Source organism: Rutilus rutilus (genome assembly GCF_951802725.1).
Source record: "Rutilus rutilus genome assembly, chromosome: 1".
Taxonomy (NCBI): Eukaryota; Metazoa; Chordata; class Actinopteri; order Cypriniformes; family Leuciscidae; genus Rutilus; species Rutilus rutilus.
Window position 1 is genome coordinate 23,160,080 of NC_140209.1, and position 52,350 is coordinate 23,212,429.

General features: G+C 39.8%; 2 protein-coding genes across 2 annotated transcripts; one reads left to right on the top strand and one right to left on the bottom strand.

Moving 5' to 3' along the window:
* The first annotated feature begins 21,617 nt into the window (after nucleotides 1-21,617).
* On the top strand, nucleotides 21,618-30,177 carry LOC311303698 (uncharacterized protein). The gene is made up of 2 exons (XM_084430300.1): nucleotides 21,618-21,743; nucleotides 28,717-30,177. Exons 1-2 carry the CDS (start codon nucleotides 21,686-21,688, stop codon nucleotides 29,808-29,810), a joined length of 1,152 nt encoding a protein of 383 aa, XP_084286426.1. The 5' UTR covers nucleotides 21,618-21,685; the 3' UTR covers nucleotides 29,811-30,177.
* Nucleotides 30,178-44,775: 14,598 nt separating this feature from the next.
* LOC311298652 (uncharacterized protein) lies at nucleotides 44,776-46,086 on the bottom strand (the record flags this gene model as incomplete). The annotated part of the gene is made up of 1 exon (XM_084421755.1): nucleotides 44,776-46,086. A coding segment is annotated over one exon (1,152 nt), but the record flags the coding sequence as incomplete, so codon positions are not given.
* Between the last annotated feature and the right edge of the window lie 6,264 nt (nucleotides 46,087-52,350).

The following is a 52,350-nucleotide window of genomic DNA, read 5'->3' on the forward strand; positions in this document are numbered from 1 at the left end:
TCGTCTTTGTTGTAAACTAATTCAAATCAAGCGCTCTTTGGTGACGTGGGTGATTACGTAACCGCAGACCATCTGTCCATCATCGATTAAAGCCCGCCCTGGCAATTTGATTGGCTCGGCCTTCTAGGAGCCGAGCATTATTACTCCTCAATGGATCGAGTCCAGACCGAACTTCCCGACCAAAAAATGTTGTGGGCGGGGTTCGGGCTGGCACCCAGGCTACACTAATATTGTTATGGAAACACAATAAGAATGGAAACTAAAATATGGTAGTATCGTGCTACAGCGCACACTCTATCAGCTGCAGTTCTGGCGCCTCAGTCCCAATACTGTAAAACTCGAAGTACATTCACATCACACATGTTAAAGCTGCAGTTGGTAACTTTTGTAAAAATGTATTTTTTACATATTTGTTAAAACTGTCATTATGTCCTGACCAAGCGTGCCGCACAAGCCCTGAAAAGTGAAGCCAAAACGTCTCGATCGCCCCCCGGTGACTGGTCCTAGTATAGGTCATAAGCCCCGCCTCCCCATGTTATTCAACGGGACGTGAGACCAACTAAACAATTAAATTACACTTCAAATATCTTTTTTACAAAGGTGGTTTCTTTCATTTGCTGTCGTTTTTATCACGCTGATGTTAGTTCAAGTGTCTGTTTCAAAAATAAGTTGTTTTTTAGTTAGTTACGTGATGCGGTGGTGTAACGTCATGATTGACAGCTGTGATTGACAGGTTCTCCGAGCGAAGTAGTCACTGAAGCACCAACGGACATTTTTTCGGGGTCTTCGGAGGACTGAGGAGATTGTATTTACTTTATTTTAACAAGCCTCTTGTCGTACTGCAATACATTTTTTTAAAAGTGTGCCGAATCCACTCTCCCTGAGTGCATTCTGCGAGAGTGAGGGCGGAGCGTTGATTTCGTGGCTTTACTTCCTGCTCACTACTGCTTAGGTCTGGTCCCGAGATCGCTACTGCGCAGACTCAAGTTCCAATATGTCAGCACCATATCAGGACTCTGGCGGCTTCAGTTCTCATCAATGGAAGAGAGCGAAGGGGCGTCGTCCATCTTTTTTTACAGTCTATGGTCCTGACAGTAGAATATGAGACAGATAATCTGTGGAAAAAATCAAGCTCCTCAGGCTCCTCCCAGTGGTCCTATTGCCATTTGCAGAAATACACCGCTCCCGGTCAGAAAAAACCAATCAGAGCCAGGAGGAGTGTCTTAGTAGTGTCAATCAAGCTCGTGTATGCGCAGATCACCCCCCTCTCTCGCACAGTGCCTACAGTCGTTCAAAATCAAGATTGCCGGTGTGCCAAGCAGCTGTGCTAATGGCGGACAAACAACTAAAACTGCCAATTTCTCGAGTGGAACCTGCTCATACAACAAAGACAGGTAAACGAAAAAAAAACGATGACGATAAACAAGCCCGTCGGAGCCCATTGACTCAGTGTTAAAACTCTAGCCGCATAACATACAGATAAAATGTCACGCACTGTGCAAAGCAACAATTGAAACCTGCTAATTCACTGGCTTGTCATGTTGCTGAAATAATGTACTAGCAAACTTTATTTAGCATTACACATCGCTAGAATAATTACTTAGATACTGTAACGTTATGATTATATTATCTTGCTAGCTATTTATAGCTTATAGAAAGAGTGCAACGTTATGAAGTTACATTACATGTATTGCAAAATACGTAATAATTTGAGGACCAAGTTTGTAGTCAAAGTATGGGCAGGCCATAGTCAATGTAAAGCATATTGTTGATGTTTCATCCCTACCAGTGAATGTGCGATAACTGTTAAATCCGCCGTCATCAGTGACCCTGCAAGTTTACTAGCATGCGCGTTCACGGCAGGCTCTGTTGTTGTGGGGGAGGAGGTGTGGAGGGAGGGCTGTAGCGCAGCAGAGAGCAAGGGGGAGTGACCTGTAAGCTGTGCTTGTTCAAATTTCCAGGCTAAGTCAATGTTTTCTAAAAGTTCCCTACTGCAGCTTTAAAGGTTGTATCAGCGATTTCAGGCCCAAATATAAATGATCACATTCATCTAATCTTTCCGAACGATCCGCCCTATAGGCAAGCCATCAAAAGAGTAAATTATGACAATTTGAATTTTTAGAACAACTATCCCTTTAATGTTAAAACAAAATGCAAAGAGAAAATCACTCACTGCTCTTGACTGATAACTTTAATAGTAGCTTTAATAAGTATCAATGTATAATTTATACAGTGAAGTTTAGTTTTATTTTCATATTTGTTAATTTAATTACTTTCTTCAATGCTACTGTTAAATACGCCTACTGTAGCTGAAAACATAAAGCACTGTTTATTTAATTTGTATATTAAAATGTGTATGTGTAATGTGTATCTTTGATCTTAATATTTAATAACAAAGAAAATAATGACAAATATTTTTATCTTTGCTCCTGTCTGCCATAAAAAAAAAACAAAAAAAACACACACATACATATACATATATATATATATATATATATATATATACAGTATATGTTTTTAAAATATGGACATTAGTTTGGCTGTAATGCTCAGTCACAAAATAGTAAAACCAACATAAAAAAGAATCGTGATCAAATTGTTAATCGTGATTTTCCTGAAAAAAATCGTGATATATTTTTGCCATATCGCCCACCCCTAGGATGACCCTCCCCTCAACAAAGAATAAAAAGACATGACCCTCTCCTATTTTCCTCCGGGGGTCCATTCCATAAATACCGAACAGTCCCTTATACCAAAGCCCGTCTACGGAAAGCCTGTTCACTCCAACGCCCTATTAAAGGGATAGTTCACTTTGAAATTAATTTTTTATATGTTTTAGCTTACCTCAAGGGCATCCAAGATGTAGGTGTCTTTGTTTCCGCAGTAGTTTCAATTTTGATATTTTTAGGTCAAACCGTTCTTGTCTGTCAGTCATATAATGCAGGTCTATGGTCACTGTCTCAAAACACAAGCACAGAGTCCAAATTAAAACAATTCCCCACGTCCAAATGAAACAATTCCCCATCATAAGTACACATTGATGGCCTAAGACACGAAACGAGCGGTTTGTGTGAGAAAACGAACAGTATTTATATCGTTGTTATCTCTTGAAAACAGCACACGTCCAAATGATCTGACGGCGCGGGCGGGTATAGATATATAGGAGGTCGCCTTGGCTACTGCAGTTCATTGGAACGAAACATCTAGTGTATACACGCCCGCTTGGGGGGGGGGGTTACGGAAATCGAGCGCTCAATTACCCCCCTGGATCTGAGCTAATACGCTAATCATTTTTGATCCACTCGCTTGTGCCCCGCCCATGCACGCTATGATCTCGTGAATATTCATGGTAGCTCCACCCATTGGAACCAAATATTTCAGGAACCGAATATTGTACTGGCTTTACTGACGAGATGCTTTACAATCGATATATCGCCCAGCCCTACTTCAGGTTCACTCTCTTTCAGCTGACTCTCTCCAGTCACAGGCTGTTCTGAGAGAGCATTTTATACAATAAAGTATTGTATTACAACAATCAATTTCTTTTTGTGTCATATGAAAATTCACATTCTCAAATTCAATTAAAGAAATACAATTCCATCAAAAGTACATATATGTTTACATTAATATTATAGTCAAAATGCCAAAATTTGTTAGATCGAATAGTGTGTGTTTTTTTCCAATTTTTTTTAACTCTTTCAGCTGAAGGAAGTATGAGAAAAGACCGTCCTCCTCCAGCAACTGCAATTCATCTAATGTACAGGTCGCATGGCTATAAACATACATTTTAACATCCAAATGAAAGCTACACACATTTAATATACTAAACAACATTTCCACAGACTCAATCCACCAAAACTATATGTGGAGAAAATTATTAACAGGGAAAAGCCTGCACTCTAATTTGACGCGCAGGCGGCAACATAAAACAAACACGTGCGTTTATAAAACTCCGAAAATACATTGAACTCTAGGCAGAAAAATGCATGTATAAACTTGCTCCCGTTTTATGACATTTCTATCATAAATATCAACTTTAAACTTCACTTAATACAGTATATTTTCGCTCTTAAATGCAGAGCACTGCACAGACTTACCTGACTCTCTCCAGTCACGGGCTGTTCTGAGAGAGAGAGAGAGAGAGAGAGAGAGAGAGAGAGAGAGAGAGAGAGAGAGAGAGAGAGAGAGAGAGAGAGAGAGAGAGAGAGAGAGAGAGCAGGCGCGGCCGGTGACCGGTCCATACCGATTACGTCACTCACAGAGCAAACTCAAAATATTAATCATAAAAAGACATATTTTCCTTGTCTTGCTGAACAAAATAAAGATTATATTGATGATGTAAGTAATTGTTTTGAATTCTATTTAACCAATTTAATTATTGAACAAATAAAAGTTTGCTGGAACAGTTACCAGGAACACTCTCCAAACACTATAATGTAGCAGTCAGGCATCAGTAGTGTAGTGCAGCAGATTTATGATAGGATAATAACACACAGTTTATGGGGAAAACCTAACACAACATAAAATAATAATTATTTATATTAAAGCTTATTAACTGAAACTTTCGCTGTAATAACTAAAGTGTCTTTTTGAGTTATGAACTATGCCAAAGCACGTTCATAACATTGTCTTATTTTTCATGCCATGACACAGGTAATACAAACACTGATCTCTCTATCCAAACCTGCAATAATTAATACGTTTAACTTTCCCAGGAATTTATGTAGGCACGTGTTGACAATGTTTAGACCAAATTACGGAGAAAAAATAAACCCACAAGCATGTTTTAATAATCATTCGCTTTAGAGGGAGTAGTTAAATTGTGTCTACCTTTTAGCTTATGTATTAATTTCTTCGTTTTTCAAATCATAAGAACATATTAGCCTACAATTTTCTCACATTTTTAGTAGACAAGTAAAAACTTTTAGTTACTAAAACTTTTAGTTTTTTTAAATAAAGTGATCAACTGTTTTTAATTCATTTACAAAGAAACAGTTTAATAACAAGTGATCAGTAATTTCTTAATTTATTTACAAATAAACAAATTAATAAAAAGGGATCAACAATTTCTCAATTCATTATTTGTCTGCATGTGCAGAGCTCTGTGTTGTACAGGAATAAATATTTCAATGTGAATGCCTGACCTGTTGAAATAAGTGAATTATTGTAGTTTCAAACGTTTTGTCGGCTGTTACTGTAATATTTAACAGTAGTCAAATACCTGGAACATTGAGCATTTAGCCAATATTAAATGTAATATTATTGTTATTACCAGCAATTTATTTCGTTATTTTATCTTAATTTAAAAGTACAAATGTCACAGGGACATTTAGCGATCAAGCGTCACGTGACTGGGTTGTATAGGCTATTTAATGCTGGAGCCTCACGCATTTTGCTTATACTGTACATCCCAACTCAAATAATGTGTTTCTAAATTTACATTATTTGTTTACAGCCTCATTTACTTGCTCTTCCATGTCCAGTGTCATTTCATATTTAGGTTTGTATCATAGGCTATAATATGACACGTTAGTGAACACTTTTACTCACGTTCAACTTTGCTTATTTTATTCTCTTTAACTTTGCTCCATCCAGAGACACGCTATCAGTAGTTTTATTACCCCATAAATCTGCATTCTTGCTGTTTCACACACACACACACACACACACACACACACACACACACACGCGCGCGTGAAAATCAGAATGGAACAGAACAAACTCATTCTAGAGTTTGTTCTGTTCCATTATAGGATCTTTCACGCAGTTATCACAAATATAGGCACAGTAAGAGACCTATATATATATATATATATATATATATATATATATATATATATATATATATATAGTATATATCGTTTCACTCTTTTTAATTAAAAGAGCATGTTAGAAGTATTTTATACTCTTTCTTTTTTTCTTTTCTTGGTCTATAATTAGTTATTTTATATTGTTGATAAGATATGTCTTTTTCTTTAAGGTTCTTCTACCTTATTCCTTCCTTTCTTATTATCCAATATCAAATTCTTCTTACTCCGAGCTCATTTTCTCAAACCATACTGTATGTTTATCAATTTAAAAAAAAAATAATAATACTTTATCTCTCTTAGTAATTAAATCCTTAAATGGTTTAGTGGATAATAATATGTTTAATTTACATTGCGCCTTTCCCAAACTCAAGGACGCTTCACAATAACAGTAAAGAACAAACAATCAGTTCATACTGTACTTAGATGGACAATATAGCCTACATTTGCCCAGTCTAAGGGCAAGTCTAATGAGTCTAATGAGCGATTGCAGTTACATATCATATTACAATTAAAATGCAAACAGAAATAATTGCAAAATAATAACAGAAACAAAAACAACACTATTTACAGTTATACTATTAGTAGCACTATTTAGTAGTTAACTTCTTATTATTCAATTTTATCTACACAGCCTGAAGTTTGTCATTATATTGTTTATTTTTTCTATTTATCTTTTTGAATTACATTAGTTAAATTATAATAATATATGACTCCTCAATCTCTTCATCCCATCTTATGTCCTTACTCTAAAGAAACTTTTTTAGGATTTAAAGGTCCAGCTATGTGTCACGGGCCGAGAAAAGCCCCTGTTTAGATATACCACCTTGAGGAGTTACCCAGAGACAAAGACGGACCACAAGGTAAGTAATAAAAGTTCAGTCTTTATTAAATAAATATCCTAATCTCTAAAACTCAGTGGAAGGGATCCAACTCCGTTCTCCTCTATCCAGCCGCGGAGATAGCCAGTCGACTCGATCGTTCCTCTTCCAACAAGACAATTGGGTGGTCCTCTAGGCGACAAGCGACTTCGCTTTGAAGCAGGCAGCCGCAGACGATGGGCCACGGCGGAAAGAGACTCCCAAGCGGCGACTCGTCTCCGGAATAGCAAGTGATTAATGGAACAGGCAGTAGTAAGAGATCTACTCGCAGTGACTTCTCTTTTAGAGCTCACGGCGACAGAGGATGGAACAGCTGTGGTGAGAGACTTCAAAGCAGCGGCTTATCCCCAGAGCAGGCAGTGGATAATGGAACAGGCTGTGGGAAAGGACCTACTCACAGTAACTTCTCCTTAGAGCAGGCAGCGGCAGACGATGGAACAGCTATGGTAAGAGTCTCCAAGCAGCGGCTTATCTCCCCAGCAGACAGCAGATGATGGAACGGCGGCGGTAAGAGTTCTACTCACAGCGACTTCTCTTTAGAGCAGGCAGCGGCAGACGATGGAACAGCTGTGGTAAGAGACTCCAAGCAGCGGCTTATCTCCAGAGCAGACAGTGGATAATGGAACAGGCAATGGTAAGAGATCTACTCACAGTGACTTCTCTTTAGGACGGACAGCGGCAGACGATGGGCCAACTGTAGTGGAGGGGACTCCAAGCAGCGACTTATCTCAGTTACTTCTTTAGCGACTTCTAGTGACTTCCCTCTAGGACAGACAGCGGCAAACGATGGGCCAACTGTAATGAAAGACTTCCAAGCAGCGACTTGTCTCCAGAGCAGACAGTGGACAATGGAACAGGCAGTGGTAAGAGAACTACGAACAGCGACTTCTCTTTAGAGCAGGCAGCGGCAGACGATGGAACAGCTGTGGTAAGAGACTCCAAGCAGCGGCTTATCTCCAGAGCAGACAGTGGATAATGGAACAGGCAATGGTAAGAGATCTACTCACAGTGACTTCTCTTTAGGACAGACAGCGGCAGACGATGGGCCAACTGTAGTGGAGGGGACTCCAAGCAGCGACTTAGCTCAGTGACTTCCTTAAAGCAGGCAGCGGCAAATGGTGGAACAGCTGTGATAGGAAACTTTCAAGCAGCGACCTATATCCAGAGCAGACAGTGAAGAATAGAACAAACAGTGGTAAAAGCTCTACTCACAGCGGCTTCTCTCTAGCTCAGGCTGCGGCAGACGATGGAACAGAGCGGCTTCACTTTAGAACAGGTAGCGGCAGACGATGGGACAGCTATGTTGAAAGACCTCCAAACGGCAACTTATCTTCAGAGCAGACAGTGGAGAATAGAACAGGCAATGGTAAAAGCTCTACTCACAGTGACTTCCCTCTAGGACAGACAGCGGCAAACGATGGGCCAACTGTAGTGAAAGACTTCCAAGCAGCGACTTGTCTCCAGAGCAGACAGTGGATAATGGAACAGGCAGTGGTAAGAGAACTACGAACAGCGACTTCTCTTTAGAGCAGGCAGCGGCAGACGATGGAACAGCTGTGGTAAGAGACTCCAAGCAGCGGCTTACCTCCAGAGCAGACAGTGGATAATGGAACAGGCAATGGCAAGAGATCTACTCACAGTGACTTCCCTTTAGGACAGACAGCGGCAGACGATGGGCCAACTGTAGTGGAGGGGACTCCAAGCAGCGACTTAGCTCAGTGACTTCTTTAAAGCAGGCAGCGGCAAATGGTGGAACAGCTGTGATAGGAAACTTTCAAGCAGCGACCTATATCCAGAGCAGACAGTGAAGAATAGAACAAACAGTGGTAAAAGCCCTACTCACAGCGGCTTCTCTCTAGCTCAGGCTGCGGCAGACGATGGAACAGAGCGGCTTCACTTTAGAACAGGTAGCGGCAGACGATGGGACAGCTATGTTGAAAGACCTCCAAACGGCAACTTATCTTCAGAACAGACAGTAGATGATAGAACAGGCAATGGTAAAAGCTCTACTCACAGTGACTTCCCTCTAGGACAGACAGCGGCAACCGATGGGCCAACTGTAGTGAAAGACTTCCAAGCAGCGACTTGTCTCCAGAGCAGACAGTGGATAATGGAACAGGCAGTGGTAAGAGAACTACGAACAGCGACTTCTCTTTAGAGCAGGCAGCGGCAGACGATGGAACAGCTGTGGTAAGAGACTCCAAGCAGCGGCTTATCTCCAGAGCAGACAGTGGATAATGGAACAGGCAATGGTAAGAGATCTACTCACAGTGACTTCCCTTTAGGACAGACAGCGGCAGACGATGGGCCGACTGTAGTGGAGGGGACTCCAAGCAGCGACTTAGCTCAGTGACTTCTTTAAAGCAGGCAGCGGCAAATGGTGGAACAGCTGTGATAGGAAACTTTCAAGCAGCGACCTATATCCAGAGCAGACAGTGAAGAATAGAACAAACAGTGGTAAAAGCTCTACTCACAGCGGCTTCTCTCTAGCTCAGGCTGCGGCAGACAATGGAACAGAGCGGCTTCACTTTAGAACAGGTAGCGGCAGACGATGGGACAGCTATGTTGAAAGACCTCCAAACGGCAACTTATCTTCAGAGCAGACAGTAGATGATTAGAACAGGCAGTGGTAAAGCTCTACTCACCGTGACTTCTCTTTAAAGCAGGCAGCGGCAAACGATGGAACAGCTGTGGTAGGATACTTTCAAACAGCGGCAATGACTTTTCTTCAGGGTAGACAGCGATGGTCAACCTGCCCACTGGGCCGACGGGGGGAGCAGATTTGTACACCCACACTCGTACAAGCAATAAATCACATCAAGAATCACACGTGTCCACTTCAAACTAGGCACTACGGTCCACATCAACTCGTGAATAAGGCTCCCACTCGCGATCCCAGCCGGCGTTCTCTCCCTTTTATAGATCTGGCCGTCTGTAAAGAATATACTACAACAAGGATTTCGGTCAATACCTCGTCGAATCTTAGAGCCACTGCCCGCTGATTGGCACATTCACATGCATCTTGAAGATAGAAAGTCTTCACAGAAGGATATCAAAAGACACTTATCTGTTGTATAGACAACGTGGATGCTCAGCCACTCTTCGACCCCTTTCACTTTCTCTTCATGGATCCGTCTTTACAAGTCCCGAGACGCTGAAGATACAATCTCACTTCTACGCTGCAATAATCCTTCCCGCTCCATTCACGCCCACTTCACGCCAGAATGCCCTTTTTATAATCCACACGGTCGATACGTGTCCCAATCGCTGTAACTCTTCCTCCTGTCCCACAGCTGATGCTCCTTTCGTCATCTAATCGCCACGCCCGGACGCATTACACGGGGGAAACCCCGGAACCGTCCCAGTGTTCCACTGAACCTGCTCCCCCCCGGGAACATGTCCGGAAACAATAGTTCCCCTTTGTTCGTCACTCCGTGACATATGTCCTAACTCTTTTGGTGTGATTCTAACATAATCACTTTTTTTTGTCTTCCCCTATTAATATAATTATCTATTTTTAGGTTTACAGAATATTTCATATAATTGTGCATTTTCCTAATACAACTGTCTCATTTTCTTTAATTATAATTCTTCTTCTTATTCTTGCTAATTTATCTACTTCTTTGTTTCTTAAAGCTATCTCTGTGCTTCACGTTGAATGTTCATGCTGATAAATCACTGCTAGGTCCAAATTCCTATCTAGATCATTAATCTTCTTCCATAAGTCACCATGTCCAACAGGTTTCCTGTTAAACTTAACGAACCTGTTCTATCTTGTCTAAGTTTGCATTTAAACTTGTCTCAGCCTTTTTGCTATCCGTTATAATAATAACTTGTGTAGCATTTATTTATTTTAACCTTTCTAGTGCTTTTAATACTGTCACAGTTCTGTTCTGTTTGAGTGTTTTTGTCACTGGTCACATGTCTTCCTTTGTTCTGTTTTCCCGCCACTCCTTGGTTTCCATGGTTACCCTCATTAGTTCATTTGTATCACCTGGTTCCTCGTTAGTCTTGTCAGCTGTGTCTTGTTTCCCTGATCTGTTCTCCCCTGTATTTAAGCCCTGAGTGTTTGAGTCTTCACTTGTCGGTCAATGTTGAATGTTAGGTTTTCATTGTTCTGAGCACACGCTCCCTTTTGTTTGTTTTTGCTTAATATTGAGAATTAAAACCTTGGAATTCATAATCTTCGTGTTCGTCTCCTACTTCATCCCACCCAGGAAGCCTGACAGATTGACCGACCGTAAAAAAGAAAAGAAGATGGAGAGCTGGAAGCAGGCCTTTGTGGGAACCCGCCAAGCTGTGTTCTGGGGTATCCGTGGAGGTCACAGGGGAGGATATGGGCGATATATCTGCACAATCAAACCTATCTCCAGGGATGACTTCTCTGATCTCCCTCCTCTCATCAGCCCAACCAAGCCTGCACTTCACGTCTGTCCAGCCGAGCCTGCACTTCACGCCAGTCCAGCCGAGCCTGCACTTCACGCCAGTCCAGCCGAGCCTGCACTTCACGCCAGATCTGCCGAAGCCAAGGCAGTATGCGTCATGCCCGCCGCCCCTGAGACTGTGAGCGTTATGCCCGCTGCACCTGTGACTGACAGCGTCGTGCCCGTCAAGCCAGAGACTTTCCGCCCAGTATCTCCTGTTCCTGTCCTCAGCCAGAGTCCGGACGAGAAGGACTTAATTGACCTTTTTTCAGAGCTTCCTTCGCCGCTGGTCCCATCCAGCTCAGAGCCCTCTTCATCGCTGGTTCCGTCCAGTTCAGAGCCCTCTTCGCCGCTGGTTCCGCCCAGCTCCGAGCCTTCCTCGCCGCTGGTCCTGCCCAGCTCAGAGCCCCCTTCGCCGCTGGTCCCGCCCAGCTCAGAGCCCCCTTCGCCGCTGGTCCCGCCCAGCTCAGAGCCCCCTTCGCCGCTGGTCCCGCCCAGCTCAGAGCCCCCTTCGCCGCTGGTCCCGCCCAGCTCAGAGCCCCCTTCGCCGCTGGTCCCGCCCAGCTCAGAGCCCCCTTCGCCGCTGGTCCCGCCCAGCTCAGAGCCCCCTTCGCCGCTGGTCCCGCCCAGCTCAGAGCCCCCTTCGCCGCTGGTCCCGCCCAGCTCAGAGCCCCCTTCGCCGCTGGTCCCGCCCAGCTCAGAGCCCCCTTCGCCGCTGGTCCCGCCCAGCTCAGAGCCCCCTTCGCCGCTGGTCCCGCCCAGCTCAGAGCCCCCTTCGCCGCTGGTCCCGCCCAGCTCAGAGCCCCCTTCGCCGCTGGTCCCGCCCAGCTCAGAGCCCTCTTCGCCGCTGGTTCCGCCCAGCTCAGAGCCCTCTTCGCCGCTGGTCCCGCCCAGCTCAGAGCCCTCTTCGCCGCTGGTCCCGCCCAGCTCAGAGCCCTCTTCGCCACTGGTCCCGCCCAGCTCAGAGCCCTCTCCGCCGCTGGTTCCGCCCAGCTCAGAGCCCTCTTCGCCGCTGGTCCTGCCCAGCTCAGAGCCCTCTTCGTCGCTGGATCTGCCCAGCACAAAGCCCTCGTCGCTGGATCTGCCCAGCACAAAGCCCTCGTCGCTGGATCTGCCCAGCACAAAGTCCTCGTCGCTGGATCTGCCCAGCACCGAGCCCTCGTCGCTGGATCTGCCCAGCGCCGGGCCCTCGTCGCTGGATCTGCCCAGCACCGAGCCCTCTTCGCTGCCCTGCACCGAGCCCTCTCTGGTACCCGGGACTTTTCCCAAGTATTTTTTGGGGGGGGGCCATAGGGCTCCGTCCTGGCCACTCGAGGGGCCATGGCCACCTGAGGGGTCCTCACCACCATGGCCACCTGAAGGGTCTTCGCCACCATGGCCACCTGAAGGGTCTTCTCCGCCGTGGCCACCTGAAGGGTCTTCACCACCATGGCCACCCGAAGGGTCTTCTCCGCCGTGGCCACCCGAAGGGTCTTCTCCGCCGTGGCCACCCGAAGGGTCTTCTCCGCCGTGGCCACCCGAAGGGTCTTCACCGCCGTGGCCACCCGAAGGGTCGTCTCCGCCATGGCCGCCCGAGGGGTCGTCTCCGCCATGGCCACCCGAAGGGTCCGCACCGCCATGGCCGCCCGAGGGGTTATCTCCGCCATGGCCGCCCGAAGGGTCCGCACCGCCATGGCCACCCAAGGGGTCTTCTCCGCCATGGCCGCCTGAAAGGCTGTCTTCGCCCTGGTCACCTGAACTGCCAGCTCCGCCCTGGAGGCTCCCTGTCCTGCCAAGCCACGCCCTTGTCAGCCTCCAGGGCGCCCACCCTCCCACCCTATTTGTTGGTCTGTCTACGGCGCGAGGACGCGCCTACCGGGAGGGGGGAATTATGTCACAGTTCTGTTCTGTTTGAGTGTTTTTGTCACTGGTCACATGTCTTCCTTTGTTCTGTTTTCCCGCCACTCCTTGGTTTCCATGGTTACCCTCATTAGTTCATTTGTATCACCTGGTTCCTCGTTAGTCTTGTCAGCTGTGTCTTGTTTCCCTGATCTGTTCTCCCCTGTATTTAAGCCCTGAGTGTTTGAGTCTTCACTTGTCGGTCAATGTTGAATGTTAGGTTTTCATTGTTCTGAGCACACGCTCCCTTTTGTTTGTTTTTGCTTAATATTGAGAATTAAAACCTTGGAATTCATAATCTTCGTGTTCGTCTCCTACTTCATCCACCCAGAAGCCTGACAAATACAGCTATAACTTCTACATATTGAGTATACCCAGGACTAAGCCCGTCTCTTATTTCTTCACACTTTTTATGTTTAATAAACTAAGAGTTTATTAAGAGTTTATTGGATCTAAGAGTTTATTATCCTATAGTTGCTCAAATAATTTTGGGTTTTTGCATTTTATACTTATCTTTGGTTTAATGCCCCTTCACTGCTTTATCGGTATTAATTAGTCTATTCCTTTATTTATTTATTTTATTTATTTTCATTTGCAAGACCTGGTAATTCTGCATATCGTTTACTCATATCTGCTAGTTTCTTCTCTACAGAAAGAAATTTATTTTCTGGATTTTCCCAGCTTAAACACATTATTCATATTAGTATATTGCTCTTCTTATTCCTTGCTATTAATTGATAACCAGTTAAATCTATATCTATAGATCAACCTCAAGAGCCTTCTCCTCATCTCTTATAAGAGCTTAAAATGACTTTTTTCACTCTTGAAGTGTTTTTTTCTGCCTATTCACTACAACACAGTTTATTGCCTTTAATGGTAGCATGCATTAGTCTATCTTTCTGACTAAATTCAGGAATTATATCTCTCATATAATTCATAAGCCTCTTTACTTTTTGTATCTTTCTAACTTTCTGGGGTTTTTAGATCTGCTTTTCACTCTCTCATGGATTGCTTAATTCTTTCGTTCCCTACAAGATACCTAATATCCTAAATTAACCATATCTGCCATTACTTCACTTTTATTATATTGTATATTCACTCGCATATATATTAAATATTATATATTAATCCAGCCTCGGCAAGCCAATTAATTTAAAACCTTTTTTTACGGTTTCAGTATGCTCTTTTTTCCATTTATCATCAATACAAACTTCCACAGGTAATTCTTTAATAGAAATACTGCTGAGGAATTTACATATCCCTTGATAATCTCTGATATACGCAATGTTTGTTATTTACAGTAAAATAAATATTTTCGTGACTAACCTCTGCTAATGGAATTGACCAAAAGCCAAATCCACTTTTAAAAGAAATTTACTTTCCCTCAATTGTTCAACCGCATTAATACCATATCTGACTTTGTTACTCTGTTTAATGCTTTATTTGTTCTAAAAGTTTCATCTAGTTTTGGTATTTATTGTACAGGACTGTTTGTTATTGCAGAAGTAATCTTCCTTAACTCCTTGCTCAAATAACTCCTGTATTGCCATATTTAATTCTTCTGTACCCATGATAGTAATTGGATATTATCGTGGTAGTTTATGTATCTCACTGAGTTTTTATGAGCATATTCTTCACTAATTACGAATAGTCTTTACTCCACAATAATTTTTTCTCGTAAAGCTCATAGTAATTCTTTTTTTATTCTATAATTTTACTCCATATTCATTTTTATTGAATTCATAAAATCATTCATTTCATTATTGTTGTTCAACATTTACGTTTAATCTTAAGACTTTCTTTAAGTCTCTTCCTGCATGTAAATTGTCTGCACACTTTATCATTTTAATGCTGAATTTCTCTCCTACTCATTCACTTTTCTTGTCTTAATAAAAATATTATCTGTAAATTTCATTGGCTCTGTTGTTGAGGACACCTGAGCACCTTATCTAAAATAAATTCTATTTTTTCATTAACAAATGAGTTTCCATCTAATTTAGAATGAATTTAATTTAATTTATTAATTAATATATTTAATATAATTTAATACCATATCTTTAAAATTCAGTTTACCCTTTGGTCACAAATGTTTCTCTTCAACAGGCCAAATGAATCCTTTTCTTCTTTGTATCTATTGCTCTTTTTATTAATCGAGTTGTATTTCTTTTCTAATGATGTTTTTTATTATTTACATCTTTGTATATTTTAGTTTTTTATTTTGTGCATCTCCTGACTTCTTTGCTCTGGGATTATCTTTCCCCATTTATCATAATATAACTTGTCTTTTCTTTACTATTTTAATTTTCATCCTCACAAATTCCTGAATTATGTTCTGCCAGGCTTTTGGATTCTATTCTTCTGTTTTCAGTCATCTTCATTTATATAGGCCTACCGCTTTTAACAATGTAGATTGTTCCAAAGCGTCTTTACAGTGACAATCAGAATCAGAATCAGAATCAGAATCAGAAAGAGCTTTATTGCCAAGTGTGCTTGCACCCACAAGGAATTTTTCTTGGTACTGAAGCTTCCAGTGCACATATACAAATACAAATACAACAAGAACATAGTAATACAAATTCTAAGAATGAAAATATATAAAAAATAAATAAAAATAGTATAAAAGTAAAAAAGTAGGGTCACAGTTGGGTTTAGTCTGAATAAACATTTACAGATTATGAACATATTTACAGTATTTTGAGTAGTATGAATAATATAAATATCACCTGAATTGGAGAATATTACACTAGACAGTGGGAGTCTAGCGCATGTTACAGATTATAAACATATTTACAGTATTTTGAGTAGTATGAATAATATAAATATAAATATCACCTGAATTAGAGAATATTACACTAGACAGTGGGAGTCTAGCGCATGTTACAGATTATAAACATATTTACAGTATTTTGAGTAGTATGAATAATATAGATATAAATATCACCTGAGTGCACTAGACAGTGGGAGTATTGCACTTACAGGCATATGCTTTGGGGGGCATGTTAAGTGTTCAGAAGGGAAATGGCCTGTGGAAAGAAACTGTTCCTGTGCCTGGATGTTCTTGTGGCCAGTGATCTGTGTCGCCGTCCTGACGGTAACAGTTCAAACAGGGGGTGTCCAGGGTGAGTGGAGTCTGTGATGATTTTACCTGCTCTCTTCCTCACTCTGGAAGAGTACAGGTCCTGGAGGGTTGGCAGGGGGGCACCAATAATCCTCTCTGCAGTCCGGACTGTCCGTTGTAGTCTCCTGATGTCCGATTTGGTAGCTGAACCAAACCAGACAGTGATGGAAGTGCTTAAGACAGACTCAATGACGGCTGAGTAGAACTGGATCAGCAGCTCCTGTGGCAGATTGAACTTCTTCAGCTGGCGAAGGAAGTAGAGTCTCTGCTGGGCCTTTTTCACAATGGAGTCAATGTGATTTGCCCACTTCAGGTCCTGGGAGATGGTAGAGCCCAGGAACCTGAATGACTCCACTGCTTCCACAGTGCTGTTCATGATGGTGAGAGGGGGGAGTGCTGGGGTGTTTCTCCTGAAGTCCACGATCATCTCCACTGTTTTGAGCGTGTTCAGCTCAAGGTTGTTATAACTGCACCAGACAGCCAGCTGTTCAACCCCCAGTCTGTAAGCAGACTCGTCACCATTTTGGATGAGACCGATGACAGTGGTGTCGTCTGCAAATTTCAGGAGCTTGACAGAGGGGTCTTTAGAAGTGCAGTCATTAGTGTACAGAGAGAAGAGCAGTGGGGAGAGAACGCACCCTTGGGGGGCGCCAGTGCTGATGGTGAGGGTCCTGGATGTGAGTTTCCCCAGTCTCACTAGCTGCTGCCGGTCCGTCAGGAAGCTGGAGATCCACTGACAGATTGTGGATGGCATGGAGAGCTGAGTCAGTTTGGCTGTGAGAAGATCAGGGATGATGGTATTGAAGGCCGAACTGAAGTCCACAAATAGGATCCGTGCATAAGTCCCAGGTCTGTCAAGATGTTGCAGGATATAGTGCAGTCCCATGTTGACTGCATCATCCACAGACCTGTTTGCTCTGTAAGCAAACTGAAGGGGATCCATCAGGGGTCCGGTGATGTCCTTCAGATAGGCCAACACCAGTCTTTCAAACGACTTCATGACCACAGACGTGAGAGCGACAGGTCTGTAGTCATTAAGTCCAGTGATTTTAGTTTTTTTGGGAACCGGAATGATAGTGGAGCGTTTGAAGCAGCAGGGAACTTCACACTGCTCCAATGATCTGTTGAAGATCTGCGTGAAGACTGGGGCCAGTTGGTCAGCACAGGCTTTTAGACAAGCAGATGAGATGCCGTCTGGGCCTGAAGCTTTCCTAGTCTTCTGTTTTTTGAAGACTCTGCTCACGTCCTCCACACAGACCTTAAGCTCAGGTTGGATGGCAGAAGGGGGGAGGAGAGGGGTTGCAGGAGGTGATGGTGGATGTGTGAAGTGCACATCAGAGCGGGTGTGGGGTGTGAGTCTGGGCTTCTCAAACCTGCAATAGAATGCATTGAGAGTGTCAGCCAGTTGTTGATTCTCCACAGATGGGGGGGATGGTGATTTGTAGTTGGTGATGTTCCTCAGGCCTCTCCAGACTGATGCCGGGTCGTTGGCTGAAAACTGTTTTTTCAGCTTTTCAGAGTAGCTTCTTTTAGCAACTCTGATCTCCTTTGTCAGTTTGTTTCTGGCCTGGTTATACAAGATTTTATCCCCACTTCTGTAAGCATCCTCTTTGGCATGACGAAGCTGTTTGAGTTTCCCAGTAAACCATGGTTTATCATTAGTGAATGATAAGAATGTCCTGGTAGGAATGCATGTATCCTCACAGAAACTGATATATGATGTTACAGTATCTGTGAGCTCATCCAGATCGGTGGCTGCAGCTTCAAAAACAGTCCAATCAGTGCAATCGAAGCAGGCCTGTAGATCCTGCTCTGCTTCGTTGGTCCATCTTTTTACAGTCCTTAATACAGGTTTAGCTGATTTCAGTTTCTGCCTGTAGGTCGGTATAAGATGAACCAAACAGTGATCAGAGAGCCCCAAAGCTGCCCGTGGGACGGAGTGATACGCATTCTTTATCGTGGTGTAACAGTGGTCCAATATATTACTGTCTCTGGTAGGACATGTAACATGCTGTCTGTATTTTGGCAGTTCACGGGAGAGATTTGCTTTGTTAAAATCCCCAAGAATGATTAAAAGAGAGTCTGGGTACCTTTGTTCCATTTCAGCTATATGTTCAGCCAGCTGTTGTAGCGCCGCGCTCACACACGCGTCTGGAGGAAGATTCCCTGACAACAGGGAACTAAACTTATTTCCATCTCTCTGTTTCGCTTGAATTCATCTTGACACTCTGCTATCAAAAGATTGTTGTTTCTATCTTAATTTATTCTGTTTTCCACTATTCTCACATGCTGAGAGATTAAATCATACTCAGCTATTGTTTCCTCTATTTGTTTTTTAGTTACAGTATTCAGGATCGTTACTAATTTATCAACTTTGTGATTTTCCAACCTATACTTCTCTTAGTTACCTTATTCTATCTGTTTGTTTCATCCTCTATTAATAACCATACACTTAGTGGAATTTGGTCTTTAGGTGCATTAACTACAATCTCCTTTCATTGCGAATATTTTTCCTCTGTTCCTGTTAAACTTCTCACATTGTCAATAGCTTTTAGCTTTTGTTATGGTTATACCAACTTAATCAGTGTTATAGCTTCTCAACTTAAATTCGCATTTTTAGATGTTTTAATTATAGCCTACGATCTGTATAAGCGCTGTGGTCTTCTCTTCTATCTGTTTTCTGGGCCCATCTGTTAACTACGGCTCCAATAAATTTTCTTTGGGTTCCTGAACTCCGTCTGTCCGACTGGATTCCTCTCCTAACAGAAGTCAAAGGTCCTCTTCTATCATCCTTTCTCTGCTTTGCTTCTACGCTCTCCTAGTTCTCAGATATCTCTGAGTTTAAGAGCTTTATTGCTCGCTGACTGTTTTATTGTTTCCAGCATTCTCTTTAGTCTCTTTACTTAATGGTTTTATTATGTTTTACATTTCTCTCACTATTCTTCTCTGAAATTCATAACATACTTTTCATATTATTCTGTGTTCCTGACTTTAACCATCCCTCTTTTCTTTAGCTATTTTTGAAGCAGGAGTGATCGTATAGTCTAGAAAGTCGAGTCTCTGTCAGGAACTATCTCCCTTTCCCAGTTTCTTATCAGAGCTCTTTTCACTGCTGGGATTCCTATGTAGTTCCTTTAACTTTTGAAATTTTTTGTTATTCTTTTCAACTGCAATTTTCTCCTTTTTTATCTCGTAGTCTTTTTTATATCCCTAATTTTATTTCACTATTTTCACTTTCTGTATTTGGGAGGTGTCCCTCCCCCTCACAGAAGCTCTGTCTCTTCGGCTTTCCTAGCCTCTAAAAAATAACTGAGAAAAATTAGAAATGGTCTTCAGATGCCATGTCTGTGACTTATATAACAAAATCTAGTGTTAATTCGATCTCAAACAGATTCATTAAAATAAGTTATTAGTCCACCACGTGCGAGACGTCATAACGTGGTTGAATGATACTTTGCGACATACGGTTTCGGGAAACAGTCGTGACTCGCTATTTGATATCTCCAACGATGCATCGTACTATGGTAGTTAAGCAGCGAGCTATATAGTTGTACAGGAAACGCACCCCTGGGTTGTTTCCATAATTCTTCCTAGAATCTTATAGGATTTATTTTTCTTTCCTATATTTAACTCTACACTCATGTATAATACTAAAAAAATAATCTATAATAATAAAAAAAATAATGTTTTTTGAGCAATTGGTCATTGATCCTGGCCAGGGAGGGATCAATGATCAATCTGCCCCTTTCACGTTGGGCGTCATGTTTTACGATGCATAATTTTAAACACCTTTATCCTTATTTTAATTATTCTCAGGTTTGGTAAAGTAAGTATTCAAATCTGTCCTAAATAATAAGCATTTGAATTTCCTTACTTAAAATATTTAGATCACAGAAGACTTCTCCGTGGTCAGTTCAGCTCAATCTATTGTAAAATAGAGACTTATGGCAGGCGAGCTTCTTAATTTCTATTATATATATATATATATATATATATATATAGGCTATATATATATATATATATATATATTATTTTTTTTTTATTAAATACAGATGAACTAGTTTACATAAAAGGTACTAATATATAAAATAAAAATAAAAGTAAATCAAAACCAAATAATTTACAAGCTTTTATCTTCATGAGGCGCAATGGCAAGGCATCAAACACCAAAGAGGCCGTCCTTAGTGAATCAGCGTCTGACTGGACATGTCATTCCAGCTCTTTTTAAAGTCCATCAACTTCTTGACATATTCAGGAATCCCCTCCTGGAAACCCCCTAGGACCTGGTTATTTAAAGCCTTTGCCTCTTCGTCCTCCTTCTTCTGGACCTTTTCTTCATTGCTGTATCTTCTGTGTCTCGTCCGCAACACATAGACGGTAATGATTGCATTTTTCTTCTTTCTTTGGCAAAGCTCTTTCTAATACATTTTCAATTTCTCTCTACTCTGCCATATGCCTAATAAATGCTTACAGCATTCAGTGTGGTATGTTTTCTTTATAAACCATTTTCTCAATAAATGATTTTACAGGTGTCTTACAGTATATAACACTTTCTTAATAAATTGTTTAACAACAACTTGTGGTACCTTTCTTTATAAAACCACTTTTTAATACAGTTACAATTACAATTGTGGTTTACTATGACACATAAGTATATACCAAAAGGCTTAATTTGAATAGAATAATTGCATATTTCACAACAAGATATAAATGTGAATACAATTTGATACTGGAAACATTAAATACTATTTCGGGGTGCTCTTTATTTTTTAAAGGTTTTGGTATCATTGTCAATTTCTGCACACACAAAACATGTTAATGATGATCTAATTTATTGCAATGAACAGTTAGTATAAAATCAGAGATTTATTTGGACATATGCAGCTGTAGGTATTTGTTGGTTACAAATATTACTTTTATGTTTCTTACAGTTGTTTACTACTTTTTGGATATTCACCCTCCTTTTAATAAATAAACACAATAATGTTAGAATTAGAAATAATAATGTGTGAATTTGCATCAATTGTTTTACGATAGAAAGATCAATTATTAAATGTGTCAATTAGCATAATATGGATAAAAGACAAAAAGGTTAAATGTTCAAACACTGTATTTAAGGATCATAGTGCAGCCCAAAAATACTAATACGTCACCAATACGTTTTTAATCATTTAAATTAACTTTAACACTTAATCTTTTATACATTTTATTCAGGTATATATTTAATACAGGTCAGAATAACTAGGTTTCTTAATTTTGACACTAATATATCTGTTAAGATAACATTATTTAACCTATGTTTTGACATTTTTAGCAAAAGATATTTTAAACATTAAAATAGACAGTCAGACATTTGGTCTTTGACCCTATAAAACCAAACTTAGTTACTGATATATTTTTGATTTTGGCAGATCATCTCCTCCAACCAATCTGCAGTTCAGTCAGTGAAGCTCCGCCCACAGCAGTCACATGGTCAGTAAAGCTCCTCCCACTGCAGTGAAGTGAAGACCAGAAGCAAAGCATCAGGAAGAGCTGAAATCTGCAAAGACTGAGTTTATTAAAGAGGACAGTGAGAACATGAGTGATCCAGAACCCTGCAGAATGAAACACACTGAAGATCCTGAAGAACAAAGAGGTTGGTGTTTATTCTTCATTCAATTATGATTCTGAAGAACATTCATGTTAGAAACATTCAAGCTCTTTATCACTTTTGATATGCAGTTAAACTATCAAAAAGGAACTGCATTTACAGCAAATGTAGTCAAGTCAAACCAAGTGTAATTTTACCTCTGGTTTATGGTTCACATTTTTTTGCAACCATGTTGGAATATACCAAATGTTTTATGAATTATGAATTCCAAAAAACAAATGAATTACCCAAATGTTGGATATTTCTCAGTAAATCGTATCTATGATGTATTTACAGCGTAACTTTCTGTAATTATAGTGTACCTTTAAAGTCCTTACGTGTAAGTATAAGGGAACAATGTGTACATTTTTGGGAATAAAGGAGGAACAACCAGGAGAATTGACTAATTATTTATACTGTAAGTATTTTAGAACTTTTTAGAATCTAAAGCGATACCGATAATTATAAATATATATATAAGTTAGCCTGTGTGTTATTTATCAGTGGAGACAGTTTTCAACATTTTTCATCCAGCCCTTCCAGTTGCATAGTTCGCCGGTGCTAGGCTAGCACGAGTCAACGGCAACTGCTAGCCTGCCATTAAAAAAAGTTTATCCACTCCACAGTACACCAAAATAAAATAAATTATAACGCCAGACTATCGATGTAAATGTCTGTTGAGAGAATAATGTTAGAAATCAAACTACTCTTGCATCTCAATGATCGCATTACATTTAACTAGTTTCTCAGCAGCGGCGGAATTTTACTTTGCTCCGGTTAGTACTGCGCCGAAAAGTAAACACAGAACAGAAGCGCACTACAGTCGGGACTTCAAGCTAGCTAGTAGGCCTAGTAGTTCCGTTTGAACCACAACACAAGTTTCACCAATTAGGCCTGTTGTAGCCTACATCTGCAGGAGGCTCGTATCTGAAGCAGAGTTCAATCCGTTCATGAACGTTCATTGCGTCTGTCACGTGACAAATGAACGAAAGACTCGGAAAGTAATTATTTATGTTCCCTGTAAATTATTTTTGACTGCATTATAATGATTTCTTAATTCAGAATATGATAAAGACTCCGTAGGTGGATGTGTCTGATGCGTAGGGAATTTGGCTGTTAAAAGTATAACATTTAAAGCCCCTGAACATTAATGAACGAAATGACTCGAAAAAAGATTGGTTAATTTTAATGAACGAGATCGAACAAACGAGTGAGTAAAATGATCCGAACTTCCCAACACTCACAGGGTGCTATTCAAGTGACAGTCTGTTCCTGGTGTCAGTCTTGTTTAGGCCAATAACTGAAAAGGTTCGCTCAGCATCCGCATTTGACTGTGGCAGACTCAACACAATCTGGGCAACCTTTGATCATCACACAAAATGGGGGAAAAAGTTTTTGCACTTTAAAAAAAGCACAAATGTTTTTCACAATTTGAATCACATTTCCTGCATTTACATACCTTTAGGGACTATGGTGATACAAAATCCAGGAAATAATTAAGTTGATTATAATGATAAACTCTGCCAAAAGAATATAGTAGGCTACTAAACAATGTATAAGAAAAATATGTCTTACTTTCTTTATTGTTTAATAGGGGCCAATTGCCGAGACTTGAGAGAATCATTTTATAAAGTCAAAAATGTTCACCATTAATGTTTTGTGTGCAAATAAAATTTAAATAATGTGAGACTCAATTTCCACTGTAATGTAGAAACAACATAAAGACAGTATATTTTAAACAATTGTTTTTTGAATGAAGGCCAGTATCACTGTAGCTACTGATGTCTCCATGAAAATGATTTTTTACTTTTGAAAATTATAACAACTTTTAATATAAGTGAACTTTCCTCACATAAACCCAAAACTAAATGTAATATTTACATGTGCCCTTCCTGTCTAACAGGTATGAAATATACAGAAATTGAATTAGGTTATCAAACAGTCCGCACTGCATAAATTATAAATTCAATATAGATGAATCCTTATTAAAGCTGCAAGCGTTCTTTAGTCAAGAGCAGTTAGTTGTATTCCCTGTTCCCTTTGTTCTTTGGTTAACATTACTGACAGACAGAATTAGTGGCTGCTGTCACTTTAAAATCTGCTGCTGATAGGCTCTCACGCATCTCATTTTCTCATTTACTCTTGTTCATTTAAAGGTAGGGTAGGTAATCCTTTTTCTAAAAAAAAAACATTCCAAATTTGTTTAAACTATCTTTATATACCAATACATAATTAAAATGTAAGTACTCTGAAAAAGAAAATATAAAAATCGAGTGACTGTAGACCTTTTAATCTGCAATAAACACAGCTCATTATTTCCATTCACTCCCACCCCCTCCCTTCTGAGCTCCTTCCAAAGCCACGCCCCCAAAACACATGAACGCGCGACGCCAAACGCTCAGGCTCAGCTGGAAGACGCATTTATTACCTGAGACGAGTGGAGAGGAAGGAGCGCAGTACATACAGTGACATCATGTCAGAATCACATGTAATAAAATACCTAACTTTATCACTATGAATATAAACAAATAAGATTTCTTTTAGTACTCACTATCAAGCTAGCATATCGATACTGGTAAAGTTTCATTCGGTAACGAGCTATATTTATAAGGCAAAACTAAAAACAGGTTGCATTGATACACGTTTTTCCATTACCATCAGTTACACTGTGATGAAGGTGAATTTCGTGTAAGATTCATAACATATACGGTGTTTTGCATGTAAGAGTTTCCATGATGAAAACATTGTTGACTCTAATGAAGACTAACGTACACTCCGAGTCCGGAGACAAGTACCGCATCGTCGGTTCGAGGACAGGTCCGGGGTTGAGGGCGAAGCAGAGGAGGTCGTTCAAGAGTGCGGGCAGGGTCCGAGGAAGTAGTTTTTGCCTTGTTTGCCTTCGCTGACTGCATATGCAGGTGCTTTGAGCTGAATATTTCCGGGAACGGTGACATGTGATGAGTGCACGCAGGGCAGCGCCAAGCGGCAACCTCCCCGTCTCTCTCTTGAAACCAACACGGAAGTGAGTTAAACTGCAATTCGTTGACTGGCCGCTTGAGGCTGTTGTCAGAAGTGAGTCAAATCTGTATCTCCCCCATGTTAAAATGCCAAATTTTACAGCAGAAAAAAACGTGTTTAAAGCCTGGTGTCTGTATGTGGATTTGGTCTATACAGCTAATTTTGCCCTTCATAACAACTGTGAGGGGGTGAATTATTTTATAACTCGTCCGTTTAGTTGATTAATATTTAAATTTAAGGGTGTGGCCAAGCCACTTGAGTGACAGATGGATTGCCGCTGTCAGTGCTAGCCGTCACTTCACCTCAGCAATGTTAGCTGCTGAACTTGCCATCTCTGCAGTGTTTGTGCTTTTTTTCGGGATTATTATTTCATACAATTTAATACTTGGGTAACGTTACAAAGCCCACGTCTTTGGATTCCGTCGTTATCGTTCGAGAGAACAACCAGCGCTGTATTTCAGTTGTTTTCCTCTGTGAACATGCACTAATGGATGTCTGACAATTTCGTTGCTTTTTGGGGTTTTCAAATTTAAAACGTCAATAAATGCTCGTTCGTTCTGCTCCCATGGAACAGATGGATTATTATGCTTATGTAAGTTACCGTCAGATGAAATCATGCGGGCGTCGGCGCTTTCTCCGTCCGTGAATGAACGCGGATTTTCTAGCGCATTTACTTGCACTTCAAAGGCAATATATCTATGGTTTAACGGTTAAACCATAACCCATTTGAGAGACGGCCAACATCAGAATTTAAAATGGACTGAATAAGCTCTCTACGAACTTGAGCGATGCCGCGCTGACGGACCATGAAAGAGTGACGGACATGTATGCACATAAATCACTGTCACACAAAAACACTCTCGAAGTAATACACAGTCTCACTTGTAGCCATGTCTTTTAACTATTATAATATTTCGAAGGGCAAAAATAGGAACGTTTAATTGGCTTTACATCATCAGCTAACTCGATCACGTCGAGCTAGGTGATTTCAGATAGCCAGGCTCCTCAGCCCCACTCACGCCCCGCCTGTTTGTCTATTTTCTGTTATCCGGGAGTGACGCAAGGCCAAGATGGCGACGGCCGGCTCCGCCCACTTTAGGCTTCAAAAATGCTCTTCAGAAACCTACGGGTGACGTCACGGACACTACGTCCATATTTTTTTACAGTCTATGGGCAGCGCGCGCAGTGGGGCTCGGGCACGAGACATGAAGGCATCTGATTGGTTCTTTACATTCGCACCGAATGGCAGTGATTGGTCAGAGTTTTTACTGTTCTGCAGCTGCTACAGAGGTCTGATTTTTTTCATTCCTTTTTCTGAACACATAATGTATTGACTACTCTCAGGATGGAAGGACCATTTCACCCAGTATAAAAAAAAGTGTTTCTGAACAGGATTACCTACCCTACCTTTAAGACTGCTTATTGTTATGAGGATACTCGTCAAAACTGACATTTTGGCATGTGTTATTGTTCGTTCAAGCGCGAAAGAGAACTGCCCAGCAAAACTGATTCTGACACGCTTGATACTGGCGCGAGTCTTTCTGTGCGTTGTGTATGCGTCAGGACATTCACAGACAGCGCGATACCTGCTCATTATAACTTTCAGTGAGGTATTTTTAGTGTGTGCAAGCGACGTTCCTGGATGCGGCTGCGCGCATTGTGTGTCCTGCTCGGTCCTGCTCCTCTTTGGCGATTGACGGCGTGCGGTTAAAAAAACATAACAAACTAATTTGAAAGTGGTGGGGGGAGACGAACGGGATTTCGAAAAGAGGGGGGGACATGTCCCCCCTGTCCACATAGGAAATTACGCCCGTGAGTGAAACGCACACCATTTTATTATCTGCTTACCTTGATTGTCATCCGAACGTGCATCAGTGGCTCCGACTCCGAACCTATGCTCTGAACTCTCTCTGAACTTCTCACAACTGACGTATCAGGTGCAAGGTTTTCAGCGAATCAACGATCAGAGAATACTGCAGTGAGATAACGTTGTAGGCAGATGTTACAGCTGTGGGCCTTAAACTCCTCTCCTGTCATGAATACGCTGTGGTCTAGTCATCAACAGAAAATTAACAGATTGAGAGGGGAGAAAAATGGATTTTGGCGTGACATTTCTTGCGTGAGAGCGTGAGATTGATGCTGAAAAGCGTGAGTGTCACGCCAGATGCGTGAGAGTTGGCAACCCTGACATTATTCTCTCAACAGACATCGATAGCCTGGCGTTATAATTTATTTTATTTTGGTGTACTGTGGAGTGGGTAAAACTGTTTTAATGGCAGGCTAGCAGATACCGTTGACTCGTGCTAGCCTAGCACCGGCGAACTATGCAACTGGAAGGACTGGGTGACAATTTTTGAAAACTGTCTCCACTGATAAATGACACCCAGGCCAACTTGGAAATAAGGTCCGATGTCCAAAATACTGAACCACAAGCCGCGGTCAGTCTAGACTTTCAGTATGTGAGTTTCTATGGACACTTTAAACTTGAACTACAACACACAGAAAATCACCTGATCTTGGGATTGAATGGAAGTCAGTGGAACAAAAACAGTCTAGTGTGACCGGCCCTCAGGTATTAAAGTCTTTAGTAAAATAAATACAGAAGCATGGAATTCATTTATTATGTTTTAGGTTTCAGGGATAATTTATAAAAATGCATCAAAATGATCATAATATTTAATAGCAGTTGTCTATTACATTACTTATATCCAAAGAGTATAGAAGCCCAAGAGGCGAAACTCTGTTGTGTTATGGGTAACAGTCTGTAGATGGCGCTGCGGAGGCGAATCCGCCATTATGGACTGAAAGCTGCTGGAATCGTTAGCGCCAGTCAATGGCAAAATCCATTTTAGTATGTGTTAATAGTTCATGTGTGCACTGCTAGATTGCACATCTTTTTTGTACCTTTCCGCCTGTAATAGGACATTCATAGTTTTTTTTTTTCTTGCCATTGAAACGTTCACTGTGTAAAATATTAACTGTCTTTAGAAATGTTCATTTATAAAAAAAAAATTCCAAATCATATATATGGTGATGTTTACTAATTTCAAAATCAACATTTGAATAAATATCTTATTACTTATATCTAATTACTGTGTATCTGCCTATAGACAAGCGAACATATATTATTTCATGAATTTCTGTTAGTCATATAACAAGGAAAATGCATAATAGAACATAAATATTGATAGATTAAAGTTTTGCAGTAATTTTATAATTGTATCTTTGCAAACCGTAAGTGGTAGGCTAATGAAGCCGGTGGGGGACATACCCTTACTAAAAAGTACTAAGGAATCTTATAGTATTTTGGGACAAAATAAATGTTTTTTATTATTATTGTTTTCATATTTATAGTATTTTGGGACAAAATATTATAGGAATCTTATAGGAATACTATAGTAATTTGGGACATACTACATAAGTACGATAAGACTACTATAGCAGCTTAAAAATATTATAGAGAGGCTATACAGAACACCACAGAAGTATGTTATGTTCTGTAATACCTCTATAATATCCTAGAGCCGCTATAGTATTTCTATAGTAGTCTTATAGTACTTCTATAGTAATATTTTGTCCCAAAATACTATTTTCCTAACCAACACATATACGTATATTTTCTGTCATTTAACGTCATTTAACGTCGGTCATCCTCATTAATGTATTTTAAATTGTTTTCATATTTAGATATGACGGCCAGAAAAAATTAAGCTATGTTAAGTTTTTGTTATTTTAAGTTTTTCAGTGCCATTGACTCCCTTTATTTTTCGGCGTTTTCCTTCAGTTTTCAGTCCATAATGGCGGCCGCGCCGTCAAGTCATGGGGGCAACTGTTGCTATGGGGCGTTCTATTGAGTTTCGCCTCTTGGGCTTCTATACTCTTTGTTATATCCTCACTTCATATTCCTCTCTTAGAATTATTTTGATGTACTGAAAATGAAAATTAATTTCTTTCATCTCAGACCTGATGGAAGAGAGCGAGGAGAGTGAGGAACTGAGTGAAGTGGAGGAGGAACATCATGTCAAACCTGGAGAAAAACCTTTGAGTCGCTCAAAGACTAAACAGACATTTTTAAAGAAAAGAAGAGCCAAGAAATCTTTCACCTGCACTCAGTGTGGAAAGAGCTTAACAAGCAAACATAGACTTGAGTGTCACTTTAGAGTTCATACTGGAGAGAAGCCATTCTCATGTGATCAGTGTGAGAAGAGGTTTCCATACAGAGAAAGTCTTAAGCTTCACATGAGGATTCACACTGGAGAGAAGCCGTTCACGTGTGATCAATGCGGGACGAGTTTCACATTCAAACATAATCTTAAACTTCACATGATGATCCACACTGGAGAGAAGCCGTTCACATGTGATCAATGCGGGATGAGCTTCACACAAAAAAAACAATTAACGATTCACATGAGGATCCACACTGGAGAAAAGCCGCATGCATGCGATCAGTGCGGGAAGAGTTTCAGAGGTTCAGCACACCTTAAGAGTCACATGAGAGTTCATACCGGAGAGAAGCCGCATGCATGTGATCAGTGTGGGAAGACTTTCACACAATCAGCACACCTTAAGAGTCACATGATGATCCACACCGGAGAGAAAGAGAAGCCGTTCACATGTGATCAATGCGACAAAACATTTTGTAGGGCATCAGCCCTGAAGACACACCTGACAGTTCATATGAAGGAGAAGCCGCATTCATGTTCTGTGTGTGGAAAAAGATTTTCACAACTGTGCAGTTTAAAAGTACATCAGAAAAGACACACTGGTGTGAGAGAGTACATGTGCTTTGAGTGTGAGAAGACTTTTATTACAGCGGGCTGTTTAAAAAAACACCAGAGGATTCACACTGGAGAAAAACCTTACAAGTGTTCACACTGTGACAAGAGATTCAGTCAGTCTGCAAGTCTGAAAAGACACGAGAGGATCCACAGCAGAGAGAAGCACACGTGTGATCAGTGTGGAAGGAGTTTTGCTTTCAAACACTACCTGGAGAAACACATGAAGATCCATACAGTGGAGAAACCACTTAGGCTGCGTTTACACTGCAAGTCATAATGTACAGATCAGATGTTTTGACCGAATCTCTTTTTCTTTCTTTTTTTTGCCCACCTTTTTACATTCACTATATTTGTAATTCACAAAATTTGCAATAAGGTTTAATTTGTTAACATTAGTTGAAATATTAACTCACAATGAACAATATATTTCTTACATAATTGTATCTTTGGTAAAGTTAGTTAATACAAATACAGTTTTGTTTATTGTTTAATACACAGTTTTTCATTTATCATCAGTATTTCAGGGAGTTTTACTGTCCTCTAGCGGAAAACACAAACACACACTTCATTCATTCTTTTTATGACTCTTGATTCATCTTTCTTTTTTTTTCTGACAGAAATATCAAAGTGAATAAAGTGTATTGAACAAACACTCTTATGATTGTAGCCATGTTTCTCTAAGCTTCTCTGGGTTTTTATTTAAAAAAAAAATGCAGTAGATGTGTTCAGCTTGAGCTCATGCGAGTCATGTAATAATGTCTTGTTTTACAGTGGTAAATTTGACACCCTTACCTTATTTTTTAGTATTCTCCAGTTAGTTGAATCTGACCTAAATTATAAGCGCTTTAACATACATACAATTGGACAGAAGATTTCTCTGTGGTCTGTTCTGGCTGAAGGACTTAAAATCAATGCCTGGGAGGCAGACTTTGTTATAAAATAAAGTCAGTTTATTGATTATAAAGTCTTTGACAAATGCTTTTCATCTTTTAAGAACAACGTAGTGTCGTCAGCCCACTGTGTCGTCACTATCCCGATGACGTGGCCACTTGATCGAGTCTTCCCTTACTATGGCAAGCCGTTTTAGCATTAAATACCCCTGGCTGTACTAGACTAGTCAAAATTTCAATTCCAGATACAGTATCTATTCTACAGTTTGGACTAGTCGTAATTGGAAATAAGAAATCTGCAATGTCATTTTGATCATATCCTCCCATTGTCACAGTGTCTGGTTTGTGTTCCCTGGGTAACCACTAGAGGTCCTCTTCCCCCACGGTGTCTTTCACTCATAACTACATTTCCCATCATCCTGTTCTGTCACTCATTGATCATTGCACTCAGCTGTTTCCCGTCTCCTTGTTAGTATATGTGTGTATATATACCCTGTTCTGTTTAGTCATTGTCATGGAGTCCTTGTTTAATGTCACTACACTTCTGGAAGTCTTTTTTTTTTTTTTTTTACTTGACTTGTTTGGATTTTGACCCTTGCCTGGACTGGATTGTGAGTACGGATTACTCTATTAAATACTGCAATTGGATCTTAACACTTTGTGTGCGTGTCGTGACACCCATTGACTTCATCTGAAAATATTTCCAGTTATCTTCAAATGAGTTTTGACTAGTAGAAAATTGTATTTAAAGATATCTATAATTGATTTTGTAATAGTCATAATCCTAATTAGAGATATCTCAAGTTACATTTTTAATAGGGATACTGTAATTAATTTAGTTACACTACGAATGCTTGATTCTGATTGGTTGACGAAAGTAGTTCCAGGCAGGTTTTGACCACATCACAGTTCCACATCACTTCGCCAAATGATTTCAGTTGTTTAAAATGTCTTCACAGACTACAGATTTGAAACCCACAATGACTCTGGCATAAATATGGTGAAAAATAGGATAAAAACGACCATTTATTTCCACATTTGTTGCCACAAAATTACGTTTTATGTATTATGCATGTATTAGTTATTATGGAAAAGAACATCTCATTCTAGTGTGCTCTCTTCTACTCAAATGCATAAACATTCAGTACGGACACACTCATGTGTTGTCAGCGCTGCTCTGACGATTTTATCAGTAAAATATCTTAGCAACTTAAAAAGCCATTTCTCACTAGCGAGGTGAAGATAAACATCTTTACCAGACATCCTAACAGACAACTAAATGCAGAAACAGCTTTTGATATTGAATGTTATAATACTTAAAATAAACAAAATGACATACTGATTAAAGGAACACTCCACCGTTTTTTTCGGGCTAATTCACCATCTTTCCTACATTAGGTGGGCGAACACATTTTTGTCTCAGTGCATGTATTGCTTTAGCTTGGCAGGGTCGCCGCTAGCTTAGCTTAGCAAAATGAATGGAATCCTTTTGTTGCCAGCTAGCATGTGCTATGCCTTCGTCACGGAAATGTATGGGAAGCCAAACACACCGAAAGTGGGACAAAACGGTGCGGTGTTATAGAGCATGCACTGCTCTGACATGTAATCTGCATGGCTCAATGGACCGTGACTGACTCAACGGCTCTGTAACACCGCACCGTTTGTCCCACTTTTGGTGTGTTTGGCTTCCTATAGAAATGCGTTTTACTAGGAGCATCCATTCCAGCTGTAGCGGGGACAGTTGAGTGGGCGTGGTTTTAGCGCAGCCAGCGGACACGCCTCCAGTGTTTGAGAGCAGTATTTTTTGAGTACTGCAAATTTTTTCAAGATTTTGATAGCCCAGACTGTACCAGGCACAGAAATGATTAGTTTACCTCTCGGGTCTTTGGGTCTGAGTCGTTTGATCATCACGTCGACATCATCAACGAAGAGTCAACCGAAGACTCGAGAGGTGAACGGTCCGTGTACTTTTAGATAATTTAATTTCCTGTTTGGAATGGAATAACGAGAAATGAAAACCAGCTCGTTTATTCTGTTTTTAGCGCAATTTTCCACCGGACAAATTTCTGTTCTGTGCGTCTGTGCGCACCAATCTTGCACTTCTATCTTCTCCTCAACCAGACCACCTAGAGACTTCGGGTTTTCGGCATTATGTTAAGGAAGGTCTAATCTCGGGAACGCACAAAAAAAATCCAGGAAAAGATTTACTATCTCTTAGTGTTGTGATCCCATGAGGTGAGAAAATTGCGCTAAAACACTCACTGAGTTTTTATTACTTGTTTTTATTTTAGTTTAAAAAACGAAAAATGAGATTTTGGCTGTTTTTCTTTTGTGGTTACAAATCGTTTTTTGGGTTCGACATATATCATTTGCACACGTGGGCGGCGCTGACACGCCCCTTTCATTTGATTGGTCAAAACGCTCCGCCTTCAGTAAGCTACGAGCTTTTCTCTCCGCCAGGCAGAATAAGAGTCAGTACGAATGCGGCACTGCCAAATGCACTTTAATAAAATAATGTCTGAAACCACCACTCACTGTTAACTACACACGTATAACTTAGTATTAAAGGAGAACTCCAGTCAATTTTAACATTGAGCTCATTTTTTTGTAAATTTGGAGTGCTGTCAGTACAGAGAACAATGACAAAAATCGGTGTTGCCTACACCGTGTTATCCTCTTTTTAAAATTTGCACCCTGTTGACTTCAATGGGGCAATATATAAACCTGCTTTTAGCCTCTTAACATCCTTGATGTGTGTGATTCCTTTAGAGTGAACGTGGTGAATCTGACTGCAGTAGATGTGAAAGATATGAATAAAAATGATGTTATTTCATCCAGGGTTCATACCTGCATTTACAGTGCTATGCATAAGTTTAGACACCCATACTAAAGTTGACTAAAAAGAGGAATAAAAAATCATCTTTTGGAAACTGAACTTAATGCCTTAATTAAAAAAATTAGGAAAAATCCAACCTTTAAGGACACCAATTTTCTTTGTGAATGAATAATGCATCGTAAATAAATAAATGTTCTTCCTTAAAATACAGGGTGCATAAGTTTGGACACCCCTATGTTAAATTCCCATAGAGGCAGGCAGATTTTTATTTTTAAGTATTTAATTTTAGGATACTATGCATCCTGATAAAGTTTCCTTGGCCTCTGGAATTAAAATAGCCCCACATCATCACATAGCCTTCACCATACCTAGAGATTGGCATGGTTTTATTTCAGTTAGCCTAATAGCTAGTTTGATTTGCATTGAGAGATGATCTTATGGAAAATACCCCATGCCAATCTCTAGGTATGGTGAAGGCTATGTGATGATGTGAGGCTATTTTAATTCCAAAGGCCAAGGGAACTTTATCAGGATGCATAGTATCCTAAACAAAAAATAAAATAAAAAATACTTAAAAATAAAAATCTGCCTGCCTCTATGGGAATTTAACATAGGGGTGTCCAAACTTATGCACCCTGTATTTTAAGGAAGAACATTTATTTATTTACGATACATTATTCATTCACAAAGAAAATTGGTGTCCTTAAAGGTTGGATTTTTTTAATTAAGGCATTAAGTTCAATTTCCAAAAGATGATTTTTTATTCCTCTTTTTAGTCAACTTTAGCATGGGTGTCTAAACTTATGCATAGCACTGTACATCCTGTTTTTGGTCGAAGTCCACAGTAGCCGATTGTCGAGTTCACACGCATAGGTTTAGTTACCTATCACGCGCGTGAACTCGACAATCGATTACTGTGGACTTCGACCGGCTAAAGAGGCTAAAAGCAGGTTTAAAACTTGCCCCATTGAAGTCAACAGGGTGCAAATTTTAAAAAGAGGATAACACGGTGTAGGCAACACCGATTTTTGTCGTTGTTCTCTGTATTGACAGCACTCCAAATTTACAAAAAAAAAAAAATCTCCTTTAACCCATAAAATGGTTATACAATTTCTACAATATATTTTATTCATGGAGCACTCACTCACCGCAGACATTCACTCTCTCGGCTGGCGCAAATCTAAATGACCCTACCGGAACCAGTTCATCATTCTACCAGATCTGGGCGGCGAGTGCGATTAAAGGGGCCATACATGAAAATAGATGTAGCAAGTGGAAGAACATATTTGACCCGTTACATGCGCATGTGCAGTCAACATGCAATGAACAAATCGTTCATGATCGAGCCATCACTATTCACAATGACAAAACATCTATAAACTAACATAATTACACAAAAATTACACGCCGTTTCTCTTTATTCCAGCTGCTCTCTTTCTGCTGGTTGTGTAAAGCTGTGGTGAGATGGAGACAGTAATCATTTTGTAAAAACTGTGTTTTGTTTAAAGGGCTGGTATAATGCCCTTTTCACAAGATGTAAAATAAGTCTCTGATGTCCCCAGAGTGTGTATGTGAAGTTTTAGCTCAAAATACCCCACATACATTTTTATATAACATGTTAAAATAGTCACTTTTTGAGGGTGAGCAAAAACACCCTGTTTTTGTGTCTGTCCCTTTAAATGTGAATGAGCTGCTGCTCCCGGCACAGAGGGCGGAGTTTCAAGAGCTCATGTCCTTTTAACTCACACACGTGCACTGAAAATGTAAAAAACGTTTAGCCTTTTATGTCTTTTCGGGGCGCTTCTGAAAAAAATCACTTTAATTTAGTAAACAGTTGATTTCTAATTTTAATTATGACTCCATTAATAATTTAATCTGACTCCAAATTTAAGTGACTCTTTGTTTTTACTGATTTTCTCTCTTAACAGCTGATCAAAAGATGAATTGTGATTTTAATTTAGATCTTTTATTATTCTTGACATTCCATACTTTCAATTATTAATACATTATGGACCCAATGCCGCATAGAGATCACGTCGGCCAGATCGTGTTTCTCACGGACACAAACTTGTTAATTCTGATTTTAGTCAGAGGATGTAGGGTTTGCTAATACCTCTAAAGTCGGTTGCCTGCTCACTCTAACAGAAAAGTGTAGTTTATTTTAGCCATTTCCATACAACTTGCTAAACCAGTGATAAACTGAAATCAAAATGTCTTCAGATGACATGCCTACTGCTCCGCTCATACATGCGCCTTTAGTTTGACCCACCTTAACTAAGATCTGCGGTAGCACCAGCCTCCTTAATATATTAAAATAATGATTTCAGAATACTTCAGAATAAATCAAGATGTAACATTTATTTTGCCAGGCAAGGTTAAGCATCAATTAAAAGAATTAAACAGAATACACAATACATAACTGATCAGCATAAAATACAAACATAATTCAAAATGCAATATCAAAAATAGTTTAAAAGAGTCAGCATACCTGGCAATAGAGAGACACAGCAACAGTGTGGGAAGTTCTGTTTACAGATGCTTCCTTGAGTGGTTTGCCAATCCCCTTTAAATACCCAAGTGGAACAAAAGAACAATAAACATCTAGCAGCCAAATATTTATTCAGCTTTTGCTGGACCCTTTCTCGTGCCCCAAGTGGTCACGTCTGAGTTTGGGGGATAAAGATAAATGTTATCAACGATCTTTATTGGGGCATCTCCCACAACAGAAGAACAGGCATTGTTTTCTTTGTTCTGACTGTTCTGCTGCTGCGGGAATGAAACTTCTTCACCATTCGCACCAGAAGTATTTATTTTGACCTCTCATAAAACAACTGGACACAGTGTGTGTGTTTTGCATGACTGAATGAGAACTGGAGGGGAGAAGATAGTGTGAGGAGTCAGGAACTCAGCATGGGGGGAAGAGACGAGATTGGAGAAGTTGTGTTGTGCTCTCTGTCCCATAGATCTCTTCTTCAGATTAGTGAGTTTAATTGTTTTATTGCAGGTTCAAATTCTTGAATTCAGTCTTAGTAGAAGTCCATCCTTACAAGAGACTCAAGAAGTGACAACATGTAAAAGCAACAGGACATTTCTGAATGGTTAGTTGATGAGTTTAGGTAGCTTATATGTTTTCTTCTTGAGCATATTCTTTCATGATAATCTATAAATCGTGTTCAGGGAGCGGGGTTTATGTAAATTTTAGAGTTGGTGATGTCACTCTTCGATGAGGAATGTCGTGTAGTTTCTACCAGCCGTTTGTTGTAGTCCTTAAAAAGCATTTTTTTTTAAAAGCAAATATCTCTCTTTGCTTTGAAGCGTTTATTTGTTTATACTCAAACAGCAACATTACGCACTAACTAAAGTTTGAAAAGTGAAATCACCTTTTCAAATTCCTGTAAAATTTGCCTTAAAACGCCTAAAAAAGGCATACCTTAAATAATCACATTATGAAATAAATGTTTTTCTCCAAAACACATTGGCCACAATTATTGGGACCCTTTTATTAAATACCTTTTTGCAATCTCCTTTTGCCAAGATACCAGCTCTGAGTCTTCTCCTATTATGCCTGATGAGTTTGGAGAACACCTGACAAGAGATCAGAGATCATTCCTCCATACAGAATCTCTCCAGATCCTTCAGATTCCCAGATCCATGTTGGTGCTTCTTCGCTTCAGTTCACTCCACTCATCAGGTCAGGGAACTGGGACGGTCATGGCAGAAGCTTCATTTTGTGCTCCGTAACTATTTTTTTAGTTGATTTTTATGTTTGTTTTGGATCGCTGTCCTGATTGAAGATCCAACCACGGCCCATTATAAGATTTCTAGCAGAGGCAGTCAGGTTTTGATTTTTTATCTGTTGATATTTGATAGAATCCACCATGCCATGTATCTGAATAAGAATTCTAGGACCTCTAGCAGAAAAATATGCCCACAACATTAAAGATCCAATGGTATATTAAATTGTACACACAGGGTACTTTTTAACCTTGTGTGCACCAAACCCATCTAGCGTGTTTGCGGCCAAAAAGCTCTTTTTTTAGTTTCATCTGACCACAGAAGCCTGTGCCGTTTGAAGTCCAGTCGTGTCTGACCACTGAATATGCTGGAGTTTGTTTTTGGAAGAGCGAGGAGCATTTTTCTTGAAACCCTCCCAAACAACATGTGGTGATGATTTTTTATTTATATATAGCCTATATATATATATATATATATATGCTTTCTGACCCCAAGACTCAAGTAATCTCTGCAATTCTCCATCTGTGATCCTTGAAGAGTCTTTTGCCACTCAGACCATCCTCCTCACCGTCCATTAAGACAATATAAACACACGTCCTCTTCCAGATTTGTAACATCTTTAGCTGATTGGAAGTTCTTAATTATTGCCCTGATGGTCAAATTGGGGATTTTCAATTCTTTAGCTATTTTCTTACAGCCACTTTCTATTTTGTGATGCTCAACTGTAAGGGGGGTACAATTGTCAGACCCAGGACCAGATATGAGAAGACCAGGAGTCGTGAAGTTCAATCAAATAAGTAACATTTTACTGAAGAATAGTTTGCAGTTAAATTGGTAGAGCCAGCGTCAAGGTCTCACAAGGAGGTTGCAAGCTAACTCTACCTTACACAAAAATCTTACACCAATTATACCTTTTCCAAGGACATGCATTACATAAACATTTACTTCTGATTGGCTAAGAGAACATAAAGTCTAAACAATAATCCACAGCAGATAGATAAGTGGGTATATCGCCGTTATTCAGAACAATTGTCGCCCAACTCCCAGATTTAAGTCCGCGGTGACCTCTCCGGGTCTGAGAATGGTGTCTTTGAGTCCATAAGTTGTACATCACAGAGTTCAGAACCTGCAAGGAACGTCAAACACACACACACAATACTAACGAACAACAGTCCTCTTTAAGGCTGAAGGCCTGAGCTGATTATCAGAAGAGCAGCACACCATAACAGACTGATAACACATTTCACTCCTTAGGAAAGCAGGAACGACAATAAGCCCTTTTACTCCCTAGAGAAATACACATGAGGAAGTTCACTTAACAAACATCAGGTAAAATTATGCATACACTGACCTTCAGACTTATACAAGCCAACTAAGACAGATATAAAGATGCAGATATATAGATATAGTGACCCTCGAACTTATACAAGTCACCCCAAAACAGATATATGATATCCCAAGAGAGTTATCATCAAAAGGCCCCTTGCGTGTGAGCACAACCCAAGGGCACTCGTTGGAATGCACCTAAAAGAAAATGATTAAACACTTACAGAGACTATATGGATACACGGATATACTTGATTATTGAATTTTTAATGAGAATAAAGTAATCATTTAAAAGGATATATATTTAAATTGAAGAGACAAGGGATTCTGACCCCAACCCTTCAGCTCAACAATCATTTGCTGCACATCAGAACTGTATTATTTGGTTTTACACATTGTGATGGACGATTAAGGGAATTTGGCCTTTGTGTTTCCTCATATTTAAACTCATGTGAAACAAGAAGTCATAGCTGGACAATTTCATGTTCCTAGTCACCCTGGTGAGCTAAAAAAAAGGTAAATATTAATGGGAATATACTTCAGAGATATTTTACTCATAAAAGATTCTAGGGGTACCAATAATTGTGTCCAACGTGTTTATTTCACGTTTATTTCACAATGTGATTTCCCCTCCACTTCAATTCTTTTAATTTAATGAAAGGTTATATTTTTTGCAGATTTTTTAAATGAAAGATCAAAAGGATAAACGATGCAGATTTATTTTTTACAGCCATTTTTGATCATATTTACCAGGGGTACCATTAAGCACAACTGTGTTTATATATATATAAACACTGATTGTTTTTCTTTAAGATGGGGCTCCTCATATGGTTTTCTGCTTATTAACTCCCAGTCTTCATCCAGTTCAATGTCAGATGATTGTCTGTGATATAAAAAACAAGAAAGAAAGAATTTGCAAAACATTTACATCTTTTATGTATTCTACTATTTTATACATGCTCACTCATGTCATCTCACAGGCATGTAAACAGAAACACACGCACACTTAAGGCGAGACACTAAAGGTGAATAGGGTAAACATTTAACTTACAGATATCACCATGAAACTTTAGGAGAAAAAAAAAATGTATTGCAAGTTTTCTGTAATTTTATGTTTAAAAAATGCTAATCAGGCTACATCTAATTAAATATGTGCTAATTTGCATATATTTTGAAGTGACAAATCTGACCATTGAAAAAAACAAGGTTAAAAATTATTGTTGCATTTTGTTGATATATTCAATGAAAAAAAACATTACCAGAGGGGATTATGAATAGCCTATCTAATTTTGTTACCCTGTAAATCAGATTCCCACCCTATTTTTAATAATAACAATAATAATTCATTACATTTATATAGCGTTTTTCTGGATACTCAAAGCGTAAAGCATAAAGATTAAGCATATGTAGGCATAACATGTCATATAAATCAGGCCAAGAATGATATATCAACAAATCCTTCTTCACAAACCTTCACAATATAGTTAGGAATACGACTGTAAAGTCTGGTGTATGTAGGTGCTACAGAATGAATGAATGAATGAATGAATTAAGTTTTATTATTGTGTCATGCGTATAATTACGACCAGCCCGCATGGACTTACATTAATAAGCATAAGTAAGAATAGGTAAGAGGATTAATATACAAGATAGATATACAAAATAGACAGATCCAGAGTACATCGAATACATTGCTCCCCCCAAAATAGTAATAGAATTAATAATAATAATAATAATAATAATAATAATAATAATAATAATAATAATACATATGTATTTAGATACATGCATGTATGCAATCATATACACATGTATTCTCGTTTATTCACATAACCTCCCATATAAACCCATAATCCTACACAGAACAAAATTAAATCTAATTAAATAAACTGGCTTGCCTTCTTTTCCAGGCCTTTGAAACAAAGTTTGCAAACTTATCATACACTGTAAAAAATTTGTAACACTCCCAAATCAAAAATTTCAATTGACCGATAACATCTAAATTTTTCAATTGGCCCAAGTGAAAATCTGTACATTTAATTTTAGAATTTACAGAATTTCACTTGGGCCAATTGAAAAATTTAGATGTTATCGGTCAATTGAAATTTTTGATTTGGGAGTGTTACAATTTTTTTACAGTGCAGTTAAACAAGCATAATAATTTTTTAAGAGAGAAGGAAATTAATAGTGGAATAAAGTCGTTATTTTTGTTTGTTTTTGAACACAAAAAGTATTCTCGTCGCTTGATATACTTAATATTGAACCACTGTAGTCACTTGGACTATATTAACAATCTCTTTAATAACTTCATGGGCCAGCAAGTTTGGGCCACCTAGCAGCCTATGGAGAAGTGATCCAGCACTCAGATTTCATCAAAAATATCTTAATTTGTGTTCCGAAGATGAACGAAGGTATTACGTGGTTGGAACAACATGAGGGTGAGTAATTACTGACAGCATTTTGGGTGAACTAACCCTTTAACAATGTATTTATATTTAGAGATAGAGATAATTACGTCCTTTTGTTTTGCTGCTGCGTCGACCAAAGCATTGGCGAGCTCGCGCGCATGCTGCGGTCAAAAATAGTTCAACTTTTGCCGCTGTGCTCAGTGACGATTACCCACGCAGCCAATAAAAACGGGGCATCCAAACAAGCACAGAAATCAAAATGAAAACTCCGCCTACTTTTGCTCAGACCAGCGTAGCGCTAATCGCTCTGTATCTGAAGGGCTACATTTTATTTCTCCATTTAATAAACAAACTATTCAGTCAGATAGGTATTTGTTGTGAAAGAAATACAGTTACAAATTCAAGCATTTTCAAGCATTTTATCCCAAATTTAAGCACTTTTCAAACCTTGAAAACACAACATCAAAATTCAAGCATTTTCAAGGATTTCAAGCACCCATACGAACCCTGTATAACGTGTTAATCAAAACATAACGTATTAAATATACTGGAGACATGCATCAACTTTTTAGTTTTGTCGACTGTATAGCAGCCTAAGGTTTCAGCAGTTCTAACAGGCCTACTGCAACAGTTTCTCAAATCACCAGTACAGAACTGAGAACTGTTTCTTTCGGACACGTTCGAAACGGAGAACTGATGAGCTGGAGATACTGCGCATGCGTGATAGTGTCACGGGGTGATAAGCGGCTGGGCGGAACCTTTTTCTTTGAGAACATGTTTTCCCCGGGGAGTGCTTCCGTGTGACACTAGGACGGTTCCGGTTTCCTATGTGAGTAATGGCGGCTAAGGAGGCTTGATGAGGAAAACTCGCGGCAGGTTCGAGAGGAGAGGATATAGAACGGTGATTGGGACACGCATTGCAGGAGAGGATTATAAAAGCTATTCTGGCGGCAAGAGAAGGGAAGAGAAAGAGGTGAGAGGGAGACAGATGTTAGATTAGGTTTCGGCTGGAGGTGAATGCAAGACTCACTCAAGGGGAAACATTGCGGACTGCGGGAAACTTTGAGTGCTCTCTGGATTGAGACTCGGGCTCGCTGCTAGTGCTGGCTTTGTGATTGTTCGTGGTGATCTACTTCTTACACAGCCCCCGTCTTACTAGTCCATCGAGGAAGAGATTCTCAGCCTGGACTTCGGGTGCATGCCTTGTTTCACCGTGAGTCTTGTGATTTACAGTGTCTGTTGTTGGAGTGAACACGTGTGAAATATTGAAGTGCTGTGGAAAATGCATGAGTGTTGGATTGGTGTTTTTGCTTTCCACTCGTAGTCTCAGTAGATAGACTCTCTGACTCCGGGGCGCTGAGCTTTGTTATAACTCGAACTTGAAGTGTGTCTGTGAAGAGAAATACCCCCCCATCATCTGAAGTCTGAGTCCTCCCACTGAAGAGGAACCGCTGTGGAATTGTTCATCATGCATTTAAAGTAAGCCCTTGTGTAATTATTCGTTGTACACTGTCTGAGTTCTCATTGAAGAGGAATTGTTGTGTGATTATTCACTGTTCACTGTCTGAGTTCTCATTGGAGAGGAATTGTTGTGTGATTGCTGATCTCTTATTGTTTGAGCTCCTGGATGATCCCTCGCCGTATACTGCCTGTATTCTTACCGAAGAGGAGCTGCTGTGTAACCACTTACCTCTCTTTGTCTGTACAAAGCCCCCGTGAGATTACTCACCGTTTACTGCTTGAATTCTCACTGAAGAGGAACCACTGTGCAACTACTTACCTCTCATCGTTGAAGTAAACCTCTGTGATTATTCCCCGTCTATTGCTGGAGTTCTCACCGAAGACGAACTGCTGTGTAATTGCTTGTTTCACCTCCTCTGAACAAAGTTCTTGTGCGATTACTCACCGTCTACGGTTCGAGCTCTCACTGAAGAGGAACTGTGGTGTACGTACTTACCTTTCCGCATCTGAAGCAAGCTCCTGTGTGATCATTCACCATTCGCTGCCTGAGTTCTCCCTGAAGAGGAACTGCTGTGTAATTACTTACCTTTCATCATCTGAGCCCTCTCCGAAGCCAAAGGCTTATGTGATCACTCATTGTCCACAGACAGGGCCTCCACCGAAGAAGCGATTCACCTGCTGATTTTAAGAGATCTATTTTAACTCAATAAAAATAAACTTGTAAATTTCATTCTTGTTGTCTAGCCTGGTTGTGTTCTGCGGTTGGCTCCTCGAGGTGGTATGTCAGTTAGGGGTGGTGCCCCCGGCCTGTGACAATAGCACCGTCTCTGAACCATAGACAGGGAGGTTGCCGCTTGCTCTGAACCGAACTTTCTTTCGGCCAACTGCATGCTGTGCTGATACATGAGCACGGGTGAACCCAGGACTAAATGAGGGGCCGAATTCGGCGAAATGTAGGCCTACGTTTATTTAATAACAAATAAAATTGATGACCAGTTTATATCTTTAAGACATGTAAAACATCCACGTTTGATCATCGCCTGTAGGGTTCATTTGCAAAACGTAAATGTAAGAAACTTATCCAAGATGATGATGATTAATATTATTTAACTGAAGTTATGATTACAAATGCCTTTATTTGAACGTATTTTTATCCGCCGGGATGATAGAATTGACGTCATTACGTGAGGACGTAAAAGACCGGTGTTTTGAACCGGTTCATTGAAACGAACTGTCCGAAAGAACCGGTTCGTGGAAAAGAACTGGACTACCCATCTCTAGAGCGAACGGTGATGTCATAGGCCGCCAACAATACGATCGAAGACGCGCCAAATAATGTTTACGACAAAACATCAACATAATCGCACAAAAATTATATATATATTCCAGCTGCTCTCCTTCTGCTGGTTGTGTAAAGTGTGTTGTTTCTTAACCCCTCCGGAGCCGTGTGGAGAACTTTTATCATGGATAGATGCACTTTTATGGACAGAACAGAAACTGCAATTCACTCCCATTATAAAGCTTGGAAGAGCAATGCAGATTTGAAAATCATGCTTCCCCCCAGTATTGTTGAATCACAGAAGCTACACCAGTTACTTTTGCCAAGAGATTTATTATGTAAACATGTGTCATGTCAGACAGAGAGAAACAGGCATTTAATAATAAGGCTACAGGTGAGTAGGTCTTCATTCCAGGTTTCTCTATTCCCCATTTCTCTATCTTCTCAACCCATCATGCCAGCTGTAAATGGTTCTGGGTTTCTCCTTCCTTACCCCTCATCTCAGTGTTTCTCCTTCCTCTCACCCCCTCATGCCTTTATGTTTCTCTGAGGTGGCACAGTAAGATTGAGCTTATATACATCACAGAGAGACTTACAACTTTGTTGTAAGGTTGCAAAACATTTTGCTTATGAATGTATACCTAATGCATGGTACTATCCACACTAAGAAACTATTTCTTCAGTGTATACATCAGTGGTGTATACAGTTGTAATATACAAATGGTACATTTGCATGAGTTGAAACATTAATTCTTCTTGCAAAGATCAAGCCAACTATACAAATTTGAAGTATCATCATTGTAACATCTCTGCTAAGTGAACATTGCATACCTCTAAGCAAAATATAACTCTACCAGCTCCCTGCTCAGCACACATGCACAAACATAGTCTGACTTCACAAAAAACATTATGAAATTATAAAGAAAATGAATAAAGAAAAATAATACTAAAAAATAACATTAAACAGTAAAGTTTTAGTCTTCAAACTCCGATTGTATTCGTCTGAAAGAAGAATGTCATATACACCCAGGATGACTTGAGGGTGAGTAAATCACTAATTACAATTTTTGGGTGAACTATCCCCTTTAAAATGCTTTCTCAATGGATCTCCCTGCACTGTGTAGTAATGTTGTTGCGTGATTTTATTTATTTTTAACGTGGTTTCGTGTGATGTTTCTCGTATGCGGCAGAAATGGCAGCTCTTGCACCGGCAAGAAGAAAAGTCACAAAATGTGACCATTTACTCTCAGTCATGAGCGCCACCTGCTGCCAGAGAGCGAATATATATATATATATATATATTTCTTTTTTTTTTTTTGCATTGGTCTGAACTGACAAATTAAATATCAATCAATGAGCAAAGTGTCCTGTGCTCACCACACACCGGCTATAGGTGGAGAGGAGAGATTTGGCTATAGGGAGATGTGTGGCTAACTTACACAGAAGAGACTTTGTTGCTCAGCAACTTACTGTGATCTCAGACTGTGATGATGTGGTTTCTCCACTGCATGGATCTTCATGTGTATCTTCAGGTGAGTTTTAAAAGAGAAACGTGTTCCACACTGATCACACATGTGCAGCTTCTCTCTTCTGTGGATCCTCCTCTCATGTGTTTTCAGAGTTGATGACTGACTGAATCTCTTGTCACAGTGTGAACACATGTAAGGTTTTTCTCCAGTGTGAATCCTCTGGTGCAGTTTTAAACAGTTCGCTGTAGTAAAAGTCTTCTCACACTCAAAGCACATGTACTCTCTCACATCAGTATGAACTTTCTCATGTCTATGTAAATATAGCAGCAGTGAAAAACTCTTTCCACACACAGAACATGAATGTGGCTTCTCCTTCGTATGAACTGCCAGGTGTGTCTTCAGGTGTGTTGCCCTGCGAAATGTTTTGCCGCATTGATCACATGTGAACGGCTTCTCTCCGGTGTGGATCATCATGTGTTTCTTAAGAGAACCTTTGTCTGTGAAACTGTTTCCACATTGATGGCATACATGCGGCTTCTCTCCAGTGTGGATCCTCATGTGTAGTTTCAGGTCACCTTTATGAGCAAAACTCTTTCCACACTGATCACACGTGTGCGGCTTCTCTCCAGTGTGGATCCTCTCATGTGCTTTCAGACTTACAGACTGACTGAATGTCTTGTCACAGTGTGAACACTTGTAAGGTTTTTCTCCAGTGTGAATCCTCTGGTGTTTTTTTAAACAGTTTGCTGTAATAAAAGTCTTCTCACACTCAAAGCACATGTACTCTCTCACACCAGTATGAATTTTCTCATGTGTTTGTAAACTTCGCAGCCATGAAAAACTCTTCCCACACACAGAACATGAATATGGCTTCTCCTTCGTATGAACTGTCAGGTGTGTCTTCAGGTCTGTTGCCCTACGAAACGATTTTCCGCATTGATCACATGTGAACGGCTTCTCTCCGGTGTGGATCATCATGTGTCTTTTAAGATGTGATGATCGTGTGAAGCTCGTACCACACTGATCACATGAGAACGGCTTCTCTCCAGTATGAATTCTCATGTGAATCTTAAGATGTTGTTTGCCTGTTAAACTCTTCCCACACTGAGTGCAGGTGAAAGATTTCTTGGCTCTTCTTTTCTTTGATAGTGTCTGTTTAGTCTTTGAGCGACTCAAAGGTTTTTCTCCAGGTTTGACGTGATGTTCCTCCTCCTCTTCACTCAGTTCTTCACTCTCCTCCTTCACTTCACTCAGTTCTTCACTCTCCTCGCTCTCTTCCATCAGGTCTGACATGAAAGAAAAAATCATTAGATTAAATTTTCAGTACATTGAAATAATTCAAAGTGAGCACTGATGTAATAGTAGAAAGTAGACAACTGTTATAAAATATTTGTCTATATACTTGAAACTTCCAATGAATGAGGTAATTTATCTTCCAATTATAATTTTTAAAACAATTATAGGCACAAATTTCTTTAGCAAGAACTATTAAATATATCAATGACACAATTATCTAAAATTATATTAATATTAAAATAAACATTACTGCTCTATGTTGACAACAAATTTGAGATTGATATTTATTTTACTAAAACGTTTTAAAGGACAAGTTCGGTATTTTACACTTAAAGCCCTGTTTACAGATCGTTTCTGAATAAATAGAACGGTTAAGATTAAAATTTGGACACATGCTGCTGTCCCGAGAATTTTAGGTTTCTTTCGCTTTCCCCCCCACCTACAGAATGGCTGCATAGGTGCACTGGAACAATCCTTCCTAAAACACGTTTACAAAGACGTGAAACTCACCGAGTAATCAGGGGTGTTCACTGATATGCACAATGTTATCAGTAACTTGGTGTTTACTGATTATTCTTAAAAAAATAATTGTGCAAACTATGTTGAAAATGACAAAAATTCTGGTAACGTTGTTACAAATTGGGAACCAGATATAAAATAAATGTCAAATAAAACAGTAAAATAGTATTTAGCTTGATCTGATGTTGACAATCACTAGAAAATGTCTCAAACCTCCTTTACTGACCATTTGTTGAAAAAAACAAGAACATTCTGTAACATTTCATAATTTAACTGTTTATCTAAAAGTGAAGAAGTGCTTGAATCTTTCTAACATGAATGTTCTTCAGCATCATGAATGAATGAAGAATAAACACCAACCTCTTTGTTCTTCAGGATCTTCAGTGTGTTTCATTCTGCAGGGTTCTGGATCACTCATGTTCTCAGTGTCCTCTTTAATAAACTCAGTCTTTGCAGATTTCAGCTCTTCCTGATGCTCTGATGCTCGTCTTCACTTGTAGCTGATGGGAATATTCCAGCATTTATTGGGGAATTACAGTGGGAGGAGCTTCACTGACCATGTGACTACAGTGGGAGGAGCTTCACTGATGATGTGATTGCAGTGTGGGAGGAGCTGATCTGGCCAAATTCAAAAATATATAAATTACTGAGTTTGTTTTTATAATAAATGCCGGTCTATCTATTCATCGTATCACTGAAACCGAATGACAATTCATTGATTATTTGTAATGCTAATCCTAACATTATTCTGCTTCTTCATTAAAATGCAAGTATCTAGAAATAAAGAAACGAATATAAATAATTTAAATTCTTCCAAATATAATGGTAAGAAAAACAGTTAAAAGCATAAAGACAGAATTAAACATACATAGTAGCCAACAATTACCCTCAGTCTGTTGACGCCAATGAAATGAGCTTTAAGTGTCAATTTACAGCAGATCTGAAGACATCAGCATAATAAATGAGGTGAAAACAGGAACTATTGTCATGAAATAAAGAGTGTTTTCAGCAGATCTGTTAATATTGATGAGCCTCAGACTATCAACACTCATTCAACAAGTCATTCAGGATCATCAGCAGATCATCTCACTTTATTCTGAGTGTTTGCTGTTAGAAACACATTATTTGAGTCAGGATACATGATAAAAGCCTATAAAACATAAATTAACAATGATGTTAATTAACAATTAACACAAAACAATTCTGACACTCATCTTAATCAGTCACTACAGATAAATAATTGTAGCATATAATATGTCCAAATGAATATAAATATAGTTTTAGTTCATGATAACATCACTATAAAGATTATGATCATATAACACCAATTCTATCGTCTCTACACTGGTTACCTATAAAGTTCCGTATCAATTACAAAGTATTACTACTGACCTATAAAGCCCTGAATGGTTTAGCTCCTGGGTATTTAACGGATCTTCTATCGCCCTACAATCCATCGCGCTCTTTAAGATCACTAAATTCGAGGCTTCTGGTCATTCCTAGGATATCTAAGTCCACTAAAGGAGGGAGGGCGTTTTCACATTTAGCTCCTAAACTCTGGAATGGCCTTCCTGATATTGTTCGAGTCTCAGACTCGCTGTCCCAGTTTAAAACTAGATTAAAGACGCATCTCTTTAGCCAAGCATTCACATAATACTTACCTTTTATACTACAGTTGAATCAGATTGAATGCATTAATATTATGAACAGCAGCTACGCTAATTATTTCCCATCTGCTTTTAGACCAGGTTGAAATCACAAAAATGTGCCTAAATAAAAATCCTCAGGCATTTTTGAGTAAAAGTTGGCAAATAGACTATTCTAGGGGTATTTTTTATGCTGAATCCATTTTTGCTGTTTGCCAAGCTGTATCTCTTACAGGAAACTCAGTAGAGTGCAAAATCCAAGATGACCGCCTCGCCAAAATTAGCAAATTTCTCAGCACTGGCTCAAAGATAAACTGTTTTTATTGTGCTATACCATTTATTGAGTAAAGGAAACAAACAGAATAGTCAGAACAAGTTAGTCATTCTGTCTTACAAAATTTCTGGTAAACACTGACTTGTAATTTTGTGTTCGGACAAGGACTCTGATGAAGATGTAACTTTACATCGAAACGTTAGTCATTTATTGTTATGCACCTTAAATAAATATTTTTAATCAGTAGACATCTGTGCTGCACCGGCGATTCCTTTTGTCTGGTTGTTTTGTCCTGCCCTGGTTGCACCGGATTGTTTGTGGATTACAGAAGCGCAGAGAACCTTCTTTTCGCTTGTAATTTTGTGTATTTGAGTATGTCCATGTAAGAACATCAACATCATGCTGGTGGCAGCAAAAGGCCTATATCTTAAACCATCATCCTATTACATTATGTTAAGAGTGTTTATTACTTTTCAACATTTACATGTCCATGTAAACAAGTTTAAGGACTTAAATTTAACCAAACTAAATTCTCTTTTGGTTTATTTATGAAAAAGATATTCTCAGAAAGATTGGTTGTAAATATTAAGAAATCACCAAATTACCAAAACATATCATGGTAATGTGTCACACCACTAACATTAGCTTTGAACAGATAAAGGAAATAAACACAGTAAACTTGGCCTAAAATAAAGTTGGACATAACATTAGCTTAATAATAACTAAAACATGAACTGCATGGCATATAAAATGTAATGTTATTTAAACAATGGTACAACAAGATTCTCCAATATGATCACAACAACACAGAGCAGTGCTCTTATTCAGTTCAGCAACTGCTACATTCTGCATCACTTGTCTTGCACTTGCATGCAGCAGAGCAACGCAGACGAGACTTTTTACATTTACATCGTGCACTCATACATCTTAAGGCGCAGTTGCAGCTGATCAATTCCAAACAGTTGTCTGACAAACCGAGGTTACGTTAGGAAACCAAGTACGTTCTCTTAGGAGAGGTTCTCTCGTATTGACTAAATTGCTTACGCTACGGGAACCCCTTGTCAACGCCGTGCGCGCCGAGCATCCACTGCATGAGTCCCAGGGAAGCCCGGGGAACACAAAACGTGGGAAACAGGCGGCCAGCAACGCGGGCCAGCACATGTACATAAGCACTTCATAGGGAAATACAGAGCGGCTCCGCCGGTCTATGTATAGAGAATATCGCCCTTAGTACAGCTCAACCAGAAGAGCTAATAGTCACGTGAGAGTAGCCTGCACACGAACAAACTGGGCAGAACATACACACCACTTAGACTGATAAAAGTCTAGCCTGCAAGGCGGAAACTTCCAGGTTATAAAACTTAACAAATGTAGAGGGGGAGTGTCATGAATAGAAATCCCGCTGGACCAAGCCCACGACGAGGCCATGCCTCTAGTGGAATGGGCCCTGATGCCCATAGGGCACTGCAGGTGTTTGGACGCATAAGCTGCTGCTATAGCGTCCACTATCCATCTGGACAGGCTCTGTTTCAAGGTGGCGAGACCCTTGGTGCGCCCACCAAACGAAACAAAGAGCTGCTCAGAACGCCTGAAGGCGGCGGAGCGTGTGATGTAAACTCTCAGCGCCCTGACAGGGCATAGGAGGTTTTCACCGCCCTTGCTATCGGATGCTGGCAGAGCCGATAGGGAGATGATCTGCGCTCTGAAGGGAGTGCCAATCGCTTTGGGGACATAGCCATGTCTCGGTTTGAGGATGACTTTAGAGTCATTTGGTCCAAACTCGAGACACGCGGGGCTAACGGATAGTGTGTGTAGATCCCCCACGCGTTTTACTGATGACAGAGCTATCAGAAAAACGGTCTTGAGCGAAAGGTATTTTAGGTCCACGGATTCTAACGGTTCAAAGGGAAATGCTTTCAGGGCCTCTAGGGCCAAAGTAAGATCCCAAATAGGAACCAAAGGGGGTTGCGGGGGGTTCATCCTCCTGGCTCCTCTAAGGAAGCAGATGATGAGCTCGTTCCTTCCTATCGCGCAGCTGTGCGTCGACTCTGCAAACGCTGCAATAGCCGCAACGCAAACTTTGAGCGTGGAAGGGGACCTGCCCTTGTCCAACAGCTCTAGAAGGAAGGAGAGCACCCACGAAACCCCACATGTGCGTGGGTCCAGGCTCTTTGTAGCGCACCATTTGGAGAACACTGACCATTTAGACGAGTAGAGTCTTCTCGTAGAAGGAGCTCTAGACTGCGTGATCGTGTTCACGACCCCTTCTGGCAAAGCAATGGTTATTCGTTGATTATCCACGCATGCAGAGACCAGCGCTCTGGATGGGGATACCGCGAACGCATAGCACAAGCGGTGCCAGACCACGTGCTGTTCTGTGTTCTGGACAAGAAGCACTCTGTCAATTGCTTCTCTGTGTTGAGGATCGTGAATCTTGCCTCTACTTTGTGCAGCTGCTTTTAGTGTCAAAAGGCCCTGTTCTGTCGCATTGTATAGCTTATCTTTCTTGGATTCTTGGCATATAATGCAAGTATCCAATGACATTGACCGGTCAGGCTTCAAACTACACACAGCTTCCATAATTGGTGATCTCATAATCTGACCAACTTCATGGGTACAATTCCACAACTGAAAATATTTTGTGTTGGTTCATGTCGCTCTTTGGAAATAAAAATTTATTCTGAAGAAAAATACGATGTGTGGAAATAACTGCAGAAAGTAATAGAAAGTAGAAAGTAGAATAAAAAAAACTCTTGGATAACTCTGAACTCAATTCACACACTTTGATCCAAAGACAATAAGTATGCATGTGACTCTAAACAAATGACTCGCGCATTTTAGATATTCTGTTTGTCCATTTGAAATAAGGAGAAAAACAGATATTTTCATGACTACAATGAGAAATAATGCAATTATCATTGTCACATACAAGTATCTTAATTCCCACCTAAATAAACTTTCTCGTTAATTGATGTCGTGCATGATGTAAAGTTTATAAATATAGAATTTCCCGACATTTTAGAGGTCATCTTGAAGTTTGCGCTCTACTGAGTTTCACATAAGAGTTACAGCTTGTCAAACAGCAAAAATGGATTCAGCAGAAAAAATACCCTAAGAAAAGTCTGTTTGCCAACTTTTACTAAAAAATGGCCAAGGGTGTCACATTATCTGAAAATCGACCTAGTCTTATTATCTCGGGACGCTAGTCCCGAGGTAAATACAGATCGTCAGCTCCAGTTTGTATCCAGCCTCCCATGGAAACTACAGATGCCCCAACACCCGTGAAGAGACGATTCGACGCCCGTGAAGAGACGACTCGACGCTGGCGATATGTTCATGCCCTAAATCAATACATGATTAACTAACTGTATTTCTCTATGTACATTTCTGAAATGCACTTTCTGTAAAGCTGCTTTGAAACAATATGTATTGTGAAAAGCGCTATACAAATAAATTTGAATTGAATTGAATTAAAGTAGGTAGATCATTAAAATAGTTCAATTATATATACGCAGATCTGAAAATGATCATACAACTTTTAAAAATAAAGAGTACCACAAAGCAACATTGTTCCAAGAGTATATAATAAATAATACTGACATTTAAGTATTGAGTATTGTCTCATGTGGCTCAACATTATTTAGCAGTATCTGCTCCAGTATGACACTTACAATCGAT

Excerpts from the sequence above, each read along its gene's own strand:
- LOC311303698 (XM_084430300.1), top strand. The coding sequence starts at position 21,686 with ATGAGTGATCCAGAACCCTGCAGAATGAAACACACTGAAGATCCTGAA. Across the intron at positions 21,744-28,716 it reads AGATCCTGAAGAACAAAGAG|ACCTGATGGAAGAGAGCGAG; the intron begins GTTGGTGTTTAT and ends CTTTCATCTCAG.